Source organism: Sinohyriopsis cumingii, unplaced genomic scaffold (assembly GCF_028554795.1).
Source record: "Sinohyriopsis cumingii isolate HCF-2022 unplaced genomic scaffold, ASM2855479v2 utg000229l, whole genome shotgun sequence".
NCBI classification, from domain to species: Eukaryota; Metazoa; Mollusca; class Bivalvia; order Unionida; family Unionidae; genus Sinohyriopsis; species Sinohyriopsis cumingii.
This window is the reverse complement of record NW_028315879.1, coordinates 9,623,924-9,696,012: the sequence shown is the minus strand read 5'-3', so window position 1 is coordinate 9,696,012 and position 72,089 is coordinate 9,623,924. Positions and strand designations below refer to the sequence as shown.

At 35.5% G+C, this 72,089-nt stretch overlaps 2 protein-coding genes across 4 annotated transcripts; both read left to right on the top strand.

Annotated features, from left to right (window-relative positions):
- Nucleotides 1-28,266: 28,266 nt before the first annotated feature.
- LOC149774541 (cyclic AMP-dependent transcription factor ATF-3-like) lies at nt 28,267-59,748 on the top strand. Of its 3 annotated transcripts, none has more exons than XM_089945133.1 (5): nt 28,267-28,321; nt 54,243-54,343; nt 56,454-56,752; nt 57,531-57,638; nt 58,409-59,748. In XM_089945133.1, the coding sequence occupies exons 3-5, from the start codon at nt 56,462-56,464 to the stop codon at nt 58,562-58,564; spliced, it is 555 nt and encodes a 184-aa protein (XP_089801259.1). In that variant the 5' UTR covers nt 28,267-28,321; nt 54,243-54,343; nt 56,454-56,461; the 3' UTR covers nt 58,565-59,748. The 3 variants fall into 3 exon arrangements, with proteins under 3 accessions (XP_089801259.1, XP_089801260.1, XP_089801258.1); XM_089945134.1 differs by lacking the exon at nt 28,267-28,321 and adding an exon at nt 32,035-32,150 and having other exon boundaries at nt 58,412-59,748; XM_089945132.1 differs by lacking the exon at nt 28,267-28,321 and adding an exon at nt 32,035-32,150.
- LOC149774542 (uncharacterized) lies at nt 39,289-39,786 on the top strand. Its single transcript, XM_089945301.1, has one exon. It carries the CDS (start codon nt 39,289-39,291, stop codon nt 39,784-39,786), a length of 498 nt encoding a protein of 165 aa, XP_089801427.1.
- Nucleotides 59,749-72,089: the final 12,341 nt, after the last annotated feature.

Below are 72,089 nucleotides of genomic sequence, written 5' to 3'. Positions count from 1 at the left end.
TACCTACCTATCTTCTTTTAACACAAATAGAAAGCTTACCCCCTTTGTGTTGTGAATAAAATTGATCCAGTAAGCCAATCAGTCACCAAATTTAGTAGATCACAGCTTCTAAGTGGTTAGGTTGGATTGGGGGTAAAATATGGGGAATAAAATACAGAAAAATGCCAAATCTAAACAATAAGTACAGCGCGTCAAATAGAGTTAAAAACAGGAAAGTGTGTATGTAAAAGGGAGATATAGCTGATGATAAAGGAATTAAAGGAGACAAAAGCAGCAATTAGAAAAATTAGAAGTGAAAGTTTGATGACCTTACCTTGGACAATATATGGAGGCAGTGCCCCATAGATCAAAGGACAGCGCGAACGCCCCTGTACTAAAACATCCTTTACAGGCACCAACATTTCAGATGAAGTGGTGTTCATTCCGATCTAATATAAAAGGGTGAATAATGTAGATAATATAGATGCATACGATTTATCTTTCTCATACATAAGAAATAAATAATAATATGCAAAAAAAAATACTTAAACCAAACAAAACATGCTTTATCAGATTTTTTAACTTGTAAACTTTACTGTAAGAAATTATTAAGTTGCTTCTACTTTTATTTGCATCAAGACTGAGGGCTAATACAATACTTCACAAATCTTCTCTTTATTTTCATGACCAATCACTGAAAATGTGAGTTTTTATTTCTTGAAATGTTATGTCTGGTGTAAGAGAGATAATTGAATAGTATACATAGGGTGTGATATTTTTAATTACTCCAAAATATTATCCATGTAATATAGATAAGTTCATGAACACATGTATTAACTTCAATGCAATTAAATTATCCAAAAATACATTACTGATAAAGTGAGAACCTAACATTCAGGCTTCTGTATGTAGCGGAGACCTCAAGATTGATGTAATTATGCTTTGTGATATGATGTGACTTTATTGTATCACATATTTACTGTTTTCTACAGTGCCGTAGATATGGTCCCATGAAAGGTTCTTGCGATGGGATGGAAAGTTTGAAAAACAGTGTGGACTTGAATAGAAGGAATGGGTCATCTGTGACTAATATGGTTATCAGGAATGTTAACCTAATATGGAAATTCCACAAGAACAGCTGGACAGAGATAAATAGAATTAATTGAAAGTCAATAGTAAGTTATAATTGGGCTTATAAAAGTGTCAATGGGAAATGGTGACTTAAAAAAACTGCTCTTGTCTGTTGGCATTCCCTGCTTCTTCAACAAAAGGGAATGCAGAAGAACTCTAAATAAACTGCATGAACAATTTCAAGGCAGGAAAGTGTACAAAAAATTGACAATTAGAGAAGGACAATTAAAATCAAAGTGGGAAGGAATACCATATCTTTAATAAATTGCCTAACATTATTCATGCCAGAACATCCTACATGGTACAAGTGATCTATCTACAGGTGTACTTTGAATGTTCTCTATCCTGGTTTATGGCATGCCTTACAAGGAACAAGATAGTTGTTTCGTACACATGATTTTTCATTTTTTGCATGTAAAATATTCAATATTTGGCCAAAGGAACTATATTATGTTTACAGAGCTTATTTTGTTGCATGTATTCCAGTCTAGAAGCTGACAACACAGACATAAAGGCATCAGGCAACACAAGTCTATATCTGTCATAGCTATAGTTATCAAAAGTCCCCATCCAAAGCCAACTTGTGCTATTTTCTGAAGATTTCATACATGTTATTCTTAAAAGACTTTTAATATTTTACCAGAACTGTTCAGCATCCATTTGTTTTCCTACATCACAACTAGTACAGTTCATAATTGCCGCCCACATGTATCCGTTTCTATGGATACAATGTGAGCCTGTTCTTCCCTTTAGGCATCACGGTACCAATTGTTTTTCCATATACCTCAATACTAATGTTTTGTGAAATAAATATACTTTCTGTCCTACATCAGCATGCATGTCACACACTGTCATAGAGACCAATGCTAGATTGTCAATTTGACAAGGACAAAACCAGGTACTCCATTGCATTTAAGAGAGATAACTCTGCTGGAACTAGACAGGGGTAAGAGTTATCTCGTCACAACAGACTGAGTTTCAGCCATGTATACCATATTTTAAAAAAATAGTAAAAAATACAAAATATGATCTAGATATGAACTAACATAATCTCACATGTTGCCAAGAGGCGCAACGTTTTTTTTTAAGCCTAACAGAAAGTACAACTCTTACTTAATGCACCAATCACAGCTATCATTTTTCTTTATTTCTGAATGCAATGTTCCCTACACTTTAAGCTCCACCCACATGGACTTGCGCAATTGGTACCGTTATACCTGCTGCTACGATTACGCACTCGATAATATCTTATGCTCCTAAGAATCTATTGGATTTGGATTTCTGAAGATGTTCTGTCATCGCATGAGTTTTGACAGCTCATCCTACTGCACAACCTTAGCCAGTATAAGACATTTAAAAGAACAAGAAAGAACAGTCAGTGAGATTTATATGTGGATAAGAACATTCTTTTGTACAAGAATGGTGAAGAGAGTGAAGGTACCTGAAAAGTCTGAACCCGCGAGTCTGATACATAGTTCTTGATGAACTGAAGCATATATGATCGTTGAAGGAAGCATATTTCATCAATCACAAGAGACATTCCATGAAAGCAACTACTACTACTACTAAATAAGCTAGCAGCAGGAACAGCAGCAGTGTGACTCTGATGAAAGAAAGTTGAAGTAATCGTTTCTAATCAAAAGCTACTATTTATGGTCACTAATATCACTCAGCAAAAGGTGATTCCTAATCATATCTAAACTGAAAACCAAACCCCACAAAAGAAAGGGAGTGTGTCTTCTTCTTCTTCTTCTTCTTTGTCTTCTTACTACTACTACTACTATTACTACTTCTACTATAAATAATAATAATAATAATAATAATAACAATAATAATAATAATACATGTCAATCACTTCTCTTTTTTTCTTTGAAAGAGTATTCTTCTCTTTTTCTATTTCTAGAATCTTCTATTTCTCCTTTTCCTCCTTCATCTCTTTCGCTGTCCTTGCTCTTGATACGCATAACACTTGTGGCTTTTGCTTCTGGGCCTCGGTTTTCAGTTCTTACAATAACTAATTTCTTTTTATGCGTTATTAACATTGTATTTCCCAATGACCTTCATCTTGACAGAGATTAAAAGAAACTTCACTTTTATATCGAGATTAGTTCTGAGTTCCAACATAGGTTTTGTTTAACTTTTTGTCATATTGAATAACATGCTCTGGATCTCTGAGCAGATGCGTGATTTTTATTGCGCCTCAATCTTCACGTGTCTAAAGTATAACAAGAGTTCAATGATATCATCGTTTTGCTCTGATCTCTAACTGGTCTGAGTAAAGAGAGAATATAAGTTAGGAAAAGGGAGATGCACTAGTTAATATAAAGTAAGGTTACGGTATTAGTACAAGTATTCATCTAGCCATAACACCTTCCCCCATCCACAAAATACAATGCCAAAACTGAAATCCTAAACCATTCGTTACACAGTATTCAGGCAGGCACACGCAGACGTACATAACTTTAATTGACTGTTTGATGACGATTATGTGTGAAATATTGTTTTGGACAAGGACATATACAAAATACAGATTTGCAAAGCATACAATCATTCAAACATTACAAACAAACAATACAAATTAAATATAAATAACAAATGACAAAAATCTTACTAGCATTTTATATATTTTCAGTTGATAACGGTCAGGAAGATTCGCCGGGGCGAGGTGAATTTGGTTTTAAGCATCGGGAAATGCCACGAGTTGAAATGACGCTGAGACAACTATTGTAACTGTTCAAATAGGTTTCGTAAGATGAAACAATGCAGAAATCGGTTCATTCAGAAAGCGCAGAAATCTGAGGAATTACTCAGATCTCGATGGGTGTGAATTAAATAAGTGCCGTTAGACAAATCTAATTTTGCCTGACTAAGCTAAATAAGGGGTAGGTTTCCCTGCTGAAATTTCATGTTTTATAAATGTTATTCATCCCGAAATCAGCCAGTCTAGCTCGGACCGTGATTCATGGAAAATACCATGTATTTTGTCTAGTTAAATAAAAGTCCAAGGGACGAGTCTTGGAAGTCTTCAAAGATGATTCTGAAAAATGGGAAAAATAGAACAAGGGAAAGAGTAGACGGGAGCCATGTTGTAGCTGAGACCACTACGAAGCTGGATGCAAGAAAGAGAACATTGTGGGCCGCATCACATGAGGAGTCAGAGTGATAAATCAAGCCCAACCAACTAACGGTGTTGAATCTGGAGTGACCCGCAAACAGTCATATGTGTGTAAGCGGAACTGTCAATTGCATTTTGTAGAAACGTTTTGGTTATTATTTAAGTATACGCCAAATAGTCTGAATAATACAGAATCTTGATATTAGTTCAAAACATCGTTCGGTTCCATTAAAACAAGATCATATCGACGTTTCATCACATTATGAGCGTTGTAGTATCTTCCTCAAAATGAGATACCCGGCCATTTTTCATATGTGCAGGAATTATTCCTATGTTGAACAGGGGTATCCGTTTGTCAACATCACCCATGTAAACATAAGAAGCTAACACTATGATACGTCGGATTATCTTGGGCGACGTTAACATATTGTCCCAGATATTCGGCAGGCTGTAATGTGCGCACGGATGTAGATCGAGTCTTTAACCCCCCGCTCAAACAGGTTTGTTCTCGATCTAAGGATTTCACTGAGTTCCAACTTACAGTATGGCCAGGACAAACATTGTAGATGTGCCTTGATACTTCAAACGAGCTTGAACTTGGCGTTCTATGTTCATTAAATCTCGCTTTCATGTACTTTCCGTTTGCCCAAAATAGACGTGATGGCACTGACTTTCACCCTGTACGTCACACTGATTGTGATAGATAGGTCCACCAATATCTCTCTTAACAAACTTATCCTTTGGGTGAACTAGCATCTGTCCTAGTGTCAGGTACGGTGTAAAACACACATTAATTGTGTCGTTGAAAAACGTGCTTCAGGAATTCGGAAGTCTCTTTTACATATGGTAGAATGATGTTACCTTTCGAATATATTCTCCCAGTTAGTCTACGCTTCCACGTAGTGTCATTGGGACTAGGGCTGAGCTTGTTGGAAACCGTCATAAGACGATTAATCGCCGATTCCGGATAATGAGACCTCTTGAGGGCAGCATTGACACGATCTAGTTCTTGTCTTAAATCGTTTGGGTCAGATATAACGACGTTCGCTGTTTGACACAATGTTCAGACCACCCTGAATTTCTGATCTAATGTATTGTACGAGTCAAAATCAAGCTACTGGTCGGTACGCGCCGGTTTACGATAAACTATTTGCGTATGTGATTGAACACAGTTAGGTATACAGCAAACTATACGATTCTATCTCTCTCCATTCTCTCTTGAATCAGTTTGTGCGCTACGTCTGAATGTTGTTGTTACGAAAGTAATCACTAACGGAATTTATCGACTGTGTCACATCCTTACTTTTGAAGCAATCCCGAAAAAGACCATAATTACTAGCGACTTAATTGACTTAATTGGCACCTCTTAATTCTTATTTGAATATCGTTTAAACCTAATATTTTGATTATTTCAAAGAACGGTGCATGTCAGGTAGCTTTTTTAAAATCAAACTAGCTCCATTCTTATAAACATTAGTTAGATTTGTCGGCATTGTGGCTTTAAAGTGATATATTTTATATAAGTGGGCTCTTATTTTTATACCCCATATCTTTCTCATATCACTATTTATTCGATCCATTAATTACATACATTTTGTTATCCACTTGCTCCAGGCAATATCACCGTGGTCCGTCATCCTCTAGATAACGTTAACCACCACCACTACCGAGTCACAACGTTGGTGCTTGTCCGTCGATTTAAGACAATTTATTTAAGTGAAAAATTTGAGCAAGTATAAAATAAAATGTGATCTCTCCAACATTAATAATTTCTTAGCGTTCGTGAAGAAAATATCGATTCGAGTGAGATTCACCCTTGACTGTGCATTTTATATGATAAGTGCATGAAATTTTCTTGCCATTTCTTTTATGTTGTCATAATAGGATTGTAAGAAATTAAAGCACGGACCTAAGATATTATTCGCTGCCTTTGGGGAAAAAGGGGTCGCATTCTGAATTTGCGGACTAGGGGAATTACCATAGCATTCTCCTGGGAGAAGAGCTAATTAGGTATCACTGGTCAACAGTGAAATCATTACTGACTTGAAAAGGCCCTAATCTGTAGTATTTTGGTGTGCCGAACACGAATATAACCGTGAAAAATTTGTATTGGCTCTTGTTTTGAAGATATTCATATACCTCATTTTCTATGTTTCACTGTGTAAATTTCTCCAGTAGGACTGCAGCAACATCCGGAATAATGATGTAACATTGCATAATACCATCATGCTCACATCATCCACAGTTGATTGCATCATTTTCTGATGCAATGCAATACTAATGCCATGCGGCTGCTGAAGTAAGTTGACGTCAGCAGTGTACTATACATGTGTAGGCCTATTATACTAATGCCAGGCGGCTGCTGAAGCTGACGTAAGCAGTGTACTATATAAAGCCCAATCAGATAGGTTCAGCATTTAAAATATTTTAGACGTTGTGCGAGACAGTTCAAGCTACTGTTACATAAAACTTATTATTTTATCCATTTACGTACAATAAAGAACAGTAATGCCTCGAAAGTGTGTTAATACCGCGGACAATTTTTGCTATATTTGTGGGGAAGTGACATTTGCCAACCAGAAGAAAAGTATCAATTCTCAAGTGAAGAAGGCATATCATCTTTACTTCGGATGCAAGGTTGGTGACCAAGACAAGCCTTGGGCTCCGCATATATGCTGTGCTACATGTACAACACAGCTTTCACAGTGGTTGAATTGCAAAAGGTCATCAATGCCGTTTGCAGTCCCAATGGTGTGGAGAGAGCCAAGCAACCACCTAAATGACTGTTACTTCTGCTTGGTTCCTCCTCTTTCCGGCGGAATAACGAAGTGAAAGAAGTCGAGAATAGTCTACCCAAACATTCCGTCTGCATTGAGACCAGTTCCACATGGTGAGGGACTTCCTATTCCAGAACCTCCAGCAGAATATTCTCTTGATTCATCTGACGAAGACAAAGGTGAGTCGACCTGTTCTTCTCCTGGTCCATCAGCATGCAGTGATCCAGATTTTCACTGTGGTGCATCATCAACCCCACACAGAATAACACAGGAAGAACTAAATGACCTGATTCGTGATTTGGACTTATCAAAGAACAAGGCAGAATTGCTAGGATCAAGACTCCAACAATGGAATCTTCTAGAAGAAGATGTCACAATTACTGCATATCGAAAGCGCCACCAGCAATTGGAGCCTTTCTTCAGAAAGGAAAGTAATCTGATATTCTGTTCCGATATTGAGGGCCTCATGAATGCTTTAAAAATCACTCATGACCCACAAGAATGGATACTATTTGTGGACTCTTCGAAACTGAGTCTCAAGGCTGTGCTTTTGCACAATGGAAACATTCTTCCATCTATTCCAGTAGCGTATGCTGTCCACATGAAAGAGACATACGATAACTTAAGGCAGCTACTGAATTCCATTGAGTATAACAAGTACAGCTGGCACCTCTGTGGTGATTTGAAGGTAGTTGCCCTTTTAATGGGACTGCAGCAAGGATATACAAAATACATGTGTTTCTTATGCGAGTTGGATAGCCGAGCAAGGGAAATGCACTACATGAGGAAGGAATGGACTCACAGGCAGAATGTAGCCATTGGAGAGAAGAATATCCAACACCCAGCTCTGGTTGAGGCTCAGAAAATCTTGCTACCACCCCTTCACATCAAACTAGGTTTGATGAAGAACTTCGTGAAAGCCATTGACCGGACTTTGCCAGCATTCCGATACCTGCATGAAAAATTCCCTCGACTCAGCGAAGCAAAGATTAAAGAGGGAGTTTTTGTGGGTCCTCAGATTCGAGAGCTTTTCAAAGATGACCGGTTCAACAACTTGCTGGAAGGTGACGCGAAACAAGCATGGAATGCTTTTCGCCTAGTTTCTACAAACTTCCTCGGAAATGTTAGGGCAGAAAACTATAAGGAACTAGTAGAAAACATGCTGATGAAGTATAAGAAACTTGGCTGCAATATGTCTCTAAAGATTCACTTCCTTCATTCCCATTTGGATTTCTTTCCTAGCAACTGTGGTATTGTTAGTGATGAACACGGCGAACGTTTTCATCAAGATATCGCAACAATGGAACAAAGATACCAGGGAAAATGGTCCACTACAATGCTGGCTGACTACTGCTGGACACTCCTCAGAGATGCTCCCGAACAGCTGTACAAGAGACAGGCGAAGAAATCTAAGATGTAGTCAATGACTTGATTTTTTATAGGTAGGCTATTACAGTTGACCTTTTACTATTGGAATGCATTTCGTTATGTAAACATTAATTTCTTGCAGATTACAAAAAAACTAGAGCCAATTTTGCAATTTGACTGTCATATTCGTGTTCAGCACATAAAAATTGATAAGAATTGACTAATTTTATTTCAGTAACATGACTTTTGTAAAAATTTGTTGTCCAGTGTATCTCGTGTGATAGTAATTACACCTTGTTTTGGTGTGCAAGCGTTAAGCTGAATTTGGGAAGAAAGTCAGGCTGTGTACTGCCCGTTTATAGTAAGACCAGAGCGTAGGTTGAGAACTTAACTTTTGTGAGCCCGTACAAGTAGACCAGGATGGATACTGACAAATAACTAGTTTGGGAATTTAAGTCGATTGGGAAGAACAAGTTAGGAGACGAAGTGGCCCATTTAGCTGAATTCGTGGAGCCAAGTCTTAGAAAACACAAGGAACAAGAAGTGTCCTAGCGAGAGATAGAAAGAGAAAAGCAAGCAGCAGAGCGAGAAAAAAGAAAGGAGAAAGAGCTCAATTTAGCCAGATTTCAAAATGGGAACAGAGCTTGGGAGCGCGAAAATACGCTTTTAGCAATGTTGAGACTTCGGATTAGACACGACTGATTTCAGCAACACTTTTGTCACATCAAAACCTATGAATTCACGGGGTTTATCTATTCCTAATAGCATTGCTGATTTTATATAGCCTCATGATATAGACCTTTCTAGAAACCCTTTTTGCACTCAATACTAATCTCCTTTTTCTTTTCTTTATTAAAATCGTTTTTTTTAATTTTATTTTTGAGGTGTCTTTTTTTCTTTTACTCATTTCACATTTCAGTGAACTTTGTTTTCAGTTTGGTATAATTTTACAAATTTTCTTTCTGATGTTAATAAGTTTCCTTCTCTACACTTTACGCCATATCCTGTTTGACTAGGCGGTAAATACAGGACAGAGACTCACATGTATCTGCTCTTCTTTCATCATAGGATGTATATTGAGATCCAGAGGCGTAGCTATGATATTTTGCGCCCGGGGACGAACTATATAATTGGCGCCCCATCCCCCTCCCCGTTTAATCACATTTTTGAATATTACCCTTGTTTACTTATTATAATGTAACGTTGCAAGCCTCATTTTGGCGCCCCTGTATCTTGGTGCCCGGGGACATATGTACCCCCTTGCCCCCCCCCCCCCCCAGCTACGCCTCTATTGAGATCCATCTCCACGCCTGCAGGAAATAACTTTCAAATTAGTTTTCACTTCCTCAATCATTCTCGTAAACTATTTGAAAACTAAATTTTCTATCACCTGAAACTCATATTGCGTTAACTTGCAAGTTTTCAATCAAATATGTGACGGTTGAACAAAGTAAAAATGAAAATGTAAACAAGACAAGGTTAGCAAAAAAAATTTAAAAAAATAAAATAAAAATACAAGCCTGCTATGCACACTCGAAAATATGAACTTAGAGTCAAACTTGACAGGCAACTTGGACACGGTTAAGAAGAATTATTAAAAAAAAAAGATCTGAACGTATAATGAACGAACATGAAGCGTCATTTTTGTCCAACAGTAGACTCTGCCTTACGATTCCTGGAACATGCTTATGTTAAAGTTACAGATGTGTAGAATAGATGAAGGATCAAACATGACCATAAAAGAACGCGTAAAACTGTTTATCATATTTTCTTTAGGCAGTTCACAATTAGCCATTTGACAACACACCAGTGTCTAGCACAAAAAATATACCAATAAATCAATAGCAACGGAGCAGATGATTATTGTGTTTGTGTGTGCTTTTAAATAGTAAGCCAAACGACAGTTGCATTCAGTATGCAAGTTAAGTCTATAACTCTACATATTCGATAAAATTATAGCTTGCAATTCTCAGATGTACTGAATTAGCACATTCCATACTGTGCATGTAATCGTCCAGGATTGTCAAAGCTTTATGTATCCTTAATATTAGAAACATAGCCTTGCATAAAGTATATGTGCAATGTAATACTCTTGTCATGAGATAAATGATTAAAAATAACCTCCTTTAACCTCAGTTTCCCTCAATAACGACAGATCATACTAAGTGTGTTATACATTGCAATGGTATTAATTTTAGTCTACAAAACTAACAAGAGTGTAAACGATTTAGTAACAGAGATAGCAGACTATTTGTTCAAAGAAAAATGCAATGTAGCACTATATATATGTGTGTGTGTGTGTGTGTGTGTGTGTGTGTGTGTGATCAATAAGCAAAGCAGTAAATGAAGGTAAAATCAAGCACGATGAGTTAATTTGGATCTTGAGGAGTAAATAAGAAGAAGTAATTCCCCTGTTAAAACTGAAAGTTACATGACAATGGACTGTCCTCCTGAGGGAAACAAATTCACAATCCTATTGATATAATAATTAATTCTCAATGGGTGTAGGCCAAATACCCGTTTGTTTGGTGGGTATCACACCATGTCCCTTATAAAGATAAATGTTTTTAAAAACGTTCCATGTAAGGAATTAATGCAGCAACATACAACAAAAAGGTCAAAACATTATCACGCATAGAAAAAAGAATAAGCCAGGACCGTTCTAATTCTGAAAGAGATTGCAGTCTTGCGATGTACATGAAAAAGTTAAGGATTGAATGGTTCCCGATACAAGTAACACTGAAATAATATATCTTGAATATCGAAAACACAGTTCAAAAGCTTTTTTCACTCTGAGGAACGACTTACGTAGAGTATATCGATATAGATATATCTACAAGATTTGTTGGTGTTTGTGGGCTTTTGAAACCCAGCTTTGGTACTTTTCCTTTGAACGATTTAAATGTGACTTAACAATCAAAACCAATCGTATCACAAATCATTTGTTCAAAAACATAGACGTTTCTAATATATTAATTGATGCAATGACGGCATGTTTTGTACAGAGGCGAACTCAAGATCAAATATGTAGGACTTCGGAATATAACACTTTAAAGATACAATGTCATTTAAAAGAATATTCAGGCAACAAGTTAACAGGTATTAAACTGAATGATAATGAATGAAATAGTTTACAAAAGTTCCGCAGTACAAAAAAATCAACATCAGAAAAGACTTTGCGGGAATATGAGTTCATTCGATCGAGATTCAGTTTATATGAACTCATTTCTTAACATATATGGGTATAGAAGAGTGACAAACAATCCAAACGTAGATGAAATACCTACCATTCAAAAATATTTACATCAAAATCTACAGAGGACAGGCAGTGAAAATATAATTTGGAGATTTTCATAAGGATTAAAAAATCTGACGCGCAGCTGAGAGAAGATAGAAAGAAGCAAGATTAAAGCGGCTGCAAAAACTCAGGAGAAAACGTGTTGAAATGTTTATCACTTTGCAATGCTGTGGCGCTACTGATAATAAAATTTAAAGGTAACACTATCTTGTTATGAATTTAAAAACTGAAGAACGTTATTATCATAAAAAATGCTACATTGACTGAAACATTTTTAACAAAGGCTTTATAATATATGATGCGTCAAAATGCAATACCAGAGCAACAGATGATACAGCAATGCAAATAACTTAAAGCTTTGATTTCTTATCCATACTATTAAAAACACGTCAACATTAATTACACGTTCTTCGGATATTTATAGCCATTTTGAAAATATCATTGTAGGATAGGGACAAAACTTATGGCAAAGGATCCTATATTTCCTGCACAATACTCGTTGCTAATCACATTCCATCACCGTTTTATATCTACATGAAATCAGTACACACAGCAATCGAGCCAATAGTGTACAGAATATTAATAGACGTTAATGAAATATATTATTGCTTGTTCAGTAAAGTTACAGAACACGTTAATGAACAATCAAGGACCAAAAAACCAAAAACGCTTTATCGCGTTCACAGATAAAGACGACAAACATTTCAACTCAAGCGATATATATGATATCGGTGAGACAACATTAATATCAAACTGTTCGTAATTATGACCAAATGATATGTATATACAGAGGTTGGGTACATAGAAAATTGAATCTACATTACAACTATCCCAAATATATACGAGTGTTCACCGATAATGTGTCTGGATATGACAGCAATCTCCTCATCAAGACACATGTGAAACTGATCAAAACGTAGAGATAAAATCATTCCATACAACGATGCAATATGAATTTCTTATTGTAAGGATTTCTGTGATAAGATGACGAAATCGCCCCCCCCCCCCCCATCCAAGCGTAAATACCAGTCAGATTTGTATAGATATTTATATTCATGGGCATTTTATAGTAAAGTTAACTAATATTCAGGTACTATAAACTGCTCATAAGTACTTGAACATTTTACACATATAAAATACAAACAAAAGAAGTACTTGCATGGATAGCCACTGGGGCCATAACAGAGATGATATGTTTTCCATAAAATAATGTGACCTTGACTGTTCGTTTTGTAAATAACCAGGTGTTGATCTAAACCCTGACCTTGATTCAAAATTAGTAGCAACCATGTAAATACGTTCTATTTTTATTTGAGAATAATTAGCTGTTGTCAAGGTCATGATAGGACTACGTATTTAATATCTAAACAATTTTTAAAAAGATTATTTCTTAGAGCAAAATGATTGGTTTTCTTCAAGGCCACACTGGGTGTACGTGATTTTAACAAGTACCCAATTTCTACGAGGTTCTGGAACCTGATCATGTGACCCCCTTGTTTACGATTTAGGAGACGATATAACCTCTGTTTTGGAGAGTTATTCTCAGTTGAAGCTGGGCCTTTACACTGGAAGTTGTATGCTGTGCTTTTTGGAGTTATTTCAAATTACTTGGATTGGAGTTATTTTAATTTATTTGGTTTCAAAAGGACTAATTTTTTTTTTCCTGGAAAATACATGTGCTCATGTGAAATTGTTGAACAAGGACAGTTTTTATAAACATTTATTTGGATTTCCGAAACCGGAGTGATAATTCTTTTTGCTACAAGGAACTGTAGACTTCAACACTACAGTTTACAGCATACGTCATCGTCTTCCATCTTGGATTCTTTGCCGGGACTCGAACTTGAAATCAGTAGAATATTTTGTTATTAGGATTACTAAAATTATATTCTTGGTTTATTCTTGCAATATTTTTGGATTTGATTCTATAAAACCGTAATTTCATAATTGTTTCATATTACAGAACTCTTCAAGGGAAATAAATTATTGTACGTTATTATACGTTTCAAAGCTTGTAGTTTTCACTCTTTCTTGTGTTACTGTATATTCGAACCTAACTACGTAACATAAGAAGATACATGTACAAGATCATGAAAATTGATTTCGCATCGCCATGAATATCAATATAAGCAATTGATAATTTTGTTGAAACAGCGTGTACTTCATCAGTTCAAATGATAAGGTAAACACGAGACACGATCTTTATAGAAAGAGGTTTAGGTCAACAGTTTGTCGTCCAACTTTTAAGCCCGTTTAGTATGGTTTAATGTGGTACTTTGAAAACGAATTAAAGAAACATAGACTAATCAGTCTTATTGGTGCGCAATCAAAACTCTGGAAGGACATAATAGATAACTGCTAAGTATAAACTGATATCCGTGAATTTTAGAACTAGATTTATTTCTCTTGAAATGTTGTTACATCTTTAATGATGTTGCAAGGTGTTGAATTTTCATTCATTTTTTTTTTACAGCTAATGAGTAATTCGTCGATATTCTTCTTTACGTTGACCTTACGGAATTTGTTTTCTTACTGATATATCTCTGTTCGAATAAAAAGTCGGATATTTCGCAAAAAGCTACATTCATCGAATTAGGATATAACATGACAATTGCGATGGCCTAGTGGTTAGAGCATCCGCGTCGGATCTGAAGGTCGCAGGTTCGAACCCAGGCCGAGTCATACCAAAGACTTCTAAAATGGGTACTAACAGTTGCCTCGCTTGGCACTCAGCATTGCGAGGTTAGTGTTAGGACTGGTTGGCCTGGTCTCGCGATAATGTGACTGGGTGGGACATGATGCTACATGTCTGCGGCATGATCCCGCAGTGCTAGACATCAGTATAAACTGCCACACTGCAGACATCGTAACATTAGGAATGAAAAATTGTGAAAGCTACGTTAAAAATCCAAATCACACACACACACACACACACACACACACACACGCAAACAGGATATGACATTAAAGGAAGACGCCAGTTCTGAGAGCTTTGAAACCAAAAAGGTTACTAATGTAAATGTAGTAAAGCCTAATCAACTGCTTTCATATTGTTAGTGGTATGTGTATTTACGATCACTGGAGCAGACCCAGAAAACATTAGGAGATGAGTTATAAAGGGCGTCTGTTTTTATTTTTAAAACTGTTGTTCAAAATATACACAAGTAAATAAGTGGATGACAAGTAAAGGATTTCATGACTTGTCTGCTAAACAGCCCACGGATTAGTAACTATTTCACCTACCCACCATTAGCTTGTGCAAAGCGGAATATAGACAAGAACTAGCTCTAAATCGGATGAGCAATGTATGATGGTTGTCCATTTCCTGGAGGAAATTTTCTCTAATTTGATGTCGGAATGCACGTCCGCATAAATATATAAAACATAACTATATGCTTTGAAATCGATTTGTAGGAAAAATAAAAAAAATATAAAAGTATGTTTTCGTGCACAATAATATACACAGTATTGTGAATTTAAAAAGCATTAAACTAAATTTAAAATTAAAATGTTATTAATGTTCACATACTCTTGTTTAAGCTAGTGCGCATATGACGTTTATAAACTTCATTACATATATGCACTGATCATTGGACCCTGATTTGAGTTGTCTAGAAAGATATATTTGCGTTGAAAATTAAAGAAAAAGCTTAGAAGTAAAAAGAAGAAAACAGTTCTAGTTCTGCTGCTTCAGTCCTAACATTTTCTGTATATTCGCTATTATGTGCATCTTGCCTTGAACATGAGATCACAACAGAACCAGTCTGAGTATATATAATGTCTCAAGCTATGATATCGTATGACGTAAATGAGTAACTTTTCTTCTTATACGTTACCTCATAGACGTTCATGTGCAATACTGTAAAGTTCTGATACGTCATTTACTCGTGGTCAAATTAAACACCATAGGTATGCATTCAATTGCGTTAATCAAAAGAGAAAGTAAAATACATCTGAGTTTTTGGGACGCATCAAAAGCTATCCAGGTATCTCCTTACCGCAAATGAGCTTCTATAAGTGTAATATACAAACCAATATTGTTGAGGCACTTCACTTGAACTTTACGGTGGACATAGATACATTTTAGATAAAATATTTTTAACGTTTTGTTTTAGTTGTTTATTCTTTTATCATTTACAGCACAAAACCTTACACTACAATATAATAGAATGCAACACAATCAAAATATACCAATACAACGCCATGCAAAACAATACAAATACATTTACTATCTATATCGGGTAAGTTGGTCAAGAAATAATGCACTTGAAAGGTTAAAACAGAAACAAATGCCGTTATAGTTCGTTTTATTCCAAAAGGCATAATGTTGAAGATTCAAGTTTCAGGTGGCTTGTATAAATCGCCTCCATACAGGTATAAATAATATCATTAATACATTCGTACTGTCACACAGTTGGCATAACTTTCTTTTAAAAATTAGAAAAGCAAACAAGAAGAAACCTATGCATTTATGGCATGGATAATCATTGAGCGTGATCAATGTACTCTTTTACCGATCAACTTTCGGTCAATAAGTGTTAGTCGGTGTAAGAATCCACGAGAAATTGAAAATCTACCTTAAATTGAATTTCTTTATTTGATTTTCTTCTTTGACAAGCCGACTGACACTATGTCGTGGTCAATAATTCTTCTTAAGTATAATCACCAATGCATATATTTCAAAACATTTATAGCCAAAATTCTATGAAATATTTTAAGCTGCAACAATCTAAGTTTAAGACATTGTGTAGTTTTCTATGGTAGTAAAAACATATCTGCTAAACGTTTTCTTCAACTCATAAAATTAAGAAATGTACTTCCTTTCAGAAATCGGTGTTTCGTCGTTGTTTCCAATCATTTTTTCATATACACTCTTACATCTTTTCCTTATTTTCAATAATAGGATACACAACTGTATTTCTGGACGGTTATTGTAAACTGGAGCCATAACTGATTCTGAATTTACTTTTGTATCACTTTATCTCTGTGAATATGCTTTGAAAATCATTGAAATCAATCTGAATAGAAAACTTAGTTTTAATTATAAAACGTTATCTAGGAGCTATCTTCATTGACTAAATTGTTCACAAATCTAATGTATTTCTCGAAACACGGTTCATAATAACACTTTGTTCCATGTATTGTAACATAAGGATTCAGCCATATCTGTGTTAATACAAGTGTTTTGTCCGTGGCCATTTCGAATGCTCTGGTTAGCTCTAGAAATGCATCAAAATCAACTACCCAGAAGTGATTGAGTTTTAAAAATTTGAAATAAAACAAAATCCTCAATACTTGACACTGAAACTTGTAACAGCTTTGTTTCCATTTAGATTGCTCAGACAACATTCTTCTGAGCCATGTAAATTTTAAATCATTTACAAAATTAGCTATGCTAATAATATTTAACTCCCCACTCTGAAGATAGCTAAACTGTTTATTACTAATATCATTCCAAATGGACATTATTTAGCTAAATTAGTAAAATTGTCATTCCTCGAAGTTTAGATATGTTAAATTTATACTAAGGCAAGAACATTCTGAAGATTGAGATAAAAGATCCAAATCAGATATTAGAGATTTCTTTGAACCATCAAACGTAAGTGACACATCATCAGCATATTGAGAAAGAACGTTATCGTATCGTTATTGTTTCTTATCTGTTACGTGTTTGAGCTCTTACAACACGTAACAAGAAAAAGGTGAAGACAACAAGCTTTGTAAAATTTAACAAATAATATACTTCCATACAGAGCAAGGTAAAAATGAGAAAAAGAACTTACGGGTTACGAATCAAATGTAAACTTTATCGTAGAATTAAAAACAAAATAGAAGTCATATTGTTCAAAAATCCTTTATGAAACTATGTTCAAATCCCGATGAAATCCAAAATAGAAGACGATGACGTCTGTGGTAACCTGTGAAGTGTTACAGTGTCAGCCGTCTCTTTTTGAATCGAAGAACATATTATTCCAGTTCTTTTAATTTTGTATAAATTTTGATAAATGTTCTTATTCAAGACATAATTTAGAGCACTTGTATTTCCAGGGAAAAGAATCACCTTTCTTTAAAATAATTTGAAGAAAATAAAATAATTAACCCAAACTGGGCACAACATAAAACACATGGACGAATCCAGCGTTAAGGCACAAATGATTATTCTTTCTCAAATCTTCAGTAATAAGTTTAACTACAACATAAAAATATTCCAGGATGCAGGTCAGGAGTCCATCCTTCTGGGAAGATCGAACGATTGTATTAATAATTACATGTTGTTTGTCACGCACTCCAATTATGGCCTTGAAACCACTTTATGAATCTTACTCTGAGAAAGAATTAAGAAACAACAAAAAAGTTGTTTACCTAAATCCTTACTAGTTCTGAATAAAGGTCAGGAACAAAGTCAGCAGTTGATACAAAGTTTCCTTAATTAGTTGTTTAGTTTGAAAAATAAAACAAAATCAGTCATTACTGAAAAATATCAGATCCAGTAAATAAAGTTACATTACAATTGCATGTAATGGAATAATAAAAAACTAACAAACAAACAATTAAATTAAACCAAATATAAATTAAATCAAATATACACAACATATTAAATAAGCTAAAATATCTGCATACAGTATAAAACTATATGGAATGAGAGGGTCCCCCTAACTATACCCTCTTTCAATACCAAACCAACTGAAGACCTGACCATTCATAACAATACACGATTTTTGATGTTCCTATTGTAAAGTTTTATCGTTTTATTGGTTCCTCAAACCTGAAAAACGTTCATATCTTTATCAATAAATTACTACGTAAGAGACGATTTTCAATGTCTTCAAACGACTAGACCATGTATATTGCTCGTTTTGATGACAAACATTAAACTACATATTAAGTTTCTAGCATTCTCTCCAGTGTATCGTCCTTTTAGAAATGCTGTCTGATCATAACTTATGGTTTTGGCTTGTACAGTTTTAACCCTAAATGCAATACACGCAGAAGCAATTTTGTATGATCCTGTTAAAAGCGAAACGGGTCTCCACTTTGAAATATGCTCCTTGGGTTCATCACCTTTTGGCATGCATATAAGTATTCCTTTCTTCTGTGTGTAAGGTAATTCTTCACGTTTATGACCAGAATTTATAGCCCTCATTAGAAACTGTCCAGTATCCCTCCAAAACAATTTTAAAATTCCATGGTGAATCTATCATATCCTGGACATTCTTTATTAGGCATTTCTATAGAACTTTGCAGCTTGGTCCATTTAGGGAATGTTTCTGTAAATCATTCGGTCATAGAATGTCAGAATAATTAAGCAGCGTTTCGAGATCGTCAGTTTCATCTTCGCGCTTTTTATACAAGTTATGTATAAAATAAAATAAAATAAAATAAGTTTCCTTCATCTAGAATTTCATTCTAGCTCTCAGTTATAGAACCATAGCTTTTAAGAAAAGGTGGCATCATTTTACTTATGAAGTTTCTATTTTATAAGTTAACAGTAGTATTTAGTCACTTTCTCTCCGTTTTTAGTCAATATGGATTAAAACCTAACCCTCACCCCATCCATATTTTTATTTATAATATCATCTTGCTCCTTCGTTTTTCCCCTCTGATTTCGTAGTTAATTCAGATCACTTCTCTCTTCAACACTTGTATTTACAATAGATGCTTTACCTCTAGACATTGTAATTGTTACCTAAAAGACGCAAAGGAAGTTGTTGTTGATATAGTTTCCAACAGAAGCATTTCAAAGAAAACATGATAATTTGCAACATGCTTCAAATTCAGATGTATATATATTCTAAAACATATTTAATTGTTCAGCACATATATATTGAGATTTAACTTTTAAGATCAAAACTTCTAATTTATTTTTTCACGTATTCAAGGTCTTTTTAAAATGAATTATTTAGTTTTCAAATGGTTTACATTTTTTGGTGTAATGGAAAACAATATTTATTTTTACAAGACAATGATCATTCATTTATCCAAGTTCAACATTTTTAATAATTGTGAACACTTTAGATAACATCGAATCGACAGGCTTTAGCATTGTCAAAATTATACAACTCCTTATAGACAGGCTTTGGCACTGTCAGCTCCCGATAACCAGTACGTCTCAATCTGACCTTTGCCCTGTAAAATGAAATAATATCTGATTACGTTGCTTATTAATCAAAGACTTGTTTGTCTGTCTTCTCTATCCTCCTATCTATATGTTTTGTCTACCTGTTTACTTTGTTTGCATATGTTTACAGTTAATAGCATACAAATGCGAATGTCCACCTAGGTATGTAGGCATGCTTTTCATTTGCTACTGAAGAAAATGACGCGTTACTGAGACCTGTTGATAAAAGTAACTAAGGAATTAAGCTTGGATAATATATATATATATATATATATATATATATATATATATATATATATATATATATATATATATATATATATATATATATATATATATATATATATATATATATACATATATATATATATATATATATATATATATATAACTGTAACAAATCGACTCTTGAAGATATTGGTAAGATGAAGAAAATACGTACGGTTAAGTAACAAAGTCAATTTTTACATTTTATCAAACGACCAGAAAGATTAGAAAACTCCATCTAATTAGAAATCCTGTCGAATGAAAGAGGGAAAGATCATAAGAAAGATCCTCACTGGGGTTCACTGTTCTTTTTTAAAACTTTTTCATGGGGGAGAAATTTCAACGTCAGTTTTTATCTTTAAAATGGGAATCTTAACGAGCTAGAGCCTTAATATTGGCAACATCTTGTAATCACTTATTACAGAAACACTTCAATCGAAACTGCTCTCTCTCTCTCTCTCTCTCTCTCTCTCTCATTAGCTACTATATTTATATTGGGAGATAGTGTGCAAGCTCCAGGTAAAGATACCCTTTATTTCCAGATATACAGTATTGGTAAATATTACTGTTTTTACTTCCTCTATCAGCTGATTTTTGCCATTACTTGCAAGTACATAACTATCCAGTTCTTTTGTATTAATTGACGGCTATACCTATTATTCCATGCAATGCACATAAAATAACGAAAGCTTCAAAACCTCTGAGATAAGGATCATACGTTCCTTTCCTTTGACTATAACTGATTTCTGCAGTGATTCAATTTTTATCTAACACGCTCCAGTTATGTCTGCGAAATCTGTAATCATAACAAATTTTTTAAAATCATCATACGATTTTGATCTCTTCTTGTTTGCATATGATATTTTAACATTTATACTCATTGGCTGTATTTTAAAATCATCATACATAACTCCTGGAAATGGTTGCTTAAAAGAATTATTAAAATTTGGAAACATGGTACTGACAAAAGGGTGTGAGAGAAATGAATTAACGTTGAAAATATTCAGTAATTAATGAATATAATAGGCATTATTTACAATGAACTTTCAAAATACGATTAGGTGGAAAGCAGGAGATTTTAAAGTTTATTTATCGTTTTTGTCAATGACTGGCTACAAATCATGTATGTTTGAGAAACAAATCATAATATATGAAGCTTCAAAGAATAGGCCTTAAGAGATTCTTATGTAGGTAAATAAAACGAACACCCACCCGCGTCAAAGAAGAATCCGTCGATTCGTTTTTATCTGGTCCATCCTCTCTTTATTCACACCCATACCCAAAGACCAAAACAACGAGATTTACACTGGCAAGAAATGTAGCCAGCTTCGATAGCCAAGGTTCCAATATGTTCCAGTATGTTAACCCTATATACACCTTGGTGGATCAAGCTGATATTTGTGTGCTTCGGATCTGTGAGTTTCATTGGATGCGGCGGTAAGCCATCGCATCGAAACGAAATTAAGTTGTTCAAATTTGAACACCTTACCTGCATGATCTTTGTGCAAGGTTGACATTGTCGGGGTGGGAGTGTGATTAAAGCGCATCACCCATCCAGAAAAGTTCCATACGCTTATTAATAATAAAAAAATAATTTTACACTATAAAATAAAATATTTCTGAATAAAATATTATCAGAATAAAAATAAATCTGAATGAGAATTATTATTATAATAGAAATAAATGTTTCTTTTTACTATGGTCAGAAAAGAATTATTCTGTTTAGCTGTAACCACAGTCAATAATAAACAGCACTCACTTTCACAATCACTACTTTGTCACTGTTTTCATTTTTGCTTTTACAAAATCTTTCTAAACTGCCTTACAAGCGTATTCACAGAATATTTTGTTTCGTACTTGTGAGATAATTCTGATCTAATTTTTTAATCGTGCGTGCGAAAGAAACGAATTCTTCAACTTTGGTATGTTTGACTGTCACCAAAGGTTGTAATATGGACAGTTGAATCAGCTTAATGAATCGATATCCTGCTGGTAATGTATATCTAACTTCAAATTTTTGTTGTTGTAAGAATTCAAAATCACAAGAAAAAAAAATTCAGGCTTTGGTTGATCAGAATTTTTTATACCGTCATGTTGTAACTTTCGAAGTCCAGAAATAATAGAATTAATACTTTCAAAATTTATTATATAAGAAACATATATTTTAAAAAAAATATTTACAAAACACAACACCCATGTTAATACCTATATTGCTTAGCGACATTGTAGCAGGTCCAGATGGTGATACAAAACACTTACATATCACAACCTTCATGTAAGCCCCTACACTGCAAACGACATTCTAGCAGGTCTAGAGGGTGATACGAAATATATAAGAACTTATATCTAAGGACGGCACAACACCCATGTGAACCTATATATTGCCAAACGACATTCTAGCGAGTCCAGAGGGCGATACGAAATATATACAATCTTAGATCAATTGAAGGCACAACATATAGTAGCATATTTAAAACATTATTTATAAACTTAGCTCTAAAGACGGCACAACATATAGTAGCAAATTTTCAGCATTCTATACAATCTTTGCTCTAACGACGGCACAATGCATATACGGGGAGCCTTCTCTACCTTCACAAATGTGCACTACTTGCCCCATAATCAACCACGTGGTGAGTTGGTGGGAAGGTGTACCTGTTTGTTAAAGTTCGAGCATGGGGAGGAATCTATAAAAGAAACCAATGTGATTATCGCTCTACCAACGTCAAAGTTGTCAGTGATGGGATTAGAACGCCAGACCTCCAGCATGAGATACCATCACGCTAGCACTGCACAACGGACCATCCTTGCAGATACATGTTGCAGAAATTATTATGAAGTTACCTATGTTGGATTCCTACACATGATTAATATACTGAACAAATAACAATTATTATGAACTGCAGCGTGGATTTATTTCAATTTCCAAACAAGCCATGAAAAATAATCGCAAATATATTTTTGCCGAGTTAAACAACATGTTAGGTCTGTATACAGCTATCTTACCAAGAGATCTAAAATTAACTTAGCTCTATTACATAAACGAAGCGTGTGTCTTACTATTATTCTGAAATTATCAAGAACGAAGTCAAAAGGTGTATATATCCTTCACCCATCTCCACATTAACATATTTCATAGCTGTCTTTGAAATTATTTTGTGCTTACCTGTACCACCAAATTTGCAATTCTGACTTTGTGTTACAGGTCTTATATTACTCAAGGAATTTTCTTTTGGATCTGAATTCATGTGATCGATCACAGGAACCTTTTAGATTAGTCCATGAAGTTACTCATATATAAATTCATGAGAGAGATAATGTTTCCTTTCCCCCAGCAGGAAACATGAGATAACCAGTATTAATAACAGTACTGACTTTTTCCTAGTCAAAAATGTCTGATAATACCATCACGAGATGTTTCATAATTCTTGATGATGGGATGTTTTAAAATTTTTTTTGTTCCATTTATATAAAAATAGCATCTGTCAAAATAGGTATTTTTGAAAATCTAGAGACAGTGTCTTCAGCGTTTTTTTTTTACTTTGCCGGCGTTAAATTTTCAATCATAATATCGTTTTAGCTCACGTATTTTTTTTACCACCACGTTCATTTGACACACAACTGCGTTTCTCCTCTTACCATGACGTCACATATCGAACACGGTTTTGGTCCTAGACTCCCTCTTCGCACACTTTGCATATAAAGCCCATATAATTCCTCTTTGTTACAAGGAAATGAAAAACCGATCATTAGACACTTACAGTAATTTTTGGTTTGAATCATTATATATATATATGTATGTGTGTGTGTGTCTGTGTGTGTGTGTGCATTAACTTCAATTTAAATATATATTTGTCTTAATTATAATAGGGAAGAGTTTGAGAGATTTTCTACAATCGAATCTTCTAAGGCTAGATTCGATCTTGACAGAAGAACCCCTGACTTGTCGAGGTGACCTACGGTTGACCCGACGAAAACACTGATTAAAAGTATTCATGATGCCAAGAAAGAATTTGGCAGCGATGGTGCATCTCATGTGTGGTCAGCATTCAGAATCATGCTCGACACCGAAGGTGTTAACGATGCTGCAATGAATGAGGATTATTAATTATCTCGACAATCAAAGCTACTTTTTAGAGTAAACTTTATAGTAGCGGTAAATACCGCGGAAGTAAACGATACTTGGATTATTCGTGACAAGTTTGACCCTTTTATGAATCTGCCGACGGTGAAATGAAGGATATTTTTTACAAATATAATAAAAATACAAATATAATCAAATATCAGAATTATCATCAATACAATCTGTATGTGGTCCTGTGACCAGACATAAGACTGTTTATCTTAATGGACCAGGATGTTCTGGTAAAACAAAACATATAATCAAATTATTTCGTGGACTTGATATAATTGTATTAACCCCTACGCATAGACTCGCTAGAGAAATGAACCAACGAGGCGTTGGATCTCATATTTATCATAACTTCTTCCGATGGAAGGGAGATACATAGACTCCTGAACTAATTGTGAAAAATATATTCCAAAGATTATTATATGGGATGAAATATGTACAGTGTTGCTCGAGACATTAAAATATATCATGATTGGTTGTTGACAACAAATACTGCTGTGATAATGTCTGGTGATCATGACCAACCGCCAGCTTTTGATGGATTGTCTCCACTTGAATGGCTGAAAACGTTTGTGGATTATTATAAGGAGATTACTGATGATCATAGAACGTTTGATCCAGAATTAAGAGAGATTAAGAAATCAATCAGACTACAACCAAATAATTTGTAGTGTAAAATAATGCGTGAGATAATTTCAGAAACTCCTATGGACCATTTTTGTAATTAATTGGGACCGGGTGACTTTATAGTTACGATTAGAAATGTATTTCGTGATAAACTTCAACAAAAAGTATTAATATTACATTAAGAAAACATTTCTAATCTACCCGTACCCTTCATGGCAAAATATAGACGTTGAACTTCCAGGTTGTGGTAGTAAACAAAATCTTGTATGAAATGATATTGTTCTCGTTCCTGTCAGCGTTTTTGAGAGCGCGTTAACAATGGACAAAACTCCATGGACACTAATATATACTGTAACGATTCATTCGTAAGAAGGATTAACTATTTCGCATACGAATATTTGGATTGTTGATGATCGCATCGAATGGTCAAACTTAGTTTATCTCGACGTGTCTCGAGTCAGAAGAATATCTCAGCTGCGGAGGGTTATCATAAACTTCACAGAAAATAATAATCAAACTCAGGAAACCAAAGATGATGTAAAAAGAAAAATAGTTAAAACGGTTTGACAAAAAATATAAGCGCAACTTTGATTTCGACGCTGAATGTATCATGACATTTAAACAACGACACAATGATAATCGTGTGAGCTGTGACAAAGTAAAGTTGTGGCAGTATTCAAATAAAAATCCAAGACAGTTTACCGTGGATAGAATTAATAATAATCCTGGTCACTCACATGAAAATGTGATACTTAGCTGTCTTGATTGTAATCGACCTCAAGGCGCTATTTCACAAAAGTGAACGCGGTGGTAATTGTTTGTCTTCAGGAGTTATTTGTAATTGTTTACGTACAAATCCATGCGTAAAAGCAGTTTAATCTAATCTGTAGATTGCAGGTCTACCCGTAGATCTTGCCACGCTGGAAATTTTATGTGTCATCTCACTCCAAATATGTCCAATTGCTCTTTTATACCCCCTTCAAGTTCACCATTTTCATATAAATACCTCACAGTCACGGTACTGGTTGTTTTGAGAAGGAGTCATGTCGTTGTATTGGTATATGATTTTTTTGTGATCGCATTAATGGGTTTCATATAAATTGCACGAGTAATTTCATTACTTAACTCAGCTATCGCACTTGTTAATCTTGCAGCCTACTCATGAGATCTCATATCTTTATTAATTTTTTTCAGGGATATTTTCTGCGCATACTAATATCCCAATAACCGCTAAGAAAGTGTTCGATTAAATCGTTCAGCAATTGCCTAATCGCGATGAATTGCGGTATGTACTCGTCTGATTTTGACGTTATGTTTTTTTTTTATCAGAGATGATACTGCTGCTATTAATTCCTTGCCAGGATCAACCTGTAGCAACTGTGGCCATCGCAACGGTGGATAAATTCGTTTAAAAGTAGATGCAACTTCAATTGCTGTTTTAGTTGATAGTGGTTCTGCTTGATTTTATCAACTTGCAACGTCAACGACAGTTAACGCGTATTTGTATGTGCGTGATTGACGTCTACTTGTCTTAATAGTATCGTGTAGTAAAAATAGAATATATGTTTGATGAGTTTCGTTGCGAGCGCTGATATCCGAATGTGCGTACTGAATTTATTTAGGGGGTGGTAAATAAATTTGCCATATTGCCTGTCGTGCTAACATTATTGCAGCAACATAACGTGTAACATTTTCTGTATCAGCAAGTTTACTAATCGCTGCTCTACCCCTCCATACTTTTGGATAATAATAAATCGAGTCAATAATAATAATAATAACAATAATAATAATAATAATAATAATAATAATAATCGGTTGATTAATTACCGGCCCCTAATATTAGTTTACCTTTCATTGCAAATTTTGCCAGGAAGCTAGCTAGTTTTTCTCTGAGAGATTTATGTTTAATGGAATTTAACGAGTGAATCAACTACACATCTGCAATATGTCGTTGTTGCAAATCCTTATTTTTATACGCAACATCATCAACGTGACATGCTTGATCAATGGCAATTAATTGGATACTCTCCAGGTTATCGTTGATCTCGCTTGTCAAGTCGGATATCAAGTCGGGTTCCATGACCACAATAATTATATCCAGGAAGATGTTTTTCTCCTGGATACTTAGCCCATGGAGCTCCTGGTAATTATCCTAATGAGGTAGCGATATCTCCACCTGTTTTCCTTGATTTGTCAAGGGAGATAAATTTGTAATTTTTGCCACATTTTACACACTTACCTGTAAGCGCACACTTTTATGTTTTGTTATTATTGTTGTTAATCCACTTGTAGGGGAGGATGCTCTGTACCGAACATAATATAAATTCATAACATTTATTATATTTGTACAACATGGATGTCATTGATTTCTCAGCGACACGTAAATTATCATCCAGCGCTAATTCTGTCAGAGCAATTATCATTGGTCCATCTAGGTCTGGTGAGACGCAACTGATTTTTAATCTGATAACGAGATTGCTCAAGTGGGATAAATTATTTTTAGTGACATTATCCGTAGATCATCAGCAATGCTACGATATGCTTACAGATTTTAATGAAAATGCAAAATTGTTGGACCAGGATGGTAATTATATTATTGATTTTATCACCGATAATGATGAAACCCAATCTGTCGATGACCTCGATGGATTGATTAATAACCTCGTAGTATACGATGATGTGATGCTGGACAAAGAATCAAATCCAGCTCGGATATTTTCTCGAGGCAGACACAAAAGTACCGATGTTAAATATGTTACATAGCGCAATACTTGTACAAATACCTAAATTGATTAGAGATAACTGCAATATTTTAGTTGTGTTTAAGGGAGTCGATACACATACTCTGCGAAATATTCATCAGAATTGATGTTCAGGGGATATGGATATGACTAATTTCAGAAACTTCTTTTCACGTGCGCAAGCTACCCCACAAGGATTTATCACGATACATTTACATGATCCTCGTTCGCGATATCGTGTAGGTCTTGATAACATTTTTGGTTAAGAAACGACAGCAGGGAGGGTGACGACCAACAATGAGTGTCCTGGTGGGTAAAAGAACACGCATACAAATTTGAAAACACGAGCGACAAAAATAAAGTAGCAAAATGGGTCAACCCAATTAGAAAAAATCTCGGTCGGTTCGAGGCTTCGGTTTGACATTATTGACATTGTATTTTCTTTTTGTTTTCGTTGGAAGCTTTATTTTCAAAATAGACTTGCTCCACAGCTGGTCTGCTGCTCGTAAACATTTGTTTAAGATTGAGTGGTCTATTTTAGTCATAGAATTTCAAAGTATAGGGCATGAACTTTTCGGAAAATATCTGCCTGCCGCCTTTCAAGAAGTAGCATTCAGTGGATGCATTTGATAATGAAACTATACTAAGCTCTTTATTTTTAATTCCATTGGATAGTTTCATTAAAAATTAACTGTAGCCGAAACTAACAGGCAATAAATGACACAGCAAAGAATCTCTTCTTCGCAGCATGTGCCTGAAGACGCAAGGTACGTGATAACAATAATAATAATAATAATAATAATAATAATAATAATAATTTAAAATAATAATAATAATAATAATAATAATAATAATAATAATAATAATAATGAAGAGAAAAAGAAGAAGACAAATATTAATGAGAAGAATGCTGCTCATATTGCTGTTGGGTAGATCGATCTGTTTGTTTGTTATCAAATTGACTGTGACACTTTTCCAAATGAATCTATGTTCGTAAAATATTGTACGCCAAGTTCGTCTTTTTACTTCTTTATGTGCATTCTTCCAGCTCGAATCAGTGTGTATCTTTATCATCAATTTAATTACTATCCAATAATATCTATACATGATTTCATGAGATCTTGCAGTTATATATATATATATATATATATATATATATATATATATATATATATATATATATATATATATATATATATATGTGTGTGTGTGTGTGTGTGAGTGTGTCAAACATATTCAGTTAATCTCCTGCAATCGAAAACGAATGTCTTTGGTTTGACTCAGTCGATATTCGAACCAGCAGCCTCATGCACTAGAGGTGGATGATCTGACCACTTAGACCACTGGAGCGGTTTAAAGGAATTGTTATAATAAAATCCAACACACACCGTTACGAATAACCAAAACCACGGCGAACAGTTGCATGTGCATCATGAATTACTCTTCATCAAAGGTGGATATATCATAGGATTGTATCCATCTGAGTTACAAATTCACAGGTGACAGCAATATAAATGTTGTCATTTTCAATATACAGAGTAAATGGAAGAGTTAAACAAAGGAATTATCTATGCTAGACTCCACAGACTTGCCCATACGGAAACTTTGTCATTCCTTAACAGAAGTCGGTTAGGCCCCAATTTGTAAATGCTTAATAATGGGTATCTTATCTTTCGTCCCTTTCTTATGACTTTCAACTCGTGCGCTCAATAATTTCAGCCCTCAATTTCGTGGATGCTCCTTATGTTGACGGACTCTTTTCTGTGCTGTTAAAATATATTTGCAATATTAATTGTATTAAAACGTGACCTATCTACCCTTCAGGTCAGATACGATGCTTCTCGCAATTGTTGTATGATGTCATATGAACTCCTACATGTCAGCAGTGCCAACTGGACAATCGTTTGTTTTTCCATGATTGATATGATTATGTTGAGTACCGAATAAGAAACTAAGCAGCTTCGTGCATTTATATGAGCTCCCCCAGACACAACGCAGCGGTAACTTTTATTTACTCAGATGCAAAACTCGTCCCTGTTATAACTTAAATTGCAAAATGTCCTGTAAAATAAATTTGACTGTTTTCGAATCGTTAGTGCATAAACGTTGTTTTTAAATATTGGTAATCGCTCTGGTGCTTTGGTGACTTTGAACATTTTCTTGTGACATTCTTTGGACCAAAATGTAATCGAGATTTAATTTTATTTTTTATTTTATTTATTTTTTGGGGTTATTTTGGGGGGTTTGTTGCTTTGTGTGTGTGTGTGTGGGGGGGTAGTCCTGTGCACAAAATCATGTATCTGTTTGCTTAAACATGGTACAGAACAAATGCCCGAAAAAGGGATTTGAAATTCAGCGATGTTTTATTGGAGAGAGTTTTTTAATAAAGAAAAAGACTTTTAATGCCTTATGTCTCTGGCTATATAATCGGGATGATGTTTTATAGATTCAATTAATAACGTACCTTGTTTTCCCTCTGGAAATAAGAATAATATAATTTCAAGATGCATAACTGAAGAAACAAGCCAATCTTTGTATGGTAAAATACTTTTAATCAAAGAATTTTTTCCTGCTTGTAAAGTATGATTTTAAGAAACAAACATTTTAGAGAGTGAAATTCATCTTTTAGAAACGGAGAATGAGGCGGCGTGATGATTGATGAGTTGGCGCCACAAAAATGTGCCTGATAATTTCAAATCGAGAGAACACTTAGGACTAGTTGAATTTAAAATTTAACGTAAAGGTATATAAAACAACTATTAAAGATTATTATTATTCTTGAGTTATTATTATAGCAGCACTAGTAGTAGTAGTAGCAGCAGCAGTAGCAGCAATAGTAGTAGTAGTAACACTAGCAGTAGTAGTAGTATTATCAGTGGTAGCAGTTATAGTAGTATTTGTAGAATGAGTAGCAGTAGTAGTAGTATCAACAGTGGTAGTAGTATTAGTATTTGTAGTGGGAGTAGCAGTAATAGTAGTAGCAGTGGTTTCAGCAGTAGTAGCAACAGTAACAGTTGTAGTATTAGCAGTGCAGCAGTAGTAGTGTTAGTAGTAGTGTTATCAGTAATATTAGTAGTGGTAGCAGGAGTTGCAGTAGTAGTATAGCTGTGGTAGCGGTAGCGGTAGCAACAGTAGCATTAGCAGTGGTAGCAAAAGTAGCATTAACAATGGTAGCAGTATTTGTAGCAGCAGTAGTAGTGGTAGTATCAGCGGTAGTAGTAGAAGCAGTAGCAGCAGTAACAGTAGTAGTTGCAGTAGCATTAGTTGCAGTAGTAGTAGCAGCAGCGTCAGTATTCGTAGTAGTTGCAGTAACATTAGTTGCAGTAATAGTAGCAGCAGCAGTGTCAGTAGTAGTTGCAGTAGGGTTAGTTGCATTAGTAGTACAACTAGCAGCAGTAGTAATAGTTGCAGTAGTAGTAGCAGCAGCAACAGTAACTGCAGTAGTTACAGTAGCAGTAGCAGTAGTAGCAAAAGTATTAATAGTAACAGTAATAGTATCATTCGTAGGAGTATTTAGAGTAGCAATAGTAGTTGTAATAGCAGGAAAATTAGTTGTGATAGTCGTTTTTGTTGTTGGTGTTCTTGACAATGACTAATATAGTGACCACTTAAATAACGATCATGACAGCGGTAACGTCTGGCTCCTTTTTTTGTATATTTTCAAGAGTTTTGCAAAATTCTGTAACTAATTGATTAAACAAGGAAGCAACTAAGAGGGAGAATAAACACACATAGATGCATTCATGTAAAACATTCATAAAGACAGGCAGACTTAATTTACAGACTCGCATGCATCCAGACAGAGTAACATACAGGCTGACATACTATAAACAGCCCGACCTTAATGTTTCAATTTGTGCACTCTATAGCTTTGTTTAAATCAAACATAGCAAGTCAACATTTATCACGATGATCAGATATGTCAAATGCTGTCTTCCAGATCTAGGAACCTTCCGACTGCATAATGGTTGGATAAATTGTCCTGACATTTTTTTCGTTTTTCTATGGACTAAATATGTATATCAAATTGCTTCATGTATTGATATTGTTCAGTGGTATATGAGTACGTAACTCTCTTACTCTTGAGGTTGAGGGGTGCACATGGTGGGAATGAATGAGGACTTAAATATATATATATATATATATATATATATATATATATATATATATATATATATATATATATATATATATAATTTATTTAAGTATTTATGTCAATAATAATAATAATAATAATAATAGTTATCATTATTATTATTATTATTATTATTATTAACATCGACATCATCTAAACAAACAATGTTCTTGTGTGGATTTATGAATCCATTTATCGACATACGTACATGTGGACAAAATGGATTGTATGGCCATCTAATTATTTATCTAAATGTCATTATTTAACTGTATCGAAACACGCCGTTGAGGACTTACCTTCCTTGTTTCCCCACTTATAGGCAGATTTGCTAAATGTACATATATAGAACAAAGGTCCTGAACACCTCACGCGTGGACAAAGGCTTTGACAAAGTCGAATTTATGTGATAAGGGAAAATGTAGATCAAGAAAACACACACATACATGCAGAGGCGTTTAAAGGTAAGTTACATACATACATACATACATACATACATACATACATACATATACACACATGCATCTTATTTTCTTCGTATTTGTCATATGCATCAAGTTGTATATTCTTGTTGTCTAAATAACCTGCAATAACATATTCGTTTACTGGTAAAATTGGCATTTTGTTGCATCGTGTTTTACATAAAATGTGTCTTGTCAATTGGGATCAAAAAAGATTCTACTGGGATAAAAAAAAGATTCTACTTTACTAAGTAATAATCATAGGTCTGCTTTTTGGCAATGAGCCATGCAAAGATTTGGTTCCACGTATCTCAGTATAATAACGCCATTAAATAATAACCAAGGCTGTCAAATCGGACTGAAAATTACCGAAGCTAATACCAGTGTCTGGTTTAAACATCACACTTTTCATCCACCGACGATCCTCTACTAACAGTTAGGGAATGTTTCGTATAAGAAATGGGAACTCAATTGTTATAAGTTGATTCATATGGCTTTACCGCTTGTGCTATCTTGACATAATTTGCGGTGTTATTGTTTACGTTTTGAAGTGAAATAGATAAAGGGTCCCATTGTTGAGTGACATTTGCGTGCAAGAAGACTATCCAGCGACCGAATATTTTATCTCGGTCAACTTTCTGGTCATACTTGCGAGAATGTTCGACGCCATGTTAGGTTTCTGTCTGTAAAGAATTTCAATATATCTTCCTCATGCATTGTTTACATCATTTGCAAGATCTGCATGCATCCATGCATACATTTATACATGTACAGATGTACAATGGGCAGATTGTTTCAGGTGACACACGTATACCCATCTTCACCCCAACAACATAGAGAGCTGGTGCGTACAAACTATTAAGGAACATTTAAAAAGCTTTACTGCTATCGACAAAATATTTTTTGTCAACTAAAGAAAAGTATTCTTTACAATATATACATGGTGCGAAAGGGCAATAACGATTGGTGGCCATTATTTAGGAGGGGGACTCGCGTGGTATGATCTGTATGGTAAAGATTTGTAATAAAACATTTTTTTTTTAAAAACGAAGGGCAGAGGAACATTCGCTTGCTCTAAATGTGGGATCGGTACAAAAAGCAAAATGTGCAATCAGTGCGCAGATTGAGTATTGAAGCCACAGCGAAAGACAGTGGTCACATTTTAGCATGACTGTAAGCGTATTGCAAGGCAAAAAGATTTTAATTAGATGAACTGCCCATTTAGGTTGTTATACGCATATTAATTTTTCTAATTAGAGATGCATACTCCTAAAATGAGAGACATTAGTGCAAGAGATGATTTACATTTAGACAAACATTGCATGGATAACTATAATGCAAATGGACAGTGCAGCAAACCTAAAATTGTGTATTTCAAATTGGAGACACATATCACTCCAAAATGTAGCATACAATATTCTGATGTTTTATCGTCATACACCAGAAAGCACAATAGTCGTGCATCTTTTGCTTGATTTTGAAAATGTATTTGAATCAAATGTATAACCTTTCTTAAAAATATGCATTATTCATTTTTTTTTAATTGACAAACCAGTAATAAAACAGTACAGCTTATATTTTTGTCGCAACATCACGTTGTGTGGTATGTTTAATATTCAAGACTCAAAAATTGGTATTGAACGAGGAACGAGACAAGAAGATTAACTTTCTTCATAGCAACTTTGTGCAAAAGACACAAATCTGATTAGCTTTAACTTTAGATTTCGGCTTAGACATATTGCCACAAACCTTTTTTTGATAAAGATTAATTTAAGTGATAATGATTAATGCACTTTCTGGAAGAAGGTAACAGAACACGTTAAGCACTTATTCTATGACTATTCAATTACTGGACAATTTTGGTAATTATTTTTGGAATGGATCTAAAGGTACGACCCTGATTTAAAATTAGACGACAATATGTCATTATCGGAAATAAAAACATTGATGATATTATCAACTTTATAATTTTTTCTTGCAAACAAATAGATATACAGATCAGATAGTGCATCAAACATTCCAAATCTCACCTATTATGAAAATCGTGTTTTATCATGGAATAGTTTGGAAAAATATGTTGCCAAAGTGAATAACAGAAGTAATGAGTTTAAGAACAAGTGGACCGTTTTGTCCGCGTTTGGTTTGATTTCTTAGTTTTTTGTTCCTTTCACTTCAAACAAACAAATAGGCAATGCAAATCACCTTCAGGCTTGCAAATGATTAGTTCTTTTTCTACAAACGTTATGAGTGTACGTGTCTAATTGTGAATGTGAGTATGTTTTGTGTGGTATCTAAATAACGGAACATTAATAAACTTTAGGAAGGAAAATAAGTATAAGGTAATACCCTGTACATATGATCAGGTAGTGATGTTGGGGAACATGTAAAAGATTCTGATGAATTATGATCAATAAAAACGAACGACAAAAACCTTCTTCGTTGATTTTATCAGCATTCAGAAAGCATAGCCAATGTGATAAGAAAAAGTCAACTTATTAAGGGAATATACATGAGCCATGAACGTATGTTCTTTCACAGGATGCAGATGAGTCTATACTTGCCCTTGATTGTTTATAGAATTATCTGGCGTCTTCTTTGCATCTTTGTAATTACTATTCTTAACTTTTCTGGTTTTAGAATACATATCGAAAGCAACAAAGGTAATTTCAATTGAACAAAATGTAGCAGCAAGAAATAGTTTACAAGACGTATAAACTTAATTGGAGTTATACCAACTTTGCTGTCTTAAGTACAAAGTTTTAAATCAATTTAGAAACAAAATCTAAACTCTTAAATAGTTGTAACATATAAGGGAAATTAACAACCTGCTAATTAAATGGAACAAAAGTTGTTTCACTCAGTTTGGAAAAATTACAGTGATAAAAGTTTTATCTGAAAACTAAACTTCATCCTTTGTTACTGTCACTAATACATAAATTAAACAGATGATTGTTAAAATATGGTTTATTCCTGATATAACTTTATATGGAAAACGTGTGTATTACAAAACAAGCTTTCAGAAAGGCATCATATTTTTCAACGATTTTGTTAATCAGGGTGTCTAATGGATAAATTTTGATAGTTATGAAACCTGATTTTCGATAATCATTAATTTTAGATCTATATAAGAATACTTAAAGTTCTAAAGTGAAACGAAAATAATGACCCTTATGACCCTAATCTACAAGAATCTTTTATAAATACTGTTTTGGTTACCATCATAAAAAATAAAACATAATGCAGAGTTCTTTTGACAAGACGAAAGACGAAACAATATTGTCAAAGGTGAAGCAGACGTTGCCGAATGAATTGACCTCTGACCATCCGAATCATATAAAACTAAACCTGATTTGCTTCCTTATGATAACAAACGCAACACGTACCATATCATCAGTTTTGTGTTGTTAAATAGCTAGTAGCTTTTACTACTATAATATATTCCTAATGAAAACTATCCCTGTGCAGATGAACCAGTCATTATGGCTGTAGTACTCTGTGTTGATTAGTAATAGGGCACTAATACTTTGGACCGGTGAACCAGTCAATTAGATACTGTTAATCTGTGTAACTGAAGTATTCAGTCGGGTAGTAGTACTCAATGTAGTTAACATAGTCAGTCGGGTGAAAGAACTCTATTTAGTTCGAGTTAAAATAGTCAGTCGGGTACTAGAACTCTATTTAGCTCATGTTAAAATATTCGGTAGGGTACTAGTCCTTTATTTAGTTTAAGTTGTCGATGTAAAATAAAATTTAAATGATATACTTATAATTACGTCAACCAATGTTTAACATAAAATTTAGAATACTTAATTTAGACAAAATGTGTCAGTGATTGAATGAAACACAACTCTCAAGTAGTAAAACACTGTAGTAGTAGGTACTACTGAAAATCAACGGAAAACGTGAACACTTTCATAAAGAATTCTTAGTCTTCTACATCATAATCGATGTCGTCGTAATTTGTAGCTTATATCGTCATTAATAGTATTTGAACATACATACATACATACATACATACATACATACATACATACATACATACATATTAGTCATCCAGTTTAAAGAATGGGATAGAGTGTTACTACATTTAATATTATACATTTTACAAGCTCCGGTGGCCTAGTGGTAAAAGCGTCCGCCTCCGATGCGGGAGGTCGTGGGTTCGATCCAAGTCCGAATCATACTAAAGACTTATAAACATGGTACTAACAGCTGCCTTGCTACGACTTCAGCATTAAGAGTTATTGTCAGGATAATGTGACTAGGTGGGACATCATGCTACATGCCACATTGCAGACAACATAGCAATATGACTGAACACTTGTTAAAGCTACGTTAAAAATCGAAATCACACACACACACACACACACACACAAGCTATTCAAATCCTGTTTCAAGAGCTGAACACTTTGATAAAAATAGTTTCTTTCTTTAAGTTATGAGATATCACGACCTAACTGATTTCGAGTAGAAAAATACACTAACATTTGAACTGGCCGAATTCCTTTCCTATTGTTTGTGTTTTACTTATTTTCTTTCATTTGTTTGTTTCTTTATATCTGTATTCATTTGTTTATACGCCCTGTTGACTCAACAACTGACATTCAACATTTTAAAATATCAAACAATATTAGAAGCTGATATCTTATTCTTATTCTCATCTTATTCTTATTCTCAATTTATTAGCTTTCATATATATATATATATATATATATATATATATATATATATATATATATATATATATATATATATATATATATATATATATATATATATATATATTGCTACGTGTTTAGGCTCTAATAAACAGTAAAACAATTTAGTAGCTTTCATATATATATATGACTGTAACAACGCGACTCTTGAAGATATTGGAACGATAAAAAAATACGTACAGAGTTGTAACAAAGTCAATTTTTACACTTTAGTAAAAAATAACGAATGGGTAGAAGAATCCATATAATTAGAAATTCTGTCGAATGATAGAGGGAAAGATCGTAAGAATGGTCCTCACTGGGGTTCACTTTTATAAAAGATTTCCACGTAACTTCGTTTTTTAAAATATTTCATGGAGAGAAATTTCAACGTCAGTTTTAAACTTTAAAATGGGAGTCTTAACGAGCTACAGTCTTAATAGTGGCAACATCTTGTAAACACTTATTTCTCTCTCTCTCTCTCATTAGCTACTATATTGTGAGATAGTGTGCAATCTCCAGGTAAAGATACCCTTTATTTCAAGATATACAGTATGGGTAAATATTACTGCTTTTACTTCCTCTATCAGCTGATTTTTGCCATTACTTGCAAGTACATAACTATCCATTCATTTTGTATTAATTGAGGGCTATTCCTACTATTTCCGTGCAATGCACATAAAATAACGAAAGCTTCAAGACCAGTGACAATAGGATCTTACGTTCCTTTCCTTTGACAATAGATGATTTCTACACGCTCCAGTTATGTCTGCAAAGACTGTATTCCAAACAGTATAACTCTGTACATTATGTTTGTTTTTGAACTGCATTCGGCTTGATTTGTACCCTTCACTGGTACAAACTATTTAAAATCATCATATAATTTTGATCTCTTCTTGTTTGCATATGATGTTTTAACGTTTATCCTCATTGGCTGTATTTTAAAATCATAATATATATCTCCTGGAAATGGCTGCTGGCAGGGTTAAAAGAATTACAAAATTTTTTCTTATACAAAATTGAAACATGTTGCTGACAAAAGGGTGTGAGAGAAATGAATTAACTTTTACAATATTCAGCAATTAATGAATATGATATGCATAGTTTATAATGAACTTTCAAAATAGGATTAGAATGGACAGCTGAAGATTTTAAAGTTTATTTATTTACGCCTTATCGTTTTTGTCAATGACTGGTTACAAATCATTATGTTTGAGAAACAAATCATAATATATTAAGTTCAAAGGAACAGACTTTAAAAGATTCTTATGTAGATAAATAAAACGAAGAACACCCACCCCCATCAAAGAGAAATCGATTCATTTTTATCTGATCCATCCTTTCTTTACTCTTACCCATACCCAAAGACCAAAACAACGAGATTTGCACTGGCAAGAAATGTAGTCAGCTTCGATAGCCAAGGCTCCAACATGTTCCAGTATGTTAACCCTATATACACCTTGGTGGATCAAGCTGATATTTGTGTTCTTCGGATCTGTGAGTTTCATTGGATTAGGCGGTAAGCCATCGCATCGAATCAAAATTAAGTTGTCCAGATTTGAACACCTTACCTGCATGATCATTGTCCACGGCTGACATTGCCGGGGTGGGAGTGGGAGACAAGCGCTCCACTCATCCAGAAATTTCCCATACGCTTGTGTCTCTGTCAACTAAAATCCAGTTCCGGCCTTCGCGAGTGGCTTAGCTTCAAAATCCAACCGATTAGGATTATGTTTCCACTAACAGGAGAAGGGATAAAGGCGGGCCATTGGCGCTTTAAAACCAGTCTCATCGGGTAGATGAGACTTGTAAACCTTGGATGGTAGCTCATCTAGGAGAAGGAAAACTGCGATTCTAAACCTACGCTGCCTTGCGGCTATACCCACTCACGGGAAAGGTTAAAGGAGCAAACCCCGAGAGAAAATCCGGAGACGGAGTCCCGAAGGCGGTCTGACATCGACTTCAACGTCATTCCGGAATATCCAAACTGTATCTACATTCGTCGCTCCCTTTGGTCCACTAGCTGTGCGGAGAGGGGGGATCTGCTGATTGGGCAACATCTGATTCTCCATACCACCCTACTCAGCCTTTGTAGCTCCACTGGAGAGGACACTCCAGCGTCGTCGTAAGGCGTCGGCACAACACATGAAGTAGCAGTTTACCGGTTCTAAGTCAAAGCTCGATTGGTGTAGAGCCTGGGTCCAGAGATCGCTTCCGACGGTGGGAGAGATCACCATATCTCACTCGACAGCAACCGTCCGCCTCAAGCTGGGCAGCCCGCAGTCAGTAAGGTGCTGCCCGCCATGGCCTACCTGTTTCATTAGGTGCGTGAACCTTAGAGAACCATCTCGACAAGTGGGATACAAAGTTCACACAAAGTACGACTCAAAAGAAGAAATAAGAAGACTTCATCTCTTTGTTTCGCAAGCTTGGATATCAGGACCATGTCTACTGGATTCTCCGCTGACCTTCAGCAGATGGACGACGCACGGAAGACTGCCGTCATAGACAGAGAACTCCCCCGAATGAACTTCAACATTGCCTGCCTCCAGGATACCCGACTGGCCGACAGCGGCACCATCAAGAAAGCTAACTACACCTTCTTTTGTCAAGGGAATCCCTCGGATGAACCTAGGCACGGTGTCGGTTTCATTGAACCTCCGTCATCAGGTACTGAAAGAATCTTTGCCCTCCGGTTGTCAACATCCTCAGGCCCAGCCAACATCTTGAGCGTTTACTCCCCATACCTCTGCTTCACCCACGAGAAGAAAGACACGTTCCATGAAGCTCTGGATCAGGCAATATCCAGTATCCCCATCACTGAAGGCCTCTACCTAATAGGAAATTTCAATGCTAGAGTGGGAGCTGACAACGAGGCCTGGTCCCCTTTATCGGTTCCCGCGGAAGGGGCAAGATCAACGACAATGTTCAGCGACTGCTGAAAATGTGCTCCTCCCACAGCCTATGTGACCAACATATTCTTCAAATGCAAGAAGGCCCACCAGGTTTCATGGAGACACCCACGTTCCAGCCACTGACAACAGCTAGACTTCGTCATCACCAAGCATGCGGAACTGGCCAGTGTCCTCCTCATCCTTAGCTACTACAGTGTCGACCATTCCCATGTGTCCAGCAAGATTCGAACAATATCCAAGAAGCTGCACCACGCAAAGAAGAAGGGTCGCCTACGTATCGACACCTGATTTACAAGCGACCCAGAGAAAACACAGCAGTTCATCAGCAAACTTTAGAAAGCTCTCACCAAAGCGATACCTGATGACACCATCGACTCCAAGTGTTCCCACCTCAGTGACGCGGTGTACCATTTATCCATCACTGCCTACGGGAAGTTGGAGCGCACAAATGCCGATTGATATGAGGCCAACTAGGAGAAGATGAAGTCCATAACTGAGGCGAAGAGGAAAGCCCTCCTGGCATACAAGGCTACACCTAACCCTAGTACACTACACGCCCTCAGGACTGTCAGGAACAACGCCCAGCAGACCGGCCGCCGCTGAGTTAACACTTACTGACTGAACTTCTGCACCAGTATACAAACAACTGACGAAAGTGGGGATGCATGATGCATGTACGAGGGTATCAAGAAGGCGACCTCACCCCCACCTTCAAGACCGCCTTCCTCGAGTCCAAAACCAGCGAAGTCATCAAAAAGTAAGACAGTTGAAGCGATGGATTGAGCACTATTGCTAGCTGTATGCAGCCCAAAACGTTGTCACTGACACCGCCCTGGACGCCATCCAAGACATGCTAGTCATGGAGGAACAAGACATACCACCAACCCTGGAAGAGCTTGGAAAAGCCATCAAATGCCTCGCCTGTGGGAAGACTCCTGGAAGCGACGGCATTCTGCCTGAAGTCGGGAAATCAGCACTGTTCCAGCTCCTGCCCGTACTCCTCTGCTTCTGCTGAAAACACGGACACATTCCCATGAACATACGTGACGCCAACATCGTCAATTTGTACAAGAACAAAAGAGACCGTAGTGACTTCAAGAACTACCATGGAATCTCTCTCTTCAGCATCGTCGGAAAGGCTTCGCCCGTGTCGCCTTGGCACGCTTGCAGACCCTTATAATCCACGTCTACCCGAGTCAGAGTGTAGCTTTCGAGCCGGCCGGTCAACTGGAGACATGAACTTCTCACTACACCAGTTGCAGGGGAAGTGTCGAGATCAGCAGATGCCCCTTTACATCGCCTTCATGTGCCTGATGAAGGCGTTTGACCTGGTCAGTCTGAGCGGCCTCTTCAGGCTGCTGAAGAAGATCGGCTGACACACACCCACCCACCAATTGCTGGCTGTCGTCACGTCGTTCTATGAGAATATGCACAGCACAGTGTGCTTCAATGGCGCAACATCGGAGGACTTCCCAGTCATCAGAGGAGTTAAGCAAAGCTGCATCATTGCTGATAAGCTCTTTGCCATCTTCTTCTTCTTCCCCAGTACGTACTGAAAGACTTCAGCGAGGGGTCTACATCCATACCAGGGCTAACGGCAAGCTATTCATCTTCGCTCGTTTCCGTGCTAGGACTAAAGTCACAGAGGTCCTCATTTGTGACTTGCTCTTCGCCGACGATGCAGCCTTAACATCACACGTGGAACATGGACTTCGGCAGCTCGTATGCCACCTCTCCCACGCTTGTAACAAGTTTGGACTGACCATCAGTTGGAAGAAAACGAACGTCATGGTGCAGGATTCAGACTCCCCTCCATCCGTCACCATCGACGGGTACAACTTGGAAGTTGTTGAGAAAATCACATACCTCTGGTCTACCATCTCCTGCTCGCTCTCCACTGATTCTGAGGTGAACAGCAGGATTGCCAAGGCAGCAGTAGTGATAGTCAGACTGCATCCAAGGTTCTTGAACAACCTCAACCTCGCTGAAAAAACCAAACTGTGCGTCAACCAGGCCTGCGTCCTCAGCACACTTCCATACTGTACCTTCTATGCGAGACATGAGAAGAAACTCAACATCTTCCACCTGAGATCCATACGCGCATGCTGCACATCCAGTGGCAGGGCAAGGTATCCACCACAGAGGTTCTGAAACGTACCAACATGAACATGCTGTTCTCCATTCTCAGCGAGTAGCGCATTCTCTGGTTCAGCCATGTCAAGAGAATGAATCCAGGCCGCATTCCCAATGATCTGCTATACGGGGAGCTAGCCGAAGGCGCACGACTGACCGTACCACCACATCTGCGTTACAAAGATATCCAAAAGAAGGAAATGAAGATAACCAACATCAACGTCAGCGACTGGGAGAGCTGTGCTAACTGCTGGTCCGTGTTGGTACAAATACCTTTCGCTCAAATACACCTGTAATGCCTTCTTCTTTGGTACGTATTCATGCTTTCTATGTTAAACTTTCAAAGTATCCTTTTGAAGTCAATTGCCTCCACAGTGTTGGTTAGATGGCATTACATACTACGGGAGGCGACTCATGAAATCAAATAGATGTCGCTAGGACAAAGCACTAAAATATCTACTCGATCCGCCTAGATGTAAATACGGTTAGCATATGGTAACATTGGCTTGCGATGTTGAAATATAGGTATTTGCAGCTTTTAATCATAATGTCATATGGGTTAGAATATTCTTCTTTTCTTTGTTTCCTTGCTTGCTTGATTATTGTAGGGTACGAATTCAAAGTAAAGATGTACAACATTGTCTGCATGATTCTATTTCAAACTATATCCTACGATAGTGATTGAGTCTAAGCAAGCGTACGTGGTGAACTACAGTGTTGCCTAACTGACTGTTTAACCCATTAAACTATTAAAATTTAAGTATTTGGTTTGATCTCCATGAGTGTTAAGATCTACCAAGGTAAAGGAGAAATGTCCCCTGTGAATTCATCAACAAATGAACTTGATAAGAAGAGCATATAAAGCTGGAAATTGCTGCAATTACAGTTACAAAACTTCAGCATATACTTGAAGACGTTCTGAACATTTTCGAGAAAGTTTAGAGATTTTTGATGAAATTATTGTTATTTGTCAATAAATTAACGTTCTTAGACATCATAACGAACTCATCACGTAACTAATGACAGGTAAAACTTCCAACAATTGCAGCGAGGCTTTCGTGCTCTTTCTGCTTTTAGGCCAATTTAAGGCTCGTTCACATCTCTATTAAAGTTATCCAACAAGTTCAGCTGTTATCATATTTTCTATCTTTCAAACTCAATACAAGCATGTACAAAACCAAGAATAATTGTTGCTTAATTGTATGAGAATACAAGTTTTTTTTTAAAATCATTTACTAGATAGTATGAATCACTTGTTGCCGCTTTCTTCCCTAGACGATACTGAAACTGGTAGTTATTTGAGTAATGCCTCGATTGTAATTATTGTCACCAACAATGTTGCCGGTCACTTTGTTGCAAAACGAAATGTGTCACGTCAAGGAAGATAAACATCAAATAATAGTCATTCCACCATCAGTTAATTGGCCAAGTCGCCCTAAATGCATATATATTGGCTACACTTATAAGTCGGCTGATTTGCAGGATATAAGTTGTATGATGTTTACCATTTGTTATTACTCCTCCGTCGTATAATAGTTGATAAAGCAACTGAAATATTTTAAAATCTGAAATCCTTGTAATCTCGTAACCTTTTAATCTCATTCATTTTACCTATTACTCGGAATCTGGTCTCTCAAACTTGACACTCATTAGTCTCTCTATTCTGATAGGCGCGTTCGTTTGCTATTAAAATCCTGGCTGGTATCGAACACGCGGCTTTTGTATCACGAGTCAAATGCTTTACCAAAGGAGCTACCACAGCTCTCCAAGATATACTTTAAGACGCCATATTGTTAAAGGGCAACTATTTAGTGTCTGAACTAAACGAAATAATAGAATGTGTACGAGGCCAGCGCTACAGGAAAGTAAAGAACGCATTATAAATTAATTCGTATTGGTCTATACCCATAATAGAAAAGTAAACAAAACTTCTAACCAAAGCACATATAGGTGCAGATATTACAAAAACAAATTTTTTACAAAAGCTAAGGTCAATAATATATTCGTTACCTGTAAAGCCTTTACAATGCATTTCGTGAGTTGTGATCATTATTTGTACACGTAATCAGGAAAATGTTTATAAATAAATTTAGATAGTGTGAAACATAATGGTGCTTTAAAAAGCTGTGAAACATGGATATACATTGGAAATCAGGCAATGTTTGTTTCAGCGCTTAATTATTCGATCCTTATATCTGTAGTTTTGTTGTCAATCCTTCATCTTAGTCGTCTTAGAATCGTTTATACATCATAAGGATGCTATTCCAATATTTTAATCGTAATCATCCATAACTTTTGCACACTTTGTGGCATGAAGGTCTGCCGAGTGTTGGGCTTATACAATGGGGCTCATTTAACACATCCTTAATTAATTCGTCTTAAATCTTTCATGTAACGTTTTTCTGATATTCACTTGAATTGTTTTCTATTTCTGTTTCTTGATCCTTTGTCTGTAACGAAAACAAGATACATATCTTTCATGCCTCTCCCTCACTAATGAGTGTCGATTGGGACATTGTTCGGCCTTTTCTGTCAAGTCGATAAAAGAACCTCAGAAACAGTAGTGGGAATACACATAAAATTTATGAAATTGTTGATTCATTTTCGGCGGAGTGTACCACATATTAAAAAGTCGAATATTCCATTTTTAACATTGTCTCCTTTCTCCGCCACACACGTCATGTGAACAAAGTAGTTCCTAACAGTATTGCTAATGGTGGCGAAATACACATTAGATAGCGAAATACACATAAGATTTCTTTCTGGACTTGACAGAAAAGGCACAAGATGTTCCGATTCTTTTGGATGTATGTACCGCGCATCATGTAAGTCTCAAAAAGTGAAATGTTTGATAATATGTTGTAGTCAGAAGGTACAAGTGTACTTACCTTGTACACAACCCGCTGTAATAGCAAACTAATATAAATGCATGTACTGGAACACTGTGTACATCAAATAATGCTTGCAATATTAAACTTCAGTATGATTCAACCCTGCATTTATTCGAATTCTGTGTACGTCCATATCAGTAGATGCACTTGAATTTTGTGTGCGTCAGTAAATTAGTGTAATATTTAATTTCAGTAGGATTTTCCCATTGTAGAATTTACATCTTCCTGATTTCATGTAAGTTTCACTAATATTGTATGCGAATACATAGATAATAAAGTACAACTATGCAGTATAGGAAAACGATTGTGCTTTCATTAAAATGTCATATTTTTTTATGGTCAATATAAATGTCGTATTTGCAATCACTTTAACAATCAGACATGATGATGGTGTTGATGATGATGATGATGATGATAATGAATAATAATAATAATAATAATAATATTATTATTATTATTATTATTATTAGTAGTAGTAGTAGTAGTAGTATTGACCGTCATAGCCTCGTCAGTCAGAAACCTATCTCACTGAGCTTTATAAATTTTGTACAATAAGAATGTGGTACAAAATGTCTTAAAGCATTGAGATCAAGAAAATATATATTTCTAACATATTCAGCTCAACAGATTTACAGAAATTATATCTCGCTTAGAAGTGAGTATCTGGTTGTAATTCTTTATATGTGTGCCCCTCGCAAGCTTCCAACTGGTAACATTTGAGGTGCTCCCCCATCCCCCACCCCGCCCATGGCAGAAAGTTTACAAGAATTTTATATGTTTGTGACTTTATCCGGTATCCGATCCAAATAAAACAGGTTATTTTCATGACATCTCCCTTTTCTGTTGAATTCGGTTTTTTAAAGTATCCCTTTCGGTCCTTTTTTGCTTTTCATTGAGAGATCACACGCGATTTTTCGTGAAATCGGCAGTATTACACAGGGGGGTATTTTTTTTCTTGTTTTCTAATCATGTGGAGTCTTATGGTCCCTAACCCTGTATGCCACACATCGTGCAAGTATTTCATTAACATATTCTGCTTTTTTTAGGATTTAATCCCTGCGCATGCCTTCCATACTTCTTTCCAGTTAACCTGTCTGTTCCTTTCTTCCACGTTAATGGTGGTGTACCTGCTGAGGTCTTTTCTAATCAATTTGTGTATTTCTTTATCATAACTTACCTCCCACCGCAGTTGTTTTGTCCCTATAATTTAGTAAGACTTGCTTTATATTGTGGTACCTTCTCGGTGCCGCTAGTTGTTTAACTAATACATGCATACATTCATACATACATATGTATATGTATATATATATATATATATATATATATATATATATATATATATATATATATATATATATATATATATATATATATATATATATATATATATATATATATATATATATATATTGAGGGACCCCGAGTGGCTTAGTGTTCTAAAGCGCTCACCGCTACGGATCACTGCCATCTCACCTTTGTCTGCATGGGTTCGAGACACGGGGTCGGCCAATGTGGGTATGTGAGAAAGTTTGCCAATAGCTTCTCGTGGGTAGGTGGTTCTTTCCCTTGTTCTTCCTCCACCATTAATACTGGCCACCATATAGTTGTAATTCAATATTCGCTATCCGGATGTCAAACGCAAATGAGACTTTTTGGCCTTCTAAGCAAAGTTCGATGCATTAATGCGTCCCTAGACTGCAACTCTACTAGACTACATATAGCTCAAATGAACCTAAACCTAGAGGAGAATGATGAATTACAAACAGAAATAAGGAAATTGATTGAATAAGTAAGAAAAGATAGTATACCCCAGGATAAATATGTACTCAACTGAGAAGTGCTAGAAAACCCTAAAGAAACAGGAAGCTCTGTAATGACAACTAATGCAGAGGAAGCAGAGAAAGAGCCATAAGAAATAACGTACAACACAAGATTCTCCAACATTGACGTTACAGCCATAATGGTGGATGATAACTCTCAGAAAAGTCAAGAGTGGGACAAAGATTTAAGCCCGAACAAAACGGGTAGATTGCTAACCCCTAGCAAGGAAGAGCACATACTGCTTAAAAACAGATTTAATGTGCTGACAGAGGAGGAGAGCTCTCTGTAGGGTGAGCCCCCTTCAGTAGAAACAGGGCCGGTGGACCTCATTGCACTAAAGCCATTAACGCCAACACCGATGACTAAAATAAAATTCATAAAAGAAAAAATGGTACAATCTCTATTCAGCTCCTAGCAGGCAGTGATAATACACTGCCGGAGGACAAAGACTCACAAAACACACAAAGCGAAAGGATGACAACAGTTGTAAGAAAAGATGGCGGATAAACCTCAAAATGAGACAAAAGGACAGGACACGGAAAGCGACACGGAAAGTGCAAATAGACAAGGACAAAGGAAGTGAAAGCGAGGAAGAGGACGAAGACAATACTAAAATTGACATGGAAATAGAAGAAACGGAACTGCAAGACAGAGAACACAGAGACAGATAACAAAGACGAACTAAATAATAATTCTAACAGTAGAAATGATGGTGGGGCTGCGTGGGAGGTGCCCCCGGCAAAATAGACAGTAGGCCTACAAACAAAAAAATCATTAAATTGTTAATAGTCATAATCATACACTTATAAACATTAGTAAGGAATAGTATCAGGAGATGCGGGAACCTGGTGTGGAAAATAATGGAAGGAAAAAACTTCAGTTTAGCTTCAATAAATACAAATGGACTTGATAGAATAAAATATTTAAATTAATTAAATAAACTGAATATGATATCATTTTAGTACTCGAAACTCGTAATAAGTTTTCAAAAGAACTAGTAGCAATGATAGAAGATAAACTGAATGCTATAGTAATTCTTAATAATTACAAAGAGGATGACACGAGAGAGGTCGGGGTGGCAACAATAAACAGAAATATAAGGTATTTAAATTGAGATACTGTAAATGAAAAGGTATTTTTTGCAGGGAGAATGCCACATAGATTAGTATCAAATTTTCATATAATAAATGTTTATTTTCCAGCAAATAAATATATAAAAAAAACAAGTTTTAATGGATAATATGCATAAATACCTAAATAATAACTCAATGGAAAACTTAATAATGGGAGGTGATTTTAACTGGGTTGGAGCAAATAACGATAGAACATTAGAACTCACACCACATGATATAATTTTTAAACAAGAAATGGAAAATCTTTTATAAAGGCATAAGTTGATATATATAAGAAGAAAAATATTATTAGAATTAAATACATTGATGAATATAATGATAAACAAGCCAGTAGGCTAGACACATTTTATGAAACCAATTATGGAGAGGATATCTATAAAGTGCTGAAATAACAGAAGATTAAAAATCGGATCATAAGTTAATAAATATAGAAATTTGTTTAAAAAATATGGTTAAATGGGGAAAGGGGGTATGAAAAATCAATAATATAATGTTAGAGGAAAATGAATTTAAAGAGACAATTAATAAAGAAACTGGAGAATTCATCAAACGAGGAAACAGAGACATTATTAGAAAATGGGATAGTTTAAAAAATATATTTAAGAATATTGCCAAGAAGTTTTCAAGAAAAGAAGAGAACTGCAGAAAATGGAGAAGGAGGAAATATTAAAAAAAACAACTAGGGAAAACAAATGCATAGGAAAATAAAAACAAACTAAGAGAAAGATTCAATAAAATTTTAGAAGAAGAAAATAAAGGAAAGGAAATAAGGGCAGGGAAGTTTACAAAGTTCTATCAAAAAGCAGAAGGATTGTATAGGCAAGCAGATCTGAGAATGGGTGGGGAAAATCATCTAGAACAATTAAGGAATAACAACAAAATGTTAACAGAGAAAAGGGAAATCAAGGATCAATTAGAGAATATTATACTGGATTATATAAAACTCAAAATATTGATACAAAAATCATAAATGAATATTTAAATGGAATAAGATGTGAGAGAATATCGTCAAAACATAGAGACAAATGTGCCGAGTTCAAAACATAGAGACAAATGTGCCGAGTTCAAAAGAAGAAGTACAGAATACAAAGAAACAACATGCGAAAGGGAAACCCCAGACAGAGGCGTACTCACTGCGGAATTCTATCAAACATTCCAAGGTGAGTTATCGCCGATCTTTGAATCATTGTACAGTAATATATTTTTAAAATAATGAAACAATGTCGCCGTCAATGAGGGAGGGTTTCATCACATTAATCTACAAAGGAAAGCGAGATAGGGAAGACTTCAAAAATTGGAGGCCCATCTTCCTCCTAGACATATATTATAAGATTATATGTAGAATCCTAGCAAATAGAGTAAAGATGGGAATGTATAACATAATAAATATAAACCAAGCATGTGGGGCAAAAGGGAGGGATATTCAAGATAATATATTAAGCATAAAAGCAGTGATATATTTTATGCAGGAAACATGTCAGAAGGGTGCCATGGTTTTTGTCGGCCAAGAAAAGGCTTTTAATGAATTGGAACATAACTACGTACAGAACGTTCTAGAAAAATTGGGATTTGGAAATTATTTCCGAAGATGGACTAAAATCCTGTACAAAACGATAACTTTAAGAGTACTGGTAAATGGTGCAATCACGGAGAAATTTGAGATACAGAGGTTAGTGAGGCAACGATGCTCACTGTCAATGCTATTATACGTGATAGCAATTGAAATCCTAAGTATAAATATAAGGAAAAACCAAAACATTGAGGTGATAAAAAATCACAATTTAAAAGAAGAAGTCAAAATGCTTCAACGTGCAGATGATTGTGCAAACTTCATACGGGATCCAATATCCTTTAAGCACCTGGTAAAATAATTTGAGTATTTAGGAAACGCTTTCGAGGTAAAAATAAATCATGATAAAACTGAGATACTAAAAATAGGAAACTGGCGGGAAAATCATCCTGGACTCCCCCATCCTATCTGATAAAAGATCACTTAAAAAGCATTAGGAGTTTTTTTATGGAAAAGAAGACGAGTTGGAACACTACAAGAACATGATAAAGAAAATCAAAGAAAACACTAGTATCTGGGCACTTACGCCTCTTTGCATAATGGAGCGGGCATAAGTGGCCAGGACATATTTGTGCTCAAACATAAACTACATACTAAAATCAATAGATATTGAAAACAAGAAACTAAATAAACTAGACAACGAAATTATTAAATATATATGGTGATACAAGACACGCTATATAAAGAAGCAAACCTTATATAGGGTGAACAATGGGGTGGGGAGACTAGCATTACCCAGCCAAATACTACTGAAATGTACCAACAATATAAATAGAATAAAAAGAATAAATACCGAATCTAAAACATCATGGGATGCCCTGTACGTATACTGGTAGGGGTTTGCAATCAGAAATAGATAAGATATATACAAAAATAAAACCCTAGCAAAACAACTGGAAGTACCCAGAAAATTTAAGAATATCAAGTAACTTTTCGTTAAATATAGAGACAGAAGAAACTTATGGGGAGTGGATATATATAAAACTTATGAACGGTTGAGGGAGGATATAAGAAAAAAGTATGCGGAGCAAAGTTGAGCAGGAAAATTGGGATGTAAATTGGGACAGGGCATTGGAGCACTGATCAAACATAAGATCCCTAAAGATGCAAAGCCTTATATTTAAATATATGCACAACTCATGGCTAACAGGGGAAGTAGCCATGATAATGCATATGATTAAAATAATGCCAAAATGTCCGATGTGCAAGACAGTAAATTTCACAAAGGTACATGCAGTAGTGAAATGTAAAAAAAAAAACAACCTGAAAGAATTAACTTAATCACGGAAATATGTAAAATAGATAAGTACCGGACTAATAATATTGTTATCAACAAGTGACCTGATAAACAAGATATCATAACTATGGGGGTAAGATGGGGGATGACTTCGGTTTACAGCCCATTAATAGTTAGTGTGTATTAATTATTGTATAAGTTGTAATCATTAAACTGAAACTAAATAATGTGGGATGATTAAACTTGCACAGGACATTGTGTTGACATTTAAGAGTTTGTTTATTAAGTGTTGACACTTAAGCTTACAATTCACTAGCTATACTCTGGATATAACAGGCATGGAAACTTTGAGTGGGATGCCAGGAACTTGACAAGATATTTATGATAAAGGGCTAGTTAACAGATATCACTTAATCAACAAACGAGAACATATTTTGAGGACTTGAGAAATTATGTAAATTTCAAATGGAAAATCTTAGACGTCTTAGGATAATTCGCAGTCTTAGAAAGGAATATTTGTACTTTACATATTAGCATACGCGAGTAAATATGTAAAACACGACACTAGTTAAATCGACATTTCTTTCAACATTGCGTCACGAACAATAGCATACTATTATTACCAATAATTTCGTAACAAGATTACTAGGGAATATCCGAACATTAGTTGCTAATGGAAACTATTGAAGTACCAGTATGAAAAGGAATCGACGTACGTATCACCTTAAAAAAATACCGTTGTTTTTTCCGTGCACTATCTCTCTATCTATCTTACTCATTCTCTCTCTCTTTCTCTCTCTCTCTGTATATATATATATATATATATATATATATATATATATATATATATATATATATATATATATATATATATATATTTGTTTATTTATATGGTGGGGAAGGAAATTAATCTTTCAATAAATATTCCTGATTTGATAAATGCGATAGTTTAAAGGACAGATGGGAGACATTACTAATTTTCCAAGAAAAGCACATACATTTGTTCTCTTAACCTTGTTCCCTTGGTCCTCTAAATCGTTTTCCAGGAAGTTCAAAAGAAACCATGTCAAACTTGAAAAGGAATACAATCGCATTGCAATTGTAAAGAACAATTGAATCAAAAGAGGTAAAAAAATTGGTAAATCTGCCAGGTGGTGCTTTGAAACATAGTTGGCTAAAATTGAACAGGATATATTAGTTTCTAGTTATTATATTCGGCGAGAAATAAAGATAATCAAGCGGGGTAACATAAATAGCTAGAAAACTAATACCTTTTATATTTATGTTCACTAAAAAGATTGTTAAAGTTCACACGTGGGATTTTTTATGTGCATGCAATACTGTCTACGTAGGTAAACCGCGTAATCTCTTTGATTTCAACTAACAGGATGTAACACTGTTAAGGTAGGTTATCGCGTACGTCTTCAATTCTTACACGCCATATGTTCTCACCGGCATTATGACTAGCAAATAGATTGTCCAACAGTGTCGTGGAATTGAATGTTGACTCTCGATGAATTGTTAGTATCTCGAGTGTTTAACCGATTTACTGGAGCTGGTATTCATCTTTAAATGTATTATTGCTTATAATCCGCTATCTCCCTCCTTCTCTCTCTCTCCCTGTCTCTCATTCTGTCTCTCTCTCCCTCCCTCCCTCCCTCTCTCTCTCTCTCTCTCTCTCTCTCTCCTCACTGACAGAGAATATACATACTTATTACACAGTAGGGTTTATTCCAACGGATGTTTATTAGGGATTTACGAGAGTTTATGAATGTATCACGCACAACCCCTCCCCCGCCGTGATACAAAGGGGGACGAATGAACAGGCCTGACTTCTGAATAGAGGGTATGGACAAGATCTACTAAATACAGAATAAGGGGAGGACCAACACTCTATCTAGGAACTGCACACAGCTATGATCTTTACTCAATGACCTTTATTTGTACTTGTCAAATAGCATTAAACATTTCCTTACACACAAAGAAAAGTCCACTTCTTTGATACTTCACATTGTTTGCACATTCTAAAACAATGTTAAGCGCTGGACAGCATTTTTAGAACTGTACACTTCAGTCTTTTGTAATACATCTGTAGAGCTTGACCAGGTTACGGATAATGAAATGTCCCTGAAATGACCTTAGAAAATGAAGTAATCCCTTTCTGTACAGGGCTTTTTCCGTTAATACGATTGTCGTGAATGAACAATAAAAAGATTAATATGGTATAAGTTATAATATTGGACCATACCGAAAACCATTCTGAACAGTCAGATGGAGTCTACTCTATAATGGAACTAGAGGATAAAGTGCAAAACTCTGATTAGTTGACGAGGCTCTCACTTTCAGCCCTTGGCGCATAGAAATAAAAATATCAGGACCACATAGCACTGTCCACATGCATCAGTATTGTACTGATATAGATTGCTACGTCAAAATTATAACAGTGCTTTCTTCTAAGTCCATAGTGTAGTTTTTAATCCTGCCATGCGCATTTTATTCATGTAACCGTCCTCGAAATACGATGAATTATAAAACTATAGGAATACTTATTGTTATCAATTAATTTGCCTGCTAGACTACTAATATATGATACAGCAATTTATTAATTGATTTATTCAATGTCTGACTGATTGATTTGATTGTTGTTTGGTAAGTTGGTTGGTCAATTTGTCTATCATTTTTCTTTCTTTCTTTCTTTTTTCTTTCTTTCTTTTCGTTCTTTCTTGCTTTCTTTCTTTTTCCTTTCTTTCTTTCTTAAATTTATAATAATTTTAATAAACTTGGGCACTTTACCCATTTTGAGATTTCTATAGTCGAAGTAAATGGAAACTGAAATATTCCAATCGTTAAATTAAATAATCATGTGTTTGTACCATTGTGACAATTGCCGAGCGAATGATATGTTAGTTGTATATACAGTTCTGGTTCTGTGGGGCAAAAACATAAGTACCATAGAAAGTTGAAAATTAAAAGAGTATCTAGGTCAACTTAAAAACAATCAACAATCTAAGAAAGACGAGAGGAAATAGGAAATGAATGATAATGTGCTGGCCTCGCTCTTCAGCTGAGCCCTTCTCAATGGCAAACTAAATAAAAATGTCGCGTGACTCATCCGATTAAAACAGATAATTGTGATGAACAATACTCTTTTGCCTCTTTTTACTTGGAACTAATCAGATTAAATCAAAGATTAATTTAGTGGGTTTAGTCATTGTTTAGAGTTTGAATAATTCGAATGACGTAAACTCTTTCATGAATGGGGATATTTGTAATAATTTACTGATATATTAGGGTCAGTTGTATATACTTGGGCAGTTCAGTGTGAACAGTTATATATACTTGGACTGAGTCCTTTCGTTTCTTAATAAGGAACATATATTTTTTTATTTAGTTGTGGACATCTGTATAGTGAAGATAGAAAAAAGTTAGGTATAATCCACGTGTTTATTTACACGGACAAAGAGGAGTTGCTAGCTGGTATGAATTGTGGAATACTATGTTCATTTTTGCCCGTCAAAACCCATACCCTTTCGTTGTCTCTCTAGAAATGGTGTGATGCCACCAATATCGTCACCGTAATTGTTGCATAACATCTACAAAACAATACTGGACTTGTTGTATATACTGTATATTATACCACATATATATTTGTTTTAAATCCAGAACAAAATTCAAAGAAGGTTGTATTTTATTCACAGGTGCTGCAGAGTGTTCATTTTTATGTAGCACTTCACTGGACAGATGAAAATAGTGTTAAATCAATGAGCACACTTTGGACAAAGAAGAATAAAAGTAAAACGTAAGTAAAAAGACTAGACTGCAAAACAGACATTTTAAGGCCGTCTAGTAAGGCTTATACAGGTGGTCCTCGAATTCAGGCCAGAAAGCATACTTAGTGCAAAAAGAGTTGCATATCTTTCTAGATATGTATATAATTATTGTTATTTTAATATGTATATTCAGTCTTAACCGTTTCATCGTTCTGGATTGCTTTTCTGTGATGAATAGAGCGCTATCCTTGTCACACTTTGTATTTCTATTATCTGTACGTAGTTTAGACAGTAATTCACAACAGCAATAAACACTTGGTGCTTTGTCGGCAAAAAATCTGATTCACGTGAACTTAGACCTATTAGAAAAAAAAACCAAAACAAAACAAAAAAAAAAAAACAACCAGGTGAATGTTACAATAAATCCTATGAGATCAATTTTATAAATTTATTCATCTAGATTTTGACTTTTTAAGCATAAATCCGAAGTGTTTATGTTGACAAAAATATAGATAGAGACATAAAAAAAATCAGAGAGAGTGAATGAGAGTATAAATTATGTACACACCACAAATATATAATATTGATCGTAATGCTGCATGTTAAATAATTATTATTTAAGGGGCCAGGGGCCAGATTTTATGTACAAATTAATATCGCTTCCACCTGCTAATATAAAAAGTCATAAAAAATAATACATCAGTGAGGTAAAAAAGGTCAATATTTTTGGATAGGTATTATGAAGCACATCATAATCATATCACACACTTGAGCTGACAAGTCTAGTGAAGTTCTTAGAATAAAATGTTTATTCACCCCAACCCCTATTGTATACATGCATTGTTCACATCCGAAGGTAATTTTTGAAAGCATGTCGTGCTCACAGTGCAAACGCAAGCCCTTTCCCTGGGTGATACTTTTGAAAAACATTGTCTACTAAAGAGTTTGACACAATTTAGAATAGTTGTCATCCAAGCCGTTATTGAGATATTCTAATTGCCTTGAACTCATGTGTCTACTGCTATGGTTGGCGGGCCCCAAGTGGCCGAGTGGTCTAAAGCGCTCACCGTTCCGGATCATTGCCATCTCACCTCTGTCTGCGTGGGTTCAAGTCCAAGGCTCGGCTAGCGTGGGTACGTGGGAAAGGCTGCCAGTAGCTTCTCGTGGGTCAGTGGTTCTTCCCTGGGTTTTCCAGGGTTCTTCTTCCACCAGTTATACTGGCCGCCATGTATAGCCTATCTTGTGCTGAAAAATGGCGTTAAACCCTAGAACAACCAACTAGCTATGGTTGGCTAGCTCTGCTTTCCAGCCGACCATTGGTATTTCAGTTGCTACATAATGTGCAGTGACTATGGGAGGTAGACATGCCTCACATCGGTTTCAAGAACAACACAAGCCTGAAACACCTAGTCACAAATATATCCATCTCTTTAATTATTACACAATAATAGCTCAAAATCTCACACCATACCCTTAACTTAAGAAATTTGCTATGGGTCAATATGCGAATCTGCCCGCTGCCACCAAAAGTGCCTGTGAAAAGAGATGGACTCAGGCACACCCTCCTGTAATTTTTGTTTCCTTCTTTTTCCATTAGTTTAATTTATTTCAGGTTTTAGCTACAGATGAGATTCAGTATCAAAGTTCCGTTATATATATATAGGCTATACATCGCGGCCAGTATTAATGGCAGAGGAAGAACCCGGGAAAACCCCGGAAAAAGAACCACCGACCCACGAGAAGTTACCGCCAAGCTTTCTCACATACCCACATTGGCTGAGCCCGTGTCTCGAACCCATGCAGGCAGAGGTGAGAAGGTAGTGATCCGTAGCGGTGAGCGCTTTAGAACACTCCGCCACTCGGGGTCCCTGAAATTAGTGTACTACTACAACTATTAGTACCAATAGTAATAATCATAATAATAATTACGAAAATGAGAACAACAACAATAATAATAATACATTAATAATAGATTATTAATAATAATAATAACAATAATAATAATAATTACAATTATTATTATTATCATTATCATTATTATTATCATTATTATTATTATTATTATTATTATTATTATTATTATTATGTTACTGATTGTTTCGTGGATGAATTGACGCATATAATATCTCTTTATTTCAGTCTGAACTATGTACGAACGATCTAATTCCGTTTTCAATGTGAATCTTTATATGGACGATAGGGCTGATTGCGAAGCATCGACAGGAAGTGCACTGCCTTCAGCGTGGCACGAATTCCCCGAGTTTTCGGGGTTCAGCACTATTGATCCCCGTCTAAGTCTCGCAGCAGTCAAGGCGATAGAAAGCAACAATATGTTGCCAATTATAAAAGAAGAATTAAAAAACAAAATTCAGTTTAAGAGGATGACAGGGGGAAGAGAAGAATTGATGGTTGATTTCACTGAAAAGCCCAAAACTGAGGTACCTCAACTTTTGTACAATGTTAATCAAATAATTATTGTTCTGATTACGATATTATGGTATTTTATGTTTCCGTTCTTTTTAGCTTTTAGTTACAAACTTGCCTATGCACTGCACATTTAATGACTGTTTTAAGTTTTGATACCAATTTCTAATAAGAACATTTACCTATATCAACAGATCAACTCGTTCAGCATTTTACATCATCTGATATAGTAGTCCGAAAAACCCAACTATGAATTTTCAAACATAACGGGACCGCATTTCTAAAATACATTGTCCACAGAGCATGAATATACAGCAGTAGTAATCGAAATACATTCTGACACAATCACACAGTTGTGCCTTGAGCTTCTGTGGGGTGTATGTGGGTTCAGTTTCAATTTTCTCCATTATTGTCAGAGTTTTCAACATTGTTTACAATCTCTTTTAAATGAAGGGTTTAAGGACAAGTTCGCACAAGTAATGTCGACCAGGGCCGGCCTTTGGCCGATTGGTCCGATTTGGACCAATCGGGCAAATCGCTCACAGGGGTCCGGCGCGTTAGGAATTTGTAAAACTAAAGCGATGGAAGAAAATTTTAGATTTAATATCATATAAAACTTGTTTCAAAGATTATTTCTAAATCCCGTGATCAGAGGGGTCCCCGAGCGTAAATCAAGGGGGCTCAGCCAAAAGGATCCAAATCGGAACCAGCGTTTTCTAAGTCCGTTCCTCATGTAGACATATATAAATATTTTATTTGAATAGTTGATATTAGTATTAATCTTATTATCAGTTGACAGTCGAAGAAAAGGAGAAAGTTCAAAGGAGACGAGAACAGAACAGAATGGCGGCAAGAAGATTCCGCGAGAAGCAGAATACACTGGGTACGCAACTGCAGAAGGTAAGCTTTTGCACTTAAAAAGTTTTTTTAAAAAAAAAACAAAAAAAAAACCAACAAAGTAAAAAAACCCAAACAAACAAACACAAAAACAAAAAAAAAACCCAGATAAGTTTTCATGGATATTCTTTGTAGTGTCTTTAATGGACATAAGGAAAAGAAAAGCAGGTAACGTAAACTCCAATTTGGGTATGATCCAAATTTGTAAGAGAAAGATTTGTTGAAATATGCACGCCGACTAGGATTGGAGAAACAAATCTCGAGATTAAGCAAGTTAAGCAGAGATTTACCTCTATAGACAAATGCTTGAAATGTAAGATTTAGCTTGAACAAACGCTATAGAATGAAAGATGAAACACTTTTAGAATATTCAAAAATTATTGTATTGGGGTAAAGTTGAGGAAATAAATACCATTAAATATACAGTAGCGATTACGTATAAAGTAATCGGATTCGTATATATAAATTTCCTTCTCGTGTTTTGATGACTGCCGAAAGACCATTTGCTAACAGTGCATAATCCTGATGCTTCTGATTGTGTCTGTGCTGATGCTGCTGATTTTATTATTTTTATTATTATTATTATTATTATTATCATTATTATTAATAGCGGTAGTAATAGCATATAATCCATATATATATATATATATATATATATATATATATATATATATATATATATATATATATATATATATATATATATATATATATATATATACATATATATATATATATAATTTATTTATTCATATTTACACCATTCCTTTCAGAAGACACAGGAACTTGAATCTAACAACACATCCTTGAAAAATCAAATACGAGAGCTAAAGAAAGAAAAGGAAATTCTTTGGAGGCAGCTTCAGTCACACCTGTCTGTTTGTCCTAACGTCACTGGCCCCTATATGCAGCCAAGTTTCCCATCGTGACGGTTGTAGAAGCCGATTTACAGTTGTATGAGGACCCTTAGAGAGATAAGGCATTCTGGACCAGGTGTTGTTTTGTTCTCCATTGTATAATTACTCAGGTTAACTCAGTCGGTATACAGGGTCCCATTTAAACGAGCGATCCGACAAAATATTCCTCCGGATCCGTCATTGAGACGCAACTATTGAACAAAAGAGGAAAAATATGAGGTTCATACGGTTGACATTTTTGTAAAATGTTGCTTTTTTTCGTACGTGAGATTAAAAACAAATAGTATGGTAGTCCTAAAGATAGCGTTTCCATGCCATATATATAACATAAGGGTATGAAAGAGATGTTGTTGTACTTTATTTAATGCCGATTATGTGGCATGATATTTTTAAAGGATTAAACGTGATATAATAGAGTAAAAACCCTTACATTTTCTATACACATGCATATTTTACTAAAGCTTTTTACTGGTATATAGTAAGATCTACATGAACATACGGGTGACGTTTTTTAATATTTAGATATGTTGTTTATGAAGCTATTCGTAGCATGATATTTATTTTTGTAACGTGTTGTCTTTAATGAGTTTATATGGCTTACATTTTGTGGAGACATTGTTGACTGATGTTTGATATAGTAATCAATTTGGCGTTGGTATGTGTTTCCGTCTTTACTTAAGTCAATACCGCAATGTTAAGATTGAGCATCTCGACAAGAAGAGATTTTCTTGTTGATCTGTGTTTTACGATATACAAAAATCCTATCACTTTCTATATAGACAATTGCTGTTTCAGTTCTTGTTTTCTTTTAACTTTTATAAGATGTACCATCCACGTGGTTTAACTTTTGGTATATTTTATTTGATAATAAATGTCCTAATGTCCAAACGCAATGAAAAATTAATAATTTTTGTTTTGTTTTATAAATTTAGGTGTACTCAGATATTATAAAACTATGAGAATATTTTTATTTGCACTTCTGATTGCGTGTGATCTTTATGTATGTATGTATGTATGTATGTATGTATGTATGTATGTATGTTACATGTAATAATTCGATGATTTAACATGTTCACGAGTATTTTCATGGTAAAAATATTATATATAACATGACGTAATAGGTCATTCTCTTATAGTTCATTTTGCATATCATGAATTGAAATTTAGAAAGATTTCATTACTAACGTGAAACACTGGTTCAGTTTGTTTTGTTTTTTGTTACATCAAATTTTCAGGAAAATAACTTTCAATTAACCCTTTAATATGCTGGTGTCTCTAGTATTCAGGAATGTCTGTTGTATTATAATAATACTGTGTTGTCTGTGCAGTGTTCTGCTTGCTTGGAATCCATTGTATGATGCATGTGAAGGTGAGAAGAGTCGATAATGTTTCTACTTTTTCAATATAGTTAAACGTATGCGATGATATGGAAATGTATTGGGAATTTTGTTGTTTTTATATAACGGCCTGTTTGATACGAAAGGGATGTCATTATGACCTCTATCGTTTGTAATTATTGTCAATTATTCAACACACTTGTTTTAATTTTATTGATGTCTTGTTATATTAACATAATGTTTTCCTTTTCTCCTAAAGCTGATAATAGAATATCGTTCAAAGCGAGGTTGAAAACCACAATCTTATGTGGCCCCGGATGTTCGAAAACACATGATATGATTGTTTATTGGTTTGTTTCCTTTGACAGTTTTAAGAAGTTAATTCTTAAATTTAGAGTATATGATAAAGTTGCACGTTTTCTCTAGTATTTCAAACCATTTTACATTATTTTTGTAATTACATTTAACTTTTAAAATCTGGGCCAAAATACTTTGTGTTGTTTCTGTATATATATATATATATATATATATATATATATATATATATATATATATATATATATATATATATATACAATGTTCCAGGTCATTCTAGAATTTCCAGTTTCTAACTGATGCTCATGCAAACAGGTTTTAATCATCCCGCGCATCCGTCTTTGATGTCTAAAGATCCATACTATTTGTATCAACGTCATTTGGTAGGTGTTAACTAATCTCATTAGTCTGCATTCCTTCATCTGAGGAGGCAATTTAAATAGCCTTTGTCTAATCTTCTGTTTACCTTCAATGATTAAAGACAACATAATCCGACACAATAACATCAGTAATAGTTGCAGCGCACTCACCCCAACTCCCGTCCTAATGCGTGTCGTTGATTTGAAACTGGATAAAGGACATCAGCTCCTATTCAGGCCTTGGAAACCTTAGTAGACAGGTACGTCAAATTTAGTCATGTTCTCATACAGTAATAAGAATAACTTTCTTACATGCAAACATGCTTTTCTTGGTAAAAGGGAAGAAGTCCTTAAAAATTAGGTCAGAACTCGAACAAATCTTTAAATCCCTATCTGGGAATGAACATATCGAATTAGGTCTTGTTGTACATATGTCATCATCATCATCAGTCTCATGACCTAATGTGGTCGTTGAGGCACTGTGCTGCTGAACATCTGACCAGTTCCCTCCACTTGTCTCGATCATGTGCCAATGCCTGTGTCTCCGCAAAACCTTTCCTGGTCCATTCTGTGATGTTGTCAGTCCACTTTTTTCTCTGTCTACCTCTCCTTCTGCCACCCTGGACGCTGCCCTGCAGGACTGTTGTGGATAGACTGTTGGCTTTAGTGACATGGTCATACCATTTCAGCTTTCTCTTTTTGACGATGGTGAGGAGGTCCTCATATTGGCCTACTTCGCGCCTGATGGTGTTACGCACTTCTTCATTTGTGATGTGGTCCATGTAAGAGATGCCAAGGATAGTTCTGTAGCATCTCATTTCAAGTGACTGGATTCTTCGTTGTAATTCTGCTGTCAGGGTCCATGCCTCACATGAGTACAAAAAGACTGAGATGACTAGAGCTCGCAATAGTCTGATTTTAGTTTCAGACAGATATTCTTGTCTCTCCAGATGGGTCTTAGCTTTGACATAGCTGCCATTGTTTGTGCTGCTCTTGACAAAATTTCTGCTCTTGATCCCTCTTCAGTGATTATGGAACCAATATATTTGAACTGGCTCACTGTTTCCAGTTCATGTCCTCTGACTTTAATCTTGGCTGAGATTTGTTTGCCACTATTTGTCATCAGTTTTGTCTTCTCAGCGCTTATCTCCATGTCAAATCTGGAAGATGTTTCATCCAGGTTCTTCACTAAGGTGGCTAGCTCGTCTTCACTGCCTGCCAGCCCATCAATGTCGTCTGCAAAGCGAAGGTTGGTGATGTTACGCCCTTCAATGCTGACTGTCCCACAGTGGTTTCCCAGGGCTTCGCTCATGATGCGCTCTAAGTAGATGTTGAAAAGCGTGGGTGACAGGAGACAGCCTTGACGGACTCCCACTGTTGTCTGGAATCAGTCCCCCACAGCACCTTGGGCAATTACTGCACTGGTAGCCTTGGCATACAGCTGCTTGATGGTATTCGTTAACTTTTGACCCATGTTATACTTCTTCATTGTGGTCCACAATGCCTCATGCCACACTCTGTCAAAGGCCTTTTTGAAATTTATGAACACATGATAGATGTCTTGTTGGTGCTGCGAGTACTTTTCGCACAGAACCCTGAGATTGAATATTTGTTCTGTTGTGCTTCTTCCACTCCGGAACCCGGCCTGTTCTTCAGCAATTATTTCTTCTGCTTGTGGTTTCAGTCTGTTCAAGATGATCTTCAGCATTACCTTACTAGCATGGCTGATCAAACTGATAGTTCTGTAATTTTGGCACAGCTGGAGATTGCCTTTTTATGGAAATGTTATAATCAGTGACTGGGTCCATTGTGTTGGCCATTCACCTGTCTGCCAGATCTTGTTGCAGATTTCTGTTAATAGCTCTTTCACTGATTCTCCCCCATTCTTGATAAGTTCAGCTGGGATGTTGTCTACTCCAGCTGCCTTCCCATTCTTCAGTGCTCTTATTGCTAACTCCACCTCTTCTTTGAGAATTGGGAAGTCATCATCATTTGAGGAGTTTGGAACTTCAAGCACCTCTGGGTCTCCTGCGGAATGATGGTTGTAGAGTTCTTTGCAATACTCAGTCCATCTTTCTGCAATGTCACTCGCTTCTGTGAGGCATTTTCCATTTTTGTCTTGAATGGTACTGACCCTTGATTGTTTCTGTCTGGTGAGGTCTTTCACAATTTGGAATGCCTTTTTGCTGTTATTCTTTATCAGACTGTTCTCCATTTCTGTGCACTTTTGTCCAATCCAATTTTCTTTTGCTTTGCTCAAGTTTTTTCTGATATTCTTGTTTATTTCTCGGTACTTCAATGCCCCTGTTGTGTGTCTGGTGCTTTTTAGTTCTCTTCGGGCATCACACAACTTCAGAATCTCTTCTGTAACCCAGGGTTTTTTCTTCGGGCGATGGAGGCCAATGATGTCCTTGGCAGCTGCTGTCATGACTGTGTTGAAGGTGTCTGTCATTGGGCAGTGGCAGATGTTTTATCTGCTCGGGAAATGGACGCACCCGCCCATCCACGAGTCTCCTTTCGGCCTTGCAGGTCGACTTTGGTTAGCCAAAGGCTAAGGGAGTAAATCCTAAAAGAAAATCCGGAGTGGAGACCCTAAGGCAGCTGGACGATGTATTACATCCCCTTCTGGCAATTCTTTGGTCTGGAGAGGGATGGGCTCCGCCAGACGACTTTTGCCCAAGACACACTGATAATGCTGGACAAATCTGAGCTTACAATACCGGATCGGTCGTCGCCAGGGTCAACAAGGACCGCGCCTGCCGTTGTCCACCAGGACGGAGGTGACGAGTGTGCTACTGGTACTATGCATACAATCAGAGCGAGAGACAACATTGCCATCGCCACCTGGAACATTAGAACTCTGGCGCAAATTGGAAGACTCCAAGAGTTGACACATGAGCTGGAACACTACACATGGCACATTCTGGGACTCTGTGAAGTTAGATGGAAATCCCTAGGAGAACACCAAACCGAAGTGGAGAGTGTGACAAGTCCATAAATGGAGTAGGCTTCCTTGTAAACAAAGCCATCAAGAGATCTGTGCTTGAATGCTGCCCCATATCTAGCAGAATCATTTCCATTCGTCTGAAAGCATCTCCCTTTAACATCACAATTATCCAAGTCTATGCTACAACTACCGATCATGATGATGAAGAAATAGAGGAGTTTTACAACAAACTACAGGGTATTCTAAACATGGTCAGTAAGAAAGATATCCTCATTGTCCAAGGAGACTGGAATGCCAAAGTTGGCAAAGATGCTCTAAAAGACTGGGAAATACATTGTGGACCTTCTTGCAATGAGCTTACCAATGAAAGAGGGAGACGGTTGCTCGAGTTCGCAAGCTACAACAACTTGGTACTAGCCAACACCCTGGGACAACATAAAGCTTCACGATGCTGGACATGGCACTCACCAAATGGAACCCATCACAACCAGATCGACTACATACTGGTTCAAAACCGTTACCGGTCTGGCATCAATAGAGCCAAAACAAGGACATTCCCAGGTGCTGATGTTGGGAGTGATCATTACCTAGTGATTATGAACTTCCGAGTGAGGCTGAAGAAAATTAACAAGCCAAAGAACATCAGGACCCTAACATCTGCAAGGCATTCCAAGCCACAATTGGAGGAAAATTTGCTCCACTCCTTGTGATGGATGGTGATGTCAATGAGATGACAGATGAGATGTACATATGTACATACATATAATTGTTAGAGTACGGTGTTACAGAAGGTACATGGGCGGATGGACAGACAACATGAACCCAATATATGTTAAAGATCGCGACTGCTGTTACGACTCTATGGTGTGTATATGTGTGTGCGTGTCCGTGTGTGTCTGTTTGTGTGATTTGGACTTTTAACTTAGCTTTAACAATGTTTCAGTCACATACGATGTCTGCAGTGTAGCAGTTTAAAGTGTTGTTTAACACTGGGGAATCATTCCACAGACATATAGCACCATGCCCCACCAAGTCACATTATCCTGACACCGGGCCGACCGGTCCTAACACCAACCCCTTGATGCCTAGCGAGGCAGCTGTTAATATCAGTTTTATAAGTTTTTGGTATATCTCGGCCGGTGTTCGAACCCGCGACGTACCGCATCTGAGGCGGAAACTCTAACCACTAGGCCACCGGGGCTGTACGACTCTAGGATCTTAAACTAAGTAACAGAAAAACCAAAGCTGACAAATTTAGTAAAATTAAACACATAATTTATTTCCAACGAATGCAAAATGAAATTTTAAAAAGGAAAGTACCTTATTTTGAATAAAATCACAAACAATCACAATCGTTCTATAACACGTTCAAAAGTTCCGAATGAATTCCAAATTTGAATGTGCTGATGTGGCAATAGTCTTAATATAATCAAGAACATCCTTCAATGAATGCACCAAAATATAGTGATTTAGACCAAACTGTCAATGAGTACTTTGTAATTTCAATAAATAACTTTTTAAAACTAATTTCTCTCAAATTATAACTGAAAATAACTAAAATTGATTCAACAAAGACTAGTGTTAAAATAGAAATGAAATAATAGTGATTCCTTCAAACCTATTTACAGATTGCCACTCGACGTACGTAACAATAAATTGCACTGCAACTGGATCATTTAAAATGGATTTTTCCATCAAATTTGTTGACAAGGTCAGGTTTGTTTATATTGCAATTTTAGTAAATAACATGAACTACACCATTTAAACCGTGTTTGTTTTCTTCCAGTGGGAAAATCAATGTCCTGAACTCAAATCTACGTGAGTATGATGCGTATAAAAATCATTATCTTAAAATAAAATATACAATTATAGACAAAAATAAGATATGTAATATGCTATTTACAAATGATTATTGCAACCAAAACTCATGGACACAACGTAAACACACAATACATATATACATAATACTGCAATGGTAAGGAAAGACGATTTCAACAGGGCTCAATTTAAATGTAGCTGCTGTTAGGGAAAATTGTTCCTGATCCTAACTGGAATGAATGTTTGGCCTTTGTAACTATCTAAACTGAAGTTGCCAGTTATATCTATCATAACTGTTTATGGCGTGAGGTTGATTGACCCACATTACCAAACATCATAAGCTCAGGAATATGAATATATATATATATATATATATATATATATATATATATATATATATATATATATATATATATATATATAAAATAACATGCTTCGACAACTTAACTGATCACAGCTTACGTCCAATATAGTATGCGTACCCTTTCCAGCTCCACCGGCCAATTTTACAAACTCAGCCTAAACTGTTTTACCAGCAGACGTCAATATATCACGTACTGCAACCCACTGTAATGCATACGAAGAAAAATGCTTGGATCGAACGGAGTTAGCAGGAGAAGATAGGACGTGGAGTTAATGAATATAGAATAAGGAGCAGACCGATATTGAATCAAGGATTGTTTTATATACAATTATCACTCCGCCAGTAATATCATACCACCAGCAAATATAATGCCAGAACTGAATTAAAATCATTCGTTACAGATCACACTCATGTACGCACACAAAGACACATATAACGTTAACGTTAACCTAACCGTTATATAATGATAATTTGTGAGATGCCGTTCTCAAAATGTATGATGCATTTCCTTATTCATAAAGAAAATCAACTATATTGACTCTTCACATTTAAACGCCATCATGAACAATGTAAAAACCCCATTGTTAGGCCTTTGCATTCCCTTCGATCTACTTTCTATCTATCCCATGACAAACATACAAGTATGATTTACTTTCTATGTAGCCCATGACAAACATACAAGTAACTAAATGACCGAAACTGATCAGAGATAATAAAAGAATCCTTTCTATAATGATCATTTTCCGCTGCTAATACGATTGATTGAACAATGCAATGATTAATGCAGTATAAATTATAATATGAGACTTTACGGTCAATGCTGCATCTGCTTGTATATTTGTATTGACGAATCAAAACAGTCGGACGACACAATATAAAATGATAGGCAACTGGGGGAAAGAGTGCAAAGATCTGATTAGTCGATGTGTCTCTCACCGTCCGCCTCAGCTGGCGGTTGTAAATTGTATGGTCAAGAGACATTATGTTGTCAATAACCATTAGCTTATTTAATATGATTGTAATGTGGAATGATCTGAATGTCATCGTAACGATTACACCAAAGTCCATGTCTTTATTTAAATCTTATATTTCCTTCACGTGACCATCTTTATAGAACGAATGTATTACAACACTACGGAAATAAGTATTGCCCAGTAAACTGTTATAGGATAATATACCAAACAGACTATCTACTGAAAAGGTTGATTGATTGATTAACTTGTTCGCTTATTTTTTCCTTGGTTAGATGGTGTAACAATTTTCTTTCTCATCTCCTTTCCATCTTAATTTTCTAAATTATTAAGAATTCTAACAAAATTAGTCATTGCATACTCTAAATGATTTGAATAGCAGAAATAAATCAAAAGGTGAGTTGTTATCAATATCGATCTATTTCACTAAGAGTCATTTCTTTGATTCAAAAACATTTTAAACAAGAATCATAATAAATGTTGAGCGAATGATATAATAGTGATATCTCTCTAGCTCTCTCAGAGAATAATAAAGTGAAAAGAATATTACAATTACTAACTGAGGCAGTAGATTATTAAATCGAGTAGGTAGATCTACTTTAAGAACTACAAAAAACAATGTGTTCTAATGTGGATGAGAGGCGTTTCGAAGTTAATGGTTGCTACAGGAATGAAGAGACGTCTCTCTCTTGCAATGGAACTGTTAACTAAGGCATGATATGGCAAGAGAAACAAGGCCTGAGTGACGCATCGAAAACAGGTATTGATGCTTATGGATGAAATGAGCCGTCTTTCATTATTCATTTGATCTCATATAATCAGAACAAAAAGACTGTAAGCTGGTGTCATTGTTAGACCGTCTTGAATAAATAACATGCCATTAATGTTATAAACATTTATTGTTTCCTTAATAAGGATTAGCTATCGATGTCTGTTTATTTATATATTATCTGTTTATTGTCGGTATATGTGGAGCTTTAGTTAATTTTGAACGAGACTGTTGCAAATTATACACTCTTGCCTCCTTTAATTATACAAGGAAATACAAATCAAGATGCACGCGACACGCAATCTAATTTAGGTTTGGAATAGTTGATATTTCTAACTCAAGGTTCATGTAGCATGACAAAATAAACTGAATTGTTTTGAAATATCACCGTGGTCCGTCATCTTCTAGATAACGTTAACCACCGCCGCTACCACGTCACAACGTTGATGCTTGTCCGTCGATTTAAGACAATTTATTTGAGTGGAAAATTTGAGCAAGTATAAAGTAGAATGTGATCTCTCCAAACATTAATAATTTCTTAGCTTTCGTGAAGAAAATATCGATCCGAGTGAGATTCTCCCTTGTCTGTGCATTTTATATGATAAGTGCATGCAATTTTCTTGCCATTTCTTTAATGTTGCCATAATAGGATTGCAAGAAATTAAAGTACGAACCTATGAAATATTATTTTCTGCGTTTGGGGGAAATGGGGGAAATAGGGTCGTATTCTGAATTTGCGGACTAGGGGAATTACCTTAGCGTTCTCCTGGGAAAAGATCTAATTAGGTATCTCATGTGATAGTAATTGCACCTTGTTTTGGTGTGCAAGCGTTAAGCTGAATTTGGGAAGAAAGTCAGGCTGTGTACTGCCCGTTTATAGTAAGACCAGAGCGTAGGCTGAGAACTTAGTTTATGTGACCCCGTACAAGTAGACCAGGATGGATACTGACAAATAACTAGTTTGGGAATTTAAGTCGATTGGGAAGAAAGGGTTAGGAGATGAAATGGCCCATTTAGCTGAATTTGATGAGCCAAGTGTTAGAAAACACAAGGAACAAGAAGCGGCGGAGCGAGAGTTAGACAAAACAGGCAGCAGAGCGGGGAAAAGGAGAAAGAGCTCAATTTAGCCAGATTGCAAGATGAGAAAAGAACTTGGGAGCGCGAAATTACGCTAGCAATGTAGAGACTGCGAATTAGACACGACTGATTTCAGCAACACTTTTGTCACTTCAAAACTTATGAATTCACGGGGTTTATCTTTTCCTAATAGCATTGCTGATTTTATATAACCTCGTGATATAGACCTACCACCATTTTAGAAACCCTTTTTGTACTCAGTACTAATCTCCTTTTTCTTTTGTTTTTGAAATCGTTTTTTTTTTATTTTTGAGGTGTCTTTTTTTCTTTTACTGATTCCACATTTCAGTGAACTTTGTTTTCAGTTTGGTATATTTTTATAAATTTTCTTTCTGATGCTCATTAGTTTCCTTCTCTCCACTTTACGCCATATCGTGTTTGACCAGGCGGTAAATACAGGTCAGAGACACACATGTGGAATAATATTATTATTAAGAAGTGACCTGATAAACAAGATATCATAACTAAGTGGGGTAGATGGGGGATGGGGGATGACTTCGGTTTACAGTCCATTATTGATATGCACCGGCCTGAGCATGAGCTCGAGCCTTGCCCTCATCTCTCACCTCATGGGAATGTTTGACCATTCATCTAACCACAATATATTTATAAAAGCGAGTCCTCCGGTGCCTCTAAAATAACAAAACTAAACAAACGTAACAAACTAGAGGAAAAATCGGTAACTTAACTAATATTAATGTACTAATAAATTAACATTATTCTTCTTTCCCCTTGTGTTTTCTTTTTCTTCCCTTGAAATGTTTGAGGAAAACAGGGACTTTGCATATGGGTGAAGTATGAGGCACAAACACAAGGCGCTACGCGAAGTGAACAGGCCTGCAAAAGAGTCTAAGAAAAACTCATATACAGGAAATGGACGAACAGAACACACACACACACACACACACACACACACACACACACACATATATATATATATATATATATATATATATATATATATATATATATATATATATATATATTAACCTGAAGACGACAGGCAAGGCTATGCCCGAAGAGTAAGAGAAGCATGATTTAAAAAAAAAGCCTAAAAAAATCCCCCGGAAATCCGGCTTCTTAAATAGGGCATAGTCATCTCACCCTTGAAACATGTTGAGGAAAAATGAGAAACGTCTCACAATGCACACACATATAAGAAAAAGTAATTTTTATTTCTTTTCTTTTGTAGAATGCAACTGTTTCTCATTCAAATTCAAAAATAACTAACCAAATTACAGGAAATTAAATTTTGGACAAATTAAGGAATTGATAATGTCCAAACATCAGAAAAATGTATTCAGTGGTAAGACAACTGGAGAGTAACCATGGTATTATTTCTGTCTTTACATACACGTCTATAGCACATAAACAATATAGCAAAGACACACGTAGCATGCACAGGACATAGGAGATCCTTAGCAAAGATTACTCAGTTATAAAAGGGAAGAGATTCCGTTCTTGGAGATTGAATCCAGAATGGGATGAACAACCCTTTAGAATACACTAGGGACAATAAATACCCCATCAAAATTTTTAGTTTTAACTAAATTTTTGATCAAAATTCTTTGTGAAAAAAAAATCCAAACACACACACCTTAGCGGGATACATGAACACATAAAAACAATTTTATTTTTGGGGAAAAATTGGGAGGGAATCTGTCTGGTGACCCCGCTCCCCAATTTTTTTATTATCAAGTTCCAGAACAATTACAACCTAAAGTTGAAATAACATTGGCCAATACACATGGCTTTCGAAGCCATCAGAAATTAACAAGGAATGAGAGCGCAATATAGAATGGGCCATTTACACTTTCTAATATCCGTGTTTGAGATAACGTAATGAACATATATATATATATATATATATATATATATATATATATATATATATATATATATATATATATATATATGTGTGTGTGTGTGTGTGTGTGTGTGTGTGTGTGTGTGTGTCACGTTGTGTGAAGAAATTTGTTAACAATTCCTTTTCAGGTTTATAAATGTCTTCCGATAGAATTCGTAATTCAAAGTACTTTGGGTAATATCAATACGTGTTATATAATAATACGGCTTTAGACCGATTCTGAAACAAAGAAACTACCTGTCCGTGTTAACTTCATATTCGTGGTTTCTTCCTTTCCTCCTCCAAATATTCCTTTTTGTAGTTGAATTAATTTACTAAGTGTGTATTAATTATTGTATAAGTTGTAATCATTAAACTAAAACTAAATAATGTGGGATGATTAAACTTGCACAGGACACTGTGTTGACATTTAAGAGCTTGTTTATTAAGTGTTGACACTTAAGCTTACAATTCACTAGCTATACTCTGGATATAACAGGCATGGAAACTTTGAGTGGGATGCCAGGAACTTGACAAGATATTTATCATAAAGGGCTAGTTAACATATATCACTTAATCAACAGACGGGAACATATTCTGAGGACTTGAGAAATTATTTAAATTTCAAATGGAAAATCTTAGACGTCTTAGGATAATTCGCAGCCTTAGAAAGGAATATTTGTATTTTACATATTAGCATACGCGAGAAAATATCTAAAACACGACACTAGCTAAATCCGACATTTTTTTTTAAACATTGCGTCACGAACAATATCATGCTGTTATTACCATTAATTTCGTAACACGATTACTAAGGAATTTCCGAACATTAGTTGCTAATGGAAACTATTGAAGTACCAGTATGAAAAGGAATCGATGTACGTATCACCTTAAAAAATACCGCTGTTTTTGCCGTGCACTATCTCTCTCTCTCTCTAACTCATTATCTCTATCTCTCTCTCTCTCTCTCTCTCTCTCTCTCTCTCTAACTCATTCTCTCTCTCTCTCTCTCTCTCTCTCTCTCTCTCTCTCTCTCTCTCTATATATATATATATATATATATATATATATATATATATATATATATATATATATATACAGAGAGAGAGAGAGAGAGAGAGAGAGAGAGATGTTTATTTATATGGTGGGGAAGGAAATTAATCTTTCAATAAATATTCCTGATTTGATAAATGCGATATTTTAGAGGACAGATGGGAGACATTACTAATTTTCCAAGAAAAGCACATACATTTGTTCTTTTAACCTTGTTCACTTGGTCCCCTAAATCGTTTGCCAGGAAGTTCAAAAGAAACCATGTCAAACTTGAAAAGGAATACAACCGCATTACAATTGTAAAGAACAATTCAAACAAAGAGGTCAAATTTGTTTGCAAATCTGCCAGGTGGTGCTTTAAAACATAGTTGGCTACAATTAAACAGGAAATATTAGTTTCGAGTTATAATATTCGGCGAGAAATAAAGAAAGAAAATCAAGCGGGGTAATACCTTTTACATGTATGTTCACTAAAAAGATTGTTAAAGTTCACAGGTGGGATTTATTTATCTGCATGCAATACTGTACACCGCGTAATCTCTTTGCCTACAATTAACTGGATGTGACACTGTTAAGGTAGGTGATCGCGTACGTCTTCAATTCTTACAAGCCATATGTTCT

Bases quoted from the DNA above. Each gene is read 5' to 3' on its own strand.
- LOC149774542 (XM_089945301.1), top strand. From the start codon at position 39,289: ATGTCTACTGGATTCTCCGCTGACCTTCAGCAGATGGACGACGCACGG.
- LOC149774541 (XM_089945133.1), top strand. From the start codon at position 56,462: ATGTACGAACGATCTAATTCCGTTTTCAATGTGAATCTTTATATGGAC. The intron at 56,753-57,530 runs GTACCTCAACTT...TCTTATTATCAG, and splicing joins CTGAAAAGCCCAAAACTGAG to TTGACAGTCGAAGAAAAGGA. The intron at 57,639-58,408 runs GTAAGCTTTTGC...CATTCCTTTCAG, and splicing joins TGGGTACGCAACTGCAGAAG to AAGACACAGGAACTTGAATC.